Source organism: Prionailurus bengalensis, chromosome B2, assembly GCF_016509475.1.
Source record: "Prionailurus bengalensis isolate Pbe53 chromosome B2, Fcat_Pben_1.1_paternal_pri, whole genome shotgun sequence".
NCBI classification, from domain to species: Eukaryota; Metazoa; Chordata; class Mammalia; order Carnivora; family Felidae; genus Prionailurus; species Prionailurus bengalensis.
Window position 1 is genome coordinate 41,279,398 of NC_057349.1, and position 69,692 is coordinate 41,349,089.

The following is a 69,692-nucleotide window of genomic DNA, read 5'->3' on the forward strand; positions in this document are numbered from 1 at the left end:
CGACTCCCTGCCCGCCCCGACGCCCCTCCCTCCAATATTCCCAGCAAAGAAGGAATAGCGCTCGAGCCCTGTCCGCACATAACCTCACTTTCCTGTTCCCTTCCCCCCAATACCACGCGGGCGTGTGTGTGTCTGGGCAAAGGGGGGCGGATGGGTAATTTTCGGGCTGTGAACCTAGGTGGGGGTCGAGCTTCCCCTTTACGGGTAGGGGGGCAGGCTTTGCTACACGTCCCAGGGGAAGGCCCGAGGGGCACGCGGGGCAGCGGGAGAGGCGCCGAGACTGGGCCTGTCCCCGCCCCCAGGGCGTTCCAAGGGCGGGGTCCAGGCGGGGACAAGCCGGGTCTGATTTTTAAGCGGCCGCTAGTGGTGAGGAGCGCAGAGGCTTGGGGCAGCCGGGCTGCGAGGAGGCCGCGGCGCGGGGGGCGAGTGGAGCCGGCGGCAGCGGCGCTGGGTCGGGAGGCGCAGCGGCGAGGCGGACGAACCGGCGGGGTCACTAGCCAGAGGTCTCCGCACTGGAATTCGATATTCATTTATCCAGGGTTTACCCTCCTCTTTTTTTTCTTAAGCAATTTTAAATATCCACATTTTTTCCCGTTTTAATTTATTTTTGCTTCCCATTCCCCGCTTAAATCGGGCCGACCGTTTGGGGAGATTGCTCCTTTACTTCTCCAAATCACTTCGGATTTTGGAAACCAGCAGAGAGAAGAAAGAGGTAGCAAGAGCTCCAGAGAGAAGTCGAGGAAGAGAGAGAGAGACGGGGTCAGAGAGCGCGCGCAGGCGAGCGAGCAACGACAGGGACAGGGGCAAAGTGAGTGACCTGCTTTTGGGGGTGACCGCCAGAGCGCGGCGTGAGCCCTCCCCCTTGGGATCCTGCATCGGACCAGCAGCGCTGACGGACAGACAGACAGACACCGCCCCCCGCCCCAGCGCCCACCTCCTCCCCGGCCGGCGGCCGAGGGTGGACGCGGCGGCGAGCCGCGGGCAAGAGCCGGAGCCCGCGCCTGGAGGCGGGGTGGAGGGGGTCGGGGCTCGCGGCATTGCAGTGAAACTTTTCGTCCAACTTCTGGGTTGTTCTCGCTCCGGAGGAGCCGTGGTCCGCGCCGGGGCAGCCGAGCCGAGCGGAACCGGGAGAAGTGCTAGCCCGGGCCGGGAGGAGCCGCAGTCGGAGGAGGGGGAGGAGGAAGAAGAGAAGGAAGAGGAGAGGGGGCCGCGGTGGCGACTCGGAGCTCGGAAGCCGGGCTCATGGACGGGTGAGGCGGCTGTGTGCGCAGACAGTGCCCCAGCCGCGCGCGCGACCCAGGCCCTGGCCCGGGCCTCGGCTCCGGGAGGAAGAGGAGCCCGCCTAGGCGCCGAGGAGAGCGGGCCGCCCCGCAGCCCGAGCCGGAGAGGGAGCGCTAGCCGCGCCGGCCCCGGCCGGGCCTCCGAAACCATGAACTTTCTGCTCTCTTGGGTGCATTGGAGCCTTGCCTTGCTGCTCTACCTCCACCATGCCAAGGTAAGCGGCCGTGCCCACCAGGCGTCGCGGGCCGCTTCGAGCGCCTCTCCCCGCTGGGGACGTGCGTGCGAGCGCGCGCGTGGGGGCTCCGTACCCCACGAGGGTCCTTGGGCACCGGGCGCGCGGCTACCCCCTCAATCCTCGTACGTGTAGGGGGAGGGGGCGCGCGCTAGGTGGGAGGGCACCAGGATAGAATCTCACCGCCCACGCGGGCCCTGCCCACCCACCAGAGTCACCGCACGTACGATCTGGGCCGACCAGCGGAGGGCGGGAGCCGGAGGAGGAGGCCGAGGGGGCTGGGCTTGCGCTGCCGCCGGCGGCTGAAGTTTGCTCCTGGCCGCTGGTCCCCGACGAACTGGAAGTCCGGGCAGCGGGGGCGGGAGCCGGAGCCCAACGGGCAGGGGGGTGCCCAGACCTTGGACCGAGGGAGGGCTGAGAGCGTGGAGGGGGCAGGGCGCGGGCGAGAGAGGGGGCTTGCTGTCACTGCAGCTCGATCTCTTCGGCCCTCGCCACGAGTTTGAGAAAAGTTTCGGGGTGGGTTGCCGAAGGGACCCCCGGTCTCCGCCGGGCCACCTGCGCCAAGGCACCCCCGCCCGTCCCCGCTCGCGTCCCGCTCGGTGCCCGCCCTCCCCCGCCCGGCCGGGCGCGCGCGGCGCGGAGCCGATTACATCAGCCCGGGCCTGGCCGGCCGCGTGTTCCCGGAGCCTCGGCGGCCCGAGCGGGGAGCCCCGGGCGGCGAGCGGCGCCCCTCCCCCCGCCGGCCCTCCACGGGAAGGTGACCTCTCGAGGTATCCCTAGCCAGAGGATCTGGAGAACCAGCCCCCCCCCCCCCCCCCCCACCGTCCCCAGCCCCTAGCCCTCTCCTGTGCTAGGAGGAAATTTCTTGACACCCCTTCCCCATTTCTTCCCTAAAGTGGAGAGAAGCCCCTGCCACCTTTCTACTTTTCACTACCCTCTGATGAGAAGACCCGTGTAACCCGCCTCTGACCCCAGAGGCCAGGGAAAGGATGATCACTGTCAGAGGTCGGGGTGCAAGGGCCCACCCTGGTGCTTTGTCAGACTACCTAAAGTCCGGACTCGGTGACAGTCTCCTTTGCTCCCCTCCCCCACACTTCCGAGCTGTGCCTTTAGCTTTTATGGGGATGGGCTAAGGGAGGAATTAAATAGTGTCATTATTCCACTTCACTTTACACTTTTTGGAAAAATGGCTTAAATTTTGCTGTGATATGGATAGTGTGGGACCAGCTTTCCCCGCACCTTTGGAAGGAGCTCCTGCCAGCCTTGCAAACACACTTTGTCCTGGTGAAATGGGGGGTGTTGGAGCAGGAGCAGGTGGTTTTTTGGAACTCCAAACTTGCCCACCCAACTTGCTTCTCAAAGTCACCGAAGGGGTCCTTTTATGCTCTTCTCTTGTACCTTCCCTCAGCCAGAGTCCCCTTGGAGAGGGGCAGAAGGAAGGAAATGGGCTGGGGTCCCTGCTGCCACTCAGTTCCTCAGACCCTGGCACAAAGGCCTTGGCTCCAGGCCTCCAAGGAGGGGGGGGGGAGGGGGAGGAATGGCAGCCTGGCCACACTGTGACCTTCAGAGGCCCCCAGAGAAGGGCACCTGGCCTCTCCCTGCCTAGAGCCACCCCTCCCAGTGCCCCCTGGCCTTGGAGGGGGTTAAGAAGTTTCTGTCCCCTTTCCTCATTGGGGCCCAAGAGGAGCGGAGGACATAGAGAGAACATTGGCAGAAGGAAACCAGAGGGTATCGTTGGGATGGGTGAGAGGCAAAGTGGAGACTCCAGGGGGTCCCTGAGGGAGAGCTGCAATGGAAGTCTATCCAGCTGGGATCCTGGAAACTGTTACCTGACCTTGGCCCTAGGGACAAGGCTGGGGGGTCTGGGGTGCCCTGGGGATGTGTGGGAAGGAGACAGACAGACAGACAGACAGTGAGGCTCTGTCAGGGGGGTCTGCAGTTCCGTGGGCTGGAGTACAGTTCGGCTGCTGGGGATCTGCCCCCAAAGAAGGGCAAGTGAGGTGGCCAGCTGGTGAGAACCAAAGGCCTCCTTGAAGGGCTGGGAGAAGCCTTTGCCTGCTCCTAGCTGTCAGGTACACATGGTTGGGCTTGTTGACCTTCACAGCTTGTGGGGAGGGGAGGAATGATCTCGTGGGGGTGGGGAGGGATGGGGAGGATAGGGGAAGCCTCGGGCCTAGGAGGTGCAGGGGGCCCCCTAGGGGCTGGGTAGTGCTAAGGCATAGAAGGCTTTCCTGGCTGCCTTTGAGGAGAGTGCACAGCCAGGTGAGAGGGGCTTGAGACCTCCCTCAGTCTGGGAGGGAGAAGAAACCAGAGAGTGAGGTGGGAGTGTGAGGCTTGGGGCTCTGGAGATACATTCAGGCTCTGGGGAGATTTGTGTGCTGGGAGCAATGGGCTCTCCCCTCCTGCAGGGTTTCCTTCCTGGTTTTACCATCTAGACAACCTGTGGGTTTGCTGAATATACCTGAGGATATCTGCTGAATGTTCCCGAGGAAGGAGGAGTTTGGATGGGGGAGGGTGGTTGGCGCCCTTCGTTCCTCTGCACCCCCCCCCCCCCGCCCTCCCCAGCACCAGCTCACCCTGGTATTTGTCATGTCAGCAAGAGAAGGTCACCATGTTGTTTTTCTTGCCCCCAGTCTTTCCTTCCTGCCTCAGTCCAAATTTGTCCTCCTATTTGACCTTAATACTTACCGTGGCTTTGGACCAGGGAGTCAGGGGTCTGAGAAAATTAACTCAGCAATGGACCGTTGTGGCCAGGGATGTGTGTGGGTGGGGGATGGGGAGTGGGGGGAGCTGGGAGGGAGGTAATGTGGGGAAGGGGCGGGGACCTGGACAGCACAGCATTCTGGTGTTTTTCTCCTGTATTTTTAGTTTCCCACCCCCCAATATCTGCTTAGTTTCTTTCTTCCTTCAGAATTAGAGCAGCGCAGGGGTGGAGGGCATGCTCTGTGCTGTGGGGAGCCCTGCAGGTGCCTTGTTCCACTCAGCAGCCTTGGAGAAGCCAGAGGCTGCTGCCTGGGCGGGTGGCTGGGCCTTTGCATCCTGCTCATGCCCGTGTCTTGCTCTTTGTTTTGTCCTCAGTGGTCCCAGGCTGCACCCATGGCAGATGGAGAGCACAAACCCCACGAAGGTGAGTCCCCCTGGCTCTTGGGTGGGGTACCTGTCTCCCCAGCGGATGGCTGGGGAGGACCAATTCCTTTCTTTCAGGGCTATGGGGGCAGGAAGGGGTGCAGGGATGGGGATCAAGAAGGGAAGAGGGGAGCACCATGAGAATAACCCTTTGTTCTGGAGGACTCTCTTTCCGAGTCAGGCCTCTGCTACAAATAGGACGTGTTGCCTTTTCCTTCTGCTCTTTCCAGTAAAATTTTACTTGGAGAGGCAGCCGTGAGCACAGACCAGGAAGGCAGTGTTCAAAGATCCCCGGGGTCAAGGGAGGTGTCCCTTGTCCCACCTGCCCTCAGGGGAGGATGGGTATTCTCTGTCACATCCAACCCAGCTGCATCACACCTGTGGGGCCTCTGTGGAGGGGGCTGTGACCCTTGCTGTCCAGCGAACTAGCTGCGCGTGAGCTGGAGGTGCAGGGGGGCCCCACCTCGTAGGACCCCTCCCCACAGTCTGCATTCCTTAGCGGGTGGAGAGAAGGCCCTACAATCTCCTCTGCCCTCTGGGTGGGATAGGTTTAGGTGCTGTGAACTTCCCTCCTGGGCCAGCAGAGGGCTGGCTGTAGCTCCCAGGTGCCCCGCCCCCTGCCCAACTAGAGTCCGCCTGCCTTTTGTTCCTCTGTGGTTTGGAGCAGGGACCCTCCCATTTCTCCAGGGAAGCCCTGGCTCTCCCCCAACACTGAATGCGGCCTCTGCTTCAGCCTGGGGGAGGAATGCCTGATGCCACTCCCCCAGCTCCCCACCCCTGAGGAGAGAAGGCCCTGGGGTCTTCCTTGGGGCGCGTTTTCTGACCCAAATCCAGCGTGGCCCAGGGTAGTGGCCAGGGGCGGTGTTTGCACTCCCTGGGCCGGTGGTGATGCCCAGCCGGTTCTGCCTCCTTCCCTCAGGAGCTCTTTCCTTGGCCCGGGGCCTTGCTTCCCAGCCACTCCACAGCTTGTGCCACTCACAGCTCCTGGCTCCCAGTGTGTGCCCACCCGCCATCGGTCTCTCGGTGGTCTCTGTGGTCTGGGAGAGGCAAGCAAATGGTCTTTGTTTGCTTGGGGAAAAGATTGTCTTCAAGAAATAAGGAAAAGCAAGACAGCTTGATGTTGGAGTAGACGTATGTTTATGGCCTGTGCAGAAGTGGGACGGTTTTCCTTAGAGGCAGTGGCTGGGGCGTGAAGGGTTTGGGTGAGGTTCTCCCCTCTACCTTCCTCCGCCGCACGGCCCTTAGGGATTCCAGGGAGCTTTTCCAAGGAATTCCTCGCCTGTGTCTTTTTAGCTTCAGCAACCCACGGCCCAGGCCAGACCTTTCTGCTTTCCTGTCTTGGGTGGGGCCCCAAACCTGGCCACCTGTGTCCCCAGCCATAACACAGTGTCAGGTCAAGAATTCTTCAGTCATCTTCGATATAGACTTGGATTAGAAAAGGGCTTCTTCAGATCCCTGGGCTTCATTCTTTTTGAAGGTGCTTTGCCTTAACCCCTCTGAGGGTGGAGGAGAGAATTCTATGCCTGTTGTCCGCATAGGGGAAGTAGATCTCAGGCAAGGCCAGGGACTATCCTGCTGTTGTCACAACTGTGGCCTTCCCCTCAGCTCCCAAATTTCAACCCACCTATTGTGTATATGCCCCTCAACCCTGCTCCCCGGGGCTCATCTTCCTTTACCCTCTGGAGGGAGGAGGAGGCTCAGCTTGTTTCTGGGAGAGGCAGGCTAGGGGGTGGCCCTTCACATGCCTTGGTGAGGTTCCAGACTGTCACCTGGGCTGACAAAGAATGCTTATTCACAGGGCTGGAAAGGGAAGACAAAACCCCACATTTCAGCCTCGCTCTCAGTGTCTTTAAACATGCCCCCCCCCCCCCCCCCCGCCAACCCATTTACACAGATGTGCAGTCTGAGGCCCAGAGAGGGAGGAACTGGCCCAAGGTTACACCAAGTCATGGCCTGAGCTTGGACTACTTCATGGCCTGGGTGCTGCTCCTTCTTCCTGTGCAGGGGAAATACATTTCAGGGACAGGATTACTGTGGGGTGTGTGTGTGTGTGTGTGTGTGTGTGTGTGTGTGTGTGTCAGAGAGAAAGGGAGAGAGAGGGAGAGTGGCGGCCTGGGCCACAATTTGGAGTCCTCAGTCCAGGTCTTGATTGCATCTATTCTCAAGGACCCCGCCCCTGTGGCCTAGAATTACCCCTTCATGCTCCAGTGCACCCCAGGCTCCACGGCCGGCCTGGGAAGCTGTCTTTACCCTGCTCTCCCTCCAGATCAGCTTCTAGAAACGCTCCGTGGCTGCAATGGCAGCACCGTTTTTTCCATGATGCAAGCAGTTTGCCCTCTTGGGCGGGGTTATCGGTGGCTGGCAGGGCCTGCATAGTGTGCCCACCCACTGCCACCTGCTGATTCCTGGCCGGCCCAGGCCCTGTGCTGATGCTTACCGCTTTCCCAGCCTGCGTCTGGGGAGGGGTCTGGCAATCTGGCACAGCGCCCCCTGCGGTGCTTCCCCTCTGTTTTCACACGATGTCGCTTGCCTTGGGAAGGCTTCCATGGCAGAACTGATTTGAACTCTTAACACTTAGTGAAGTGTGGCCTTGGGGCGAGTTACTCAGCCTCTCTGAACCTCCAGTTCCCTCTTGGTAAAATGGGCCTCCTACTGGAACCTGATGGTGTCGTGCGGGGAGAATTGTTGGCCATGAAAACTATGGGCTACTGCACACCTTGCTCAGCATATAATAAGTGCTCATTAATTGGCTGTTGGGGTGGAGGGTGGTGTGGCAGAGGTCTTAGGAAAATGGGGAGTAGGTTTGCCAAGCTGGCTGTTGCTCCTTTCACGGGCAACTTAGATCACCCCTCAACAAGTAAACTCGTGCTCGAACTATGTCCTGGCATCGAGGCTGACCCAAGAATGCGCTCGGCTGTCATGGCGAGGCAGCGGGATCACATGTGGCAGGTTATCTCTGGCAGAACCTGACAGCCTGGTGTGATCTTTGGAATAAAACCAGGCCTTCATCAGTGCTGATGGTGGAAAGCTTAGGTGAAGGATGCCAACCACAGCCGGAGGGACTTAGGTTAGAGTTTTGGAAGGACCGGCCCGAAAGTGGGCACCTCTCACAGGCACTCTGAGGGGCGGCCTTCCCAAGCTGGGCGGAGTTAGGAGCCGGCCATCTCTCGTGTGACCTGCTGGGCTCACGTGTCACCCCATCCCACGCAGTGGTGAAGTTCATGGATGTCTACCAGCGCAGCTACTGCCGTCCCATCGAGACCCTGGTGGACATCTTCCAGGAGTACCCTGATGAGATCGAGTATATCTTCAAGCCATCCTGCGTGCCCCTGATGCGATGCGGGGGCTGTTGCAATGACGAGGGCCTGGAGTGTGTGCCCACGGAGGAGTTCAACATCACCATGCAGGTGGGCATCGGCAGGGAGTGGGGGTGGGAGGGGGGGTTAGACTTGGGGAACAGGTGGTCCCAGGCCCTTTGCTGGGCAGCTCTTGAGAGGAGGAGCCAGACGTGACTTGCTCCGCTCCTGCCCCTGAGTCCGTCGCAGGGACGTGTGGGGGAGTCTTGCTTTCTTTGGAGAGAAAGATGCCTACATTCCCCAGTCCCACAGGGGCTGACGCCTGTGACAGGAGGCCTTCTCTTCCTCTCTTGGAGGAAGAGGGCCCTTCCTCTTTGGGGGCTCTATCTGGGAAGCTGGATGAGCCTGGTCCATGGAGAGGTTTAAAAGCCAGTTGTTTGGTGCTTCGCAGCGACAGGGCACATCTCAGCTTGAACAGGGTGGGAGGGAGCTCTGAGACCCCAGGGAGGGTGGCTCTTGGGTAGCTACCAGGGATGAGGGTAAAGCCTAGAGGAAATAAAAGGAGGGGAGGGATTGGGACCGGTGAGAACCCAGGACCTGAATTCCCAGCCTGGCCAACCCGTGCAGCCATGTCTGCCCTCAAGAAGAACAGGGGCTCCTTGAGATCAGCAGGGTTGGGGACGTTGGGGTGGGCCCGAGGCTCTTTCTGGCGGAGCCCCTGGTCCCTCCTACCTCTGTCCCCCACCCCTGCTCTGTAGAACCCCTGGGTGCTGAGTGGCAAGAGCCATGGGGTGTCCCATCTGGGTATGGCTGGCTGGGTCACTAACCTCTGTGATCTGCTTCCTTTCCCTCTAGATTATGCGGATCAAACCTCATCAAGGCCAGCACATAGGGGAGATGAGCTTCCTACAGCATAGCAAATGTGAATGCAGGTGAGGATGGGGTCACGGGCTCATTCGTTCAGCACGTGGCGGCGGGGTTGAGCACGTGCCATGTGTTGGCCCATGTCCACCTTCCCACTGTGGCACCTTGGGCGACTTTAATTTTACCTCACTGTGCCTCAGTGTCTACATCTGGAAACGGGCATAATAACGCTAGGTACCCCATAGCATCGTTAGCAGGATTAAATGCGTTAGTTTGCGTCAAGAGATTAAAACTGCGTTGATATGTCATAGTAGTATGTGACTCTTCTTGTTGGTCTCATCACCATCTCAACCCTTCTCTGTTTTGTTCTTCTCTTTTTCTCTGCCCGCTGCAGACCAAAGAAAGATAGAGCGAAAGAAAAGTAAGTAGCCATGACTTTAGCTCCTCTCCCTCTCCTTGGCCCGTTATCTTGGTTTGGGGTTCTTGGCTTCCTCTGTCGGAGTGGGGGGGGCGGTGGGGGGGGGGTCTGATGGCTTCACTGGGTCAGGGAGTTGGTCTCCTGAGGACTTGTGGTGGTAGTAGTGGGATTGAGCAGACTCGAGGATTATGTCTCTAGAATTAGGGACAAAACCCAGCCTGGAGCCTGGAGCTTCCTTTGGAAGAGACAATGCATTCCAGGTCTCCGGGTCATTCCTGGCCGGGACTTGAAGTTTTGGTGTGTCAGGGGGCAGTGTGGACACTGGCTCCCTGGCTTGCTCTAGTCTCCCATCACCCACCGCAGGGAGAGGGAGTAGGTGACAGAGAGACCTTTTGTGTGCCAGGGGAAACGGCCTCTTACGGCGGCTGCTGTGGTGGCGCAGTTGGACTTGGGTCCGGCTGAGATGTTTCCTTGGTGATGCCCTCCTGTAGCAGTGAGGCAGGCCAGAGACACTCAGCCCTCCTGGCCAGGGAGAAGTGAGTTGAATGTTGGTCATTTTCTGAGGCTTCCAGTTGCTCAGTGTGGAGGGTTGGGTCAGGATGGAGCAGGGGGGCATAGTCTGGGGGCAGTGAGGCTTCAAAACTGGGTGAGCAACTGGCAAGGGGGCAGGCCTGCAGGGAAAGAGAATGAGAGAGAGCACCTGTGCCCTTCCCTCCCCCACCTCACCATCCTGTCTGCCCCCAAAGCTCTAGGGACATAGAAACTCCTAGGCCCCAGCCCCTTACCTCTTCCCTAAGTCCCCAACTTCCAGAATTGCTGTGGCTACCAGAGCAGTGGTTTGGGAGAGCAGGCTCAGAGAGAGAGAGCGAGAGAGAGTGAGTTTGTGTGTGTGTGTGTAGACCTTCCCCTTTCCCAGTGCTTTCTCCTGGAGGGAATAGTCTGGCCCTTCTTCTCAGTGCCTTCCCCTCATTGCTTCCCCATGTGGCAGACATTCTGGGCATCCTCTGGCCTGGCAGGTGTGGAGAGTGCTGGTTCCCTTGAGGGGGACAGGCTTCAGCCTGCCCCCCTTGCCGGTTTCCCAAATGCCTGCTTTGCCCACAGGGAGAGTGGGGGGCTCGCCTGGGCTCGGAAGAGAGTCTGGTGAGATGGTGTAGCAGGCTTTGACAGGCTGGGGAGAGAACTCCCTGCCAAGTAACGCCCAGGCTCCTCCTCCCATGCATCCCTAACTCCCACCCCACCCTACCGCCTGCCTGGGGCTCTGAGGGCACCCGTCCCCGCCTCTCGGCCCAGGGTATGGCTGGGCAGGCTGGCGCCTTTCATGTGCCGCCCTTGGTCTTGTGCCAGCTCCCAATGTAGCTCCCCCCCCCCCCGCCCCACGCTGGGATTTGCAGAGGCGGGGCCCCTGGAGGGACCCCTTTGCTGTTGCACTGGGAAATGAAGGCAGGTGCCTGAAGCACAGCCTGCCACCCCCCACCCCTGCTCCCATCGCATCAAGTCTCTGCCCTCCCCAAACTCTGGCCTACCTTTTACAGTCCCCGACCTTCAGGGTCACACTTGCACAGGGTTCTGGACAAAGATCCTGCCCAGGGGGCTTTGTCCCCTGCCAGGAGCTGCCAGGAGCATGCAGGCCTGTGGGTCCTGTGCCCTCCACCCAGCCTCTGCTTCCCATCCAAGCATTGCCGGAGGCTGGGTTGGCCACCCTAGGGTGGCCAAAACGAGAAGAAGGAGCCATTGAGTGTCTGCTACCCCAGCCTGTGTGTGCGTGTTCGTGCGCAAGCTCTTTCCTGGAGTTCCCTAGCCTCCCGATGCCTCGTTCCGGGAAGTGTGCCCTCCTCACTGCTTCTTTTCCTCTCCCCTTCCCCCTCGCTCTCTCTTTGTCTGTCTCTGTTTTTTTATTTTCCAGAAAATCAGTTCGAGGAAAGGGAAAGGGGCAAAAAAGAAAGCGCAAGAAATCCCGGTATAAATCCTGGAGCGTGTACGTGGTGCCTCTGCTGTCTCATTGCCTGGAGCCTCCCTGGCCCCCAATCAGAGTCCCGCCTGCAGGACCCCCTAACCCTGCCCCTGCCTTCCTCTCCCGGCTTTCCTCCTCCTCTCCCCCCAGTGTCTCTCTCTCACTCTCGCTCCACTAATTGGCACCAGTGGCCAGACCTGGTGGTGGTGGCGCTGGCCCGGGGTCAGGGTGGGCAGGTGGGCAGAGCGGGCCTGGGGGAATTCAAGGAGGGGACACCGGCTTGGCTGGGCACCACCTTTCTCTCACCCACTGGGCACTGGTGGCGGGCCCACGTTGGCACGGGTGCCAGGCACTGGTGCCTGCTCACCCAACTGGTTTCCACTGCTCCAGGCTTCTGCACTTGTCTGGAAGCTGAGGGTGGTGGGGAGGGCAGACGTGGCACGAGGAAGGGGCGCGAATGATGTGAGGCAGTGTATTGTCATCTGAGGGTGGGGTCAGGCACCATATGGCAGCCCCTTCTCGTGGATTTGGGGCCTCTGGAGGGGAGCCCCCTATTCTGGTCGAACCCACGGCACCCACAGAAACCTCCCTGTCGGTTTGGAGGCTCTTCCTCTGGGTCGGAGGCTGTGGTGGGCCCTTCGGTCACCAGTGGCCTGGCCGTGGGCGCTGCCTCCGGGCTTGGCCTGCCGACATATCCCACTTCGGCCCACCTTTGGTGGAGGGGCCTGGGCGTGAGTCCTCGCACGGGGAGAAGGCGGCTCAGATTGCTGTCGCCAGCAGGTGGAGAGTCAATGTGTGCTCCTTCTGGGGTGGTGGCTGTTGGGGGCCCTGTGGCTCAAGGCTTGTACTTGTCCCCAGGGGACAGCAGTCCCCTTATGGTGGCCCTCTCCTTGCACTCTCTGCCCATCTATGTCTGCCTCTTCCTGCAGGCAGGCTTCCTAGCCAGTGCTGCCTCTTTCCGCCGCTCTCTCTGTCTTCTGCTGCAGCACTTGGATCCTTCCAGGGCATGGAAGGGTATGGGGGCCAACAAGCTGGGTGGGGGCGTAGCTGCAGACTGTTAGGGGGTGTTGCATGGTTTTTTTTTTTTTTTTTTTTTCTCTCTCTCTCTGCTGATGCTCTAGCTTAGATGTCTTTCCTTTTGCCTTTTTGCAGTCCCTGTGGGCCTTGCTCAGAGCGGAGAAAGCATTTGTTTGTACAAGATCCGCAGACGTGTAAATGTTCCTGCAAAAACACAGACTCGCGTTGCAAGGCGAGGCAGCTTGAGTTAAACGAACGTACTTGCAGGTTGGTTCCCAGAGGGGGAGTGAGTCAGAGAGGGGCTTCACACAGAGACCGGGAGAGAAAGGAAGAGAGAGAGAGTGCGCACGGGCGCATCTGAGAGGGGCCAGCTGCTTGCTCGGCTTCTAGCTGCCTGCCTGGTGACTGACCTCTGCCTTCTCTGCTCGCAAGGCCCCTGTGGTGGGCAGCAGGTGCTGGCCTGGCCTGGGAGGGCCTGTTCAGAGGTGGCCCTGGTTGCCTGAGGGGGCAGGCTGGTGTGGCTTAATGTGATGGTGTGGACGCAGGCTGAGTGTTGTGTCCTGTGGTCCTGAGGCGTCCTGTGGTGGCTGTTGGTCCTGATGTCGTTAGTACTACCTTTGCTGCTAGTATCGGGGGCCCTTCCTGGTGCGGGGGACGCTGCCGTCTACCAAGTGCAAACACTCTCGGGGGCCTTGCCACCACCCTCTGGAGTCCGCACCGCTGGGCATCTCATCCCCTTGGTGTCTCTCATAGGGGCAGGTCTGAGTCCCTCCTAGACTGGGTCCCAGAGGGCACAGGCTCTGGCTGTTGGTTTAGGGTGGTTAAGATATTTAACATTTGGGGACACTAGATACCTTCAATACTCCAGTAGTCAAGGTGACAGCCTCAAACAACCCACATATTTCCAGATGCCCCCAGGATGGGGTGGGGGGTGGGACGTGCCCACTTTCCTTTTTTTTTTTTTTTTTATTATGTTTTTTTATTTATTTCTGAGAAAGAGAGAGTGCGAGCGGGGGAGGGGCAGAGAGAGAGGGAGATGCAGAAACAGAAGCAGGCTCCAGGCTCCGAGCTGTCAGCACAGGGCCCAAGGCAGGGCTTGAACTCGTGAGCCATGAGATCATGACCTGAGCCAAAGTTGGGCGCTTTAACCGACTGAGCCACCCAGGCGCCCTGGCGTGCCCACTTTCCTGACATTAGATTGTGAACTCCTCACGGCAGGGCCTGGCTTTTATTCACCTGTGTGTAACCCTCCAGGCCTCTGTACCACTGTCCTTTGACCACAGTGAGGACCTAGAAAGTAGCAAGTGTGCAAGTGAATATATGACTGAGTTCAGGGGGGAAGGTCAGGAGCGCAGAGCCCTGACAGTTTGGCTGGCAATCTTGATGCCTTGAATGGAGCTTGTACCAGTCCGGCCTGGGCACAAAGGCTGGGAGCCCTCTGGGCCAGTGTAAGCTTCACCTAGTGGGGGGCTTATGGGGACTCCTGGGCAGGGGCAGGGTACCCCCAGCTAGTCCAGATGTTCCATTATCAAAGTTCTTAGAATGTGCTTGCCTCCCCCACCCCCATGCTCGTGTGGCTTGTGGATGTTCTGGGGGCGCTGGGGATGAGGCCCTGGGGTGTTTGTGCAGACTTCTGTCTGTCTTGGTAGTAGGTGAAGACAGGAAGTGTATATGAGTGCTGGGCTTGGGCTCTGCCCACCTCCAGGGTCTGATGAGGGGTCTCCACATCCCCCAGGGGGCCTCAAGGTAGATAAGGGACTTGTCATTTTAGGATTTCTGTGGTGATGATTCTGCAGAGAGATGTCTGGGATGGGGTGTCTGAAGTGACCTGGGGGCTGACAGAAGTCACCCCAACCTCTAGAGCCCTCCCCTGTAAGGGGGAGCTTCAGTACCCCAAATTGGAGGCTTAGGGTCCTCGTTCCCAGGCTCTCAGAAGGGCAGGGCCAGTTGTGATCTCTCATAGTAGAGAAGGTAAAAGATAATCAGCCCAGGAGCCAGGGGCACGACGAGAAAGTTCTTGGCGTCCCCTCTGCTTAGACAGGAGCTTTCACAGTCGATGATCGTCTCTCCCCCACCATCAATTACACAGCACATGGGAAAGGAGGGGCACCCCGGTACCTGAGGCCTGCTGCTGCCAACATGCTCGAGAAAGATGGGGCCTGCAGCCGGAGCCTGGAGGGGAGGGCGTGGTGATGGGAGATGTGTCCCTCCCCGCCTCTCTGGCTCCCGCTCCCGTGGGAGCCTCACTTTCCTGGGGGCAGCCCCACCCCTTGCTTGGGGTCCTCTCCCCACTCTGTTGTCCAAACCAGCCCCATAGAGGCAGAGCTGAAACCCCTCTTTCTGCGGGGACTCCTTGTTGACTAACTCGGTCCAACTTTGGTCACCACTAGCTCTGAAATGTCAAGTAGGGACTGTTCTTTAGTTCGTGCTCATTTGTTGCCTGTGATGAAATGTCCCCTCGTCCTTGTCTTGTCTCGACTAGACTGTAAGCTCTGGAGGGCAGATGGGAGTCTGGACGTAGCTACTGCTCCAGCGGGGCCTCCGTGGGCAGGGGCTGGCTCTCCCCTCAACGCTGGGCTCCTCCGGGCAGAACGATGCTTTCACCTTCCTCTCTGCTGCAGGGACTCGGGCTCCCAGGAAGGGGAGGCTGCCTGCCTCACCGCCGCGTCCCCTCGCCTGGCCCTAACCCCCGGCCTCTGTTTCCCATCTCCCGCAGATGTGACAAGCCCAGGCGGTGAGCCGGGCTGGAAGAAGGAGCCTCCCTCAGGGTTTCGGGAACCAGACCTCTCACCAGGAAAGACTGATACAGAACGACTGACACAGAAACCACGCCGCCGCCACGACCACCACCACACCGCCATCATCGTCAACAGAACAATCCTTAATCCAGAAACCTGAAATGAAGGAAGAGGAGACTCTGCGCAGAGCACTTTGGGTCCGGAGGCCGAGACTCCGGCAGAAGCATTCCCGGGCAGGTGACCAAGCACGGTCCCTCTTGGAATTGGATCGCCATTTTATTTTTCTTGCTGCTAAATCACCAAGCCCGGAAGATTAGAGAGTTTTATTTCTGGGATTCCTGTAGACACACCCACCCACATACATACATTTATATATATATATATTATATATATAAAAATAAATATATATATTTTATATATATATAAAATATATATATTCTTTTTTTAAATTAACATTGCTAATGTTATTGGTGTCTTCACTGGATGTATTTGACTGCTGTGGACTTGAGTTGGGAGGAGAATGTCCCCACCCAGATCCCAACAGGGAAGAGGATGGGAGGAGAGACTCTGGCATGATCTTTTGGTCCCTCTCGGGCAGGCCAGGGTCCCCTCCCCTGCCCAGAAGCGTGCATGGCCAGGGCATGGGGGCAAATTTGGCCTGCTTTTGGGAACACCGACAAACCCAGCCCTGGCCCTAAGCCTCTACCCCGAGTCACATGGACAGACGACAGGTACAGGGACGAGGACGCTGGCTCTGACCAGGAGTTTGGGGAGCCTCAGGACACTGCTGTACTTTGGGGATCCTCTCCACATGCTGCACGGGCATCTTGCCCCCAGGGGCACTGCCTGCAAGATTCAGGAGACTGGGCAGCCTTCACCTCGTCTTCACTTGCTCTGAGATGCCCAGGAGGCTGCTGACAGATGTCTTGGCGAAGAGAAGAGAGACATTGATGGAGGAAGGGCCGCCTGGTGACAGCTTGTCCTCCAAGGGAAGGGCCTCCTGCCCTTCCCGGGTGCAGCCCAGGAGGGCCTGATGTCCTCAGACCATTGAAACCACTAGTTCTGTCCCACCCCCCCCGCCCCAGGAGACCTGGCTGTGTGTGTGTGAGTGGTTAACCTTCCTCTGTCCCCAGACCCGACCCTTCCCGCGGCACAGAGAGACAGGGCAGGATCCACGTGCCCACCGTGGAGGCAGAGAAAAGAGAAAGCGTTTTATATATGATACTTATTTAATACCCCTTTTTAATTAGAAATTAAAACAGTTAATTTAATTAAAGAGTAGGGTTTTTTTCAGTATTCTTGGTTAATATTTAATTTCAACTATTTATGAGATGTATCTCTTCTTGCTGTCTCTTGTACTCTTATTTGTACTGGTCTTTGTGTATAAAATTCATGTTTCCAATCTCTCTTTCCCTGATCGGGGACAGTCACTAGCTTGTCCTGAACAGATATTTAATTTTGCTAACACTCAGCTCTGCCCTCCCCTTTTCCCTGGTTCCCCACCACACATTCCTTTGAAATAAGGTTTCAATATACATCTACATACTATATATATATTTGGCAACTTGCGTTTTTGTGTATATATATATATATATATATATGTTTATGTATATATGTGATTCTGATAAAATAGACATGGCTATTCTGTTTTTTATATGTAAAAACAAAACAAGAAAAAATAGAGAATTCTACATACTAAATCTCTCTCCTTTTTTAATTTTAATATTTGTTATCATTTATTTATTGGTGCTACTGTTTATCCGTAATAATTGTGGGAAAAAGATATTAACATCACATCTTTGTCTCTAGTACAGTTTTTCGAGATATTCCGTAGTACATATTTATTTTTAAACAACAACAAAGAAATACAGATATATCTTAAAAAAAAGCATTTTGTATTAAAGAATTTAATTCTGATCTCAAAGCTCCTCCTGGTTTCTCCTTCTCCATTGGGTCCTTGTTCTGGACTCCCTCCTGCCCCCTTTCCCTCCTCCCTTGGGGAAAGTGGCATTTTGTCTTAGGTCTGGGAAAAGGGTCCCAGGTAGGTAGGCGATGGCGTGGCCCATCTTGTTGTGCTGGGGGCCAGGGTGCTTCCATTCTGGCTGAGCTGGTCCTGGGGGACCCCGTTCACCCTCTGCCATGATGTGGGGGGGATGGGCTCTGAAATGGGGGACGGAGAGACAGCACCTTAGACAGGAGCAAGGGCCTACCGGGAGCAGTGCTGCCTTCAGGAATCACATGATCCAGGCCCGGTCCTTTGGTTGAGGAAGGAACCGGCCATGTGTCTGAGCTTACTGCCCCGGGGGACAGGAGAGGGCTGAGTTTGGCTATGTGGCCTTGGCTGCAGTAGGCTAGGGAGTGGTAAGGGGGTGCTCACGGGGGCCTGTGACTCCACGGTGTTAAGTTTTACATAGAGGGTCCGGGAGTTCCTTGAGCCCTTGGGAAATGGACTCACAGCCCTGGTTGTTCCTGAGAGGACTCCCCACCCCGTCTTGCTGCATAGGCCCTTCTCTCCTGCCGTCCTGGCCAGGGCAGAAGCTGTCTGGGTCTTTGGCATTTATGAGCAATGCTACCAAATCCATTTCCTCCTGCCTCTCTTTTATTCCTTCAAATCGTATTTACTGGGCCAGCTACCACACTAGGGGCACGGATGCTGTTATAAATAAGATGATTCTGCTCCTCAACGATCTGGTGAGGGTGGGTGGGTGGGTGAGGAGTCACAGAAAGAGTCTATAAATCTGTCAGTAGAAAGATACATAAGACGTGAGCGGGCATCTGATCCAGCTTGGCTGAATCTGGGGTCTTCTCTTGACCTGACCTCTTGGTAGCCCCATAAAGAATGGGCAGAAGACAGAACAGGGAGGGGGGGAGGTTGAAGTAGATGGTCCAGGCGGAAGGGATGGTATGAGCAAAGGTATGAGAGGGGAACTCAGGTGCATAAGGGTGAGGGATATCGACAGGAGAGGGGCAGGGTTAGCTTACAGGGATTCTGCAATGCCAAGAGGCTCTGGCCTGTGGGGGATGAGCAGCATTTGAGGGGTTTTAAAAGGAGCACCCCAGCAGTGGGTCAGGAGGCAGGGAGGCCCAAAGGAGGCTGTTGCACCCCTCCAGGGGGTGGTGCTGAGGGGGTGGTGGTGACTTCTGCCTCTCCTGGCTCCATTGTGAGGAAGACAGAAGGCAAGGCCCCTGACCCACAGAGCTTTAGGTCTAGCAGCCACGCATCACACCTGCCGGCTTTTCCATTGGTTAACACAGAATCCACACCATAGCCCCGTGTGATAGAGGCTCTTGTCATCCCAAGTGAATATTTGCTGGAGCCTTCTAAACTGGCCTCCCAATTCTCCTCTCACCACCGCCCCCCCCCCCCTTAAGTTGATTCTCACACAACAGCCAAAGTGAGCCTGTTAAACTGTGAGCCAAATCATGTCACCATTTGGCTCAAAACTCTGCAGAGACTCTATTTTACTCAGAGGAAAAAACAAAAGTTTACACAACAGCCTGAAAAGGCCCTGTACTCTCCGGGCAGCCTCTACCTCCCTGCCTCTATGACTTCTGATCTGCCTTGGTCACTCAGCTCAACTACACTGGCCTCTCTGTTCCTCAGACTGCAGGCGCTCTCCCACCTCAGGGCCTTTGCACAGGCTGTCCCCTTTTCTTGGAGCACTCTTCTCCTAGATGGGGCAACGTGTGGCTCTCTTACTTTCAGTCTTGTTACCTTTTCAGTGAGGCTACCTTGACCACTGCGTTTACAATCAACACCCCTTCCTCACTCTGCACTTGGATGCTCCTTTTCACCATCCCTTCTTTTTTCTTACAGCGTGTGCCATCTTGTCGCTTACTCTAGAACTGAGAGGTCTAGTAGAACTGTAACGTGAGCTACATGTGTAATTTGAAATTTTCTAGGAGCCAGATTGAAAAAGTTAAAAAGAAACAGGTGAAATTAATTTAAAAAAAAACAACACCCTTTTTTTAGGGCATTTATTTTTTGAGAGAGAGAGGGAGGGAGAGAGAGAGAGAGAGAGAGAGAGCGCGCAGGGGAGGGGCAGAGAGAATCCTAAGCAGGCTCTGCACTGTCAGCTTAGAGCCCGATGTGGGGCTCGAACCCACGAGGTCATGTCCTGAGCCGAAATCAAGAGTCAGACACTCAACTGACTGAGCCACAGGCACCCCCAGGAGAAATTAATTTTAAAAATATATTTTACTTAACCCCAACATATCTAAAAATACCATTCCAACATTTAATCAATATAAAAATTATTAAGGAGAGATTTCACTTTTGTGTGGTACAAAATCTCTGAATCTGCTGTGTATTTTGTTCTTATCACATGCCTCAGTTGGGAACAGCCACATTTCAAGGGCTCAATATACACATGTGGCTAGTGGCTACCATTTTGGACCACATGGCTCTAAAATTTACTTTCTCTTTTGTCTGCCTTCCCCCTGACCCCCCGCCACTCCCACTGGAATGCAGGCCACTCGAGGGCAGAGACTTTTGTCTGTTTTGTTCATCATTGTACCTCCAGCACCTAGAACAGTGCCTGGAACATAATTCATCCTCAGTTCACGTTTTTCAAGTGACTGCAGAACTGAGGCCTGGTGACTGAGGGTTTCATACCAAGGCTGTGGAGGTGAGTGAGGCCAGCAATGGTGGGGGTGGTTGGTGGAGGGGCTGACAGGTAGAGACATGAACAGGGCTGGGCAAGGAGGAGACTCAGAGTAGATGGTAGGGATTAGGGACAGAGGCCTGTTGGTCAATGCCAGGCACTGTTTCCTCCTTTTAGCCACCCTGGAGATGGGGCTCATTATTTCTGCTTAGCAGATGGGAAGCGGGAGGCTCAGAGAAGGTAAATAACATGCCCGAATTTATGCACAGCCAGTAAATGGTCAAGCCAGAATTTAAACCAGCTTTCCTGACTCCAATTCTCCAATGTTCCTACACTCCAATGTAGTGCTCTTTCCACCACACCGTGGTTGCCCCAGGCTAAGGCAGAGCATCAACAAATAAAAATGAATTGTCTAGACTGAATACAAACAGCCAGAAGAAAAGTGGGACAGGGGGAGGATGTGGTGGTGGCCAAACCCAGGCTGAAATCCAGAGTTCCCCAAGTGTGGTAAGGCAAGGCAAGGCAAGAGATGTCTCTAGGGGCTGGGGCTTGTCATTGGAAGATCCGAAACCTAAGCACGAAAGAAATTGCAACATGCAGCCTTGGAGGAGAGAAGCAGTCTTTAAATAGACTATGGGGAAAAGCAGGATAAAATGAAAATACTGCATCCCCCGGTTGTATAAGACCTGCTCATCCCCCACCCCAGAGGAAGGCCCAGTGCCAAGCTATCCCTGCTCATCTCCCCCTCGGGATTCACACCCTCCCCTCTGGCCTGACCACTTTTTTCCCTGGACATATCCACTTCCCTCCTGCAAGGAAGCTGGGTAGATTTATACAGACCTTGGTGATTCTGCATCAGTTTCATGTTAAGACCATTATGGTGGCCTGTGTGCAAACATGGCTGCCAACTGTTCTTCCCATCCCTGTGCACACGTGTCACTCCTCCCATCAAGAAGTAGAGTCTGTTTTCCTCCTTTGAATCTGGGCTGGCCGTATGACTTGCTTTGACTAGGAGGATGTGCCGAAAGAGCTGTTCTTGGACTTTTAGCCCTAGACTTTCAGGGACATTACAGTTTCCATTTTGTCCTCTTGGAAGGCAGCCGCCATGTTGTAAGGAAGCCCAACTACCATGTTGGAGAGAAAGGCCATGCAGAGAGACAGAGAGAGGCTGAGGCAGGAATGCTTCCCAGCTATTCCAACCACCCCAGGCTGAGGCACCAGACATATGAGCGAGGTCATTTTGGATTCTCTAGGCTTAAGGGAGCTGCTCTTGCCAACAACCATCTGTTGCCCAAATGTACACAGTTGTGAACAAATACATGGACTGTTGCTGTTTCAAGCTGTGAAGTTTTGGGATGGGTGTTACCTAGCGATTATAAATCATCCAACTAAACCATCACATCCTAGTGCTTGGACCTTTGTCCGTTCCTATCCATAGGGTTTTATTGGTATGTGTGATGGTCTCAGGGGGTAGAGCGAGGTTCAAGGAAGGAGGGATGTAGATATAACAGAATCAGAGACCAGGGGTCTGCCCTGGTAAGAAGCCTGGTGGGAAGAGTCAGGACAAGTGCTGCCCCAGGCAGGACAAAGTATTGTCCAATTTTGGGGGTGAGGAGAGCAAGTCAGTTCTAATGAGATCTCACTGGGAGAAAGTGGGCCTCATCTACAGCATGAGGGGAGAGGCTAGAGGATAAGAAGAACAGGCTGAGAGAGAAGCATGAGGAATTTGAAGGAAAAACCTGTGGCATCTTTTCCTTCCCTTCCCTCCTTTCTCCCTCCCATCCTCAAGCATTTATGGAATACCAGGCATATGTGCTGTGCCTGGTATAGAATGACCTCTCTTTCACTAGGGGTGGCTTTAGCATAACACCAGCCTAGAGATGGGGGGTGGAGGAGGTGATCCTTGAGAGGCCCTGCAGGGCTGGACTCAGAATTGTTGGGAGAGAGACAACTCAGCCACATCCACGGGACATCATCCATCAGGACTCGGGAAATAGGGGAGGGGAGGGAAGGAATCAGTAAATATTTATAATATTTATAATCTGCCTGGAAAGGGAAAATGCAAGGCAAAGATAGGACCTGGCTGAGCATCTGCAGAGGAAGGGATGGAAGCCAATCAGAAGGGGGAAGAGCTCGAACGGCGGGGAGCAGTCGTTCAACGGCAAAGGAACCATCAGGCCTAGGAGCCTATGGAAGGAGGGCGGGGCCTGGGTCTCCTCAGGACAAGAGGGCTGAGATCTGAAACAGATTTTAAAAGGTCGTTTTTGCCTTTTTTTTTTTTGAAAGTTTATTTATTTATTTTGAGACAGAGAGAGAGAGGAAGGGAGGGAGGGAGAGCACAAATGGGGGAAGTGCAGGGAGAGAGAGAGAGAGAGAGAGAGACAGAGAGAGAGAATCCCAAGCAGGCTCCATGCTGTCAGTGCAGAACCCGACCCGGGCTCAAACTCACGAGACTGTGAGATCATGACCTGAGGTAAAATCAAGAGTTGGACACTCAACCGACTGAGCCATCCCGGTGCCCCGGTTGTATTTGCCTTTGATGGTGGCGGGGTGGAAGGGGGTAGCCTATTCATGAAAGAAGTAAAGTACTGCCCTCAGGTAGCTCCCAGTCTGAGGGGGTGACATGGCCCTTGCCCTCAGGTTGCGCCCTGTCCTCACAGAACTTCTGGTCTCAGGGAGGAGACAGAAGCCCTTCCAGCAGACGTTTCGTTGTCGATTAAGATGGAAACCACTCTCAAGAAGGCACTCCCTTGCCTTCATCTGGCCTGGTAGATGTTTGGAATCACCGGGTATCCGTGTCTGAGGAGCTCTTTTCGGGGCCTGCACCCTTCTCCTTCTCTCTTCTCCCAACACACGTTTACAGTCCCGCAAGGTTTCTCTTCCCATTTGTTAAGAGGCGAGCATAGCTCACCAGCCTGGGCCCCGACACACATCCCCTGTCAGCCTCTGGGTCTGGCTCCAAGTGGGACAGAAGCCAGCCTGTGTCCTCCTCCTGGGGCCCTGCTTGTCTCCTCTGCTGGGGAGGTCTGAGAACCCCATTCACCACCTCCTCAGGCTGCAGGGAGACAGTGTCCCTGTTCCCCACCCTGTTTACAGCTATGCCATCATCGTAGGACTGGAAGTCTCTTGAGGCAACGGAGTGATGGTCTGTGAGGCCCTGCCTGGTGCCTCTGCAGAGCCCATCTGGGTTGCCCTGAGCCCCACCAAGACTTTGGACAGATCTAGGTTAGAATCCTGTGTCTGCCACTGGCTAAATTTCTTCTCTGGGCCTTAACTTTCTCTTCTCTAAGATGGGGACAATCACACCGGCATTGTGAGGCGGTGTTGATGTGTGAAAGCTAATATAGTGCTCAAGGTTGTGCTCAAAGCCGGTCTTTCTAATTATGCTGTTATGTCTAGTCCCCACATCAATGCCCTTTTCTTCTCTGAGTTCCTACTTTGGTATAATTTGGTTGTTTTTCTCCCTCCTCACTTTTAAAATTTTAAACTGAAATCCCATAGCTGGGGTTTATACCGATCTTTGTTAAGTTTAGGGCCTTCCTCTCTCACTGAGGAGTGAGGCAAGCCAGGGCAGATTCAGCCCAGAGCCCAGGAGTGGAGAAGCTGGGTTGTCCTGAGGGGAGGGAGGGTGCGGAGAGAGACCTCCTGGCCAGGGATGATGCCCTGTGGCTCCGAAACCAGGGCCAGGCACAAGGTGGGCATGCCATCAGTATATGAGAAATTAATGAGCCAATGAACAGGACCAGAGCACAAGGCCATTCTCGCCCTGTCCCCCCAAACACACCAAGAGCCTCCAGTCTGAAAGAGGACGCCTTGTGTCCACCCTTCTCTACACAGCTGGGGTTTGGGCAGAAAACCTGGAGGCCTGAGGCAGGGCTGCCTGGGCCGGCTGCTCTCAAACCATTCCCAGCTTACATCTGAGGGGTCCACAGTGGAGGAGGCTCTCGGGGGTCCATCTCAGAAGCACCCCAAGATTACAGTCCTGTTGTTCCAGGATCTTTGGGGGACAAGGTTTGTGGTACAGGTATGGGGAAAGACCTCTGGGATTGGGGCAGGGAGAGGAAGGCTTTCCCTGGGACTCTCAGAGCTGGAAGCTTCCATTTCCCAAGGAGGCCGCAGGAGGATGTCTTCTGGGGAAATATTCAGGGAGAGGGTTGGAGGCTCTTTTTGCCTCTGACAAAGGAACCTGCATCCCCACTCTAGTTCCCTCTGCTCCCTTCCCTTAGGCTTCCCTCCCAGCGAATCTACCCTTACTCCCCTTCATCCGGCTTGAGAAAGGGAGAGGGTGGCTGGGCCTGCATTTAGGGCGTGCTGAGGATCGGTGGGGGAAGGCCTTCCGCTGGCAGGACACCCTCGAGGCATCCTCTCACCCAGGGCTAGACAGGTCTTCCTCCACACAAGCACATCCACAGGCTCGCACACATGCAAGTGTGACAGGGGTCACCCCTCCCAGTCACGGGGCGGCCGCCTGGTTGGGTAAGGGCTCCCAGGGCAGGGGCTGTGAGGCCCAGCTGAGGGATCTGGCTTCTCAGGATGAGCCCCTGTGGGGCTGGGGGGTGGAGGGGGGGTGCTGACCTGGCTCTAATTCTGTGACCCAGAGCTGTCCTGTGGGAGCGACTGACTATTCTGCAATAGTCACCTCATGGATATTAATAACCCTCTATCTGGCAGCCACAGAATTGATAACGCCTGGTCACTTCTGGTCCTGCCTGGCCTGACCGCCTGGGTTCAAATCCCAGCTGCTAATTCTGTGTCCCCGCTGTCCAAAACCCAAACCTAAAACATAGCTCCAACCCTGACAGCCTCTAAATCGTGTCACAGGGCAAAATTACCTTTTTGAGCCTTAGTCGTTGTCTGTTAAACAGGTACCATGACTTGGGGCGCCTGGGTGGCTCAGTCGGTTGGGCTTCCGACTTCGGCCCAGGTCATGATCTCGCGGTTCGTGAGTTCGAGCCCCATGTCGGGCTCTGTGCTGACAGCTCAGAGCCTGGAGCCTGCTTTGGATTCTGTGTCTCCTCTCTCTCTGACCCTCCCCCGTTCATGTTCTGTCGCAAAAATAAATAAACATTAAATAAAAATTAAAACACAAAAACCGGTACCATTACACCTAAGGATCAGAGAAATGTGATCCCTGGGGGAAGGGTGAGTGACTGGCATGTTGTGAGTGCCCGGATGCTCCCTGAGGAAGGGGGTGCAACTTCTGGACTTGCTTCCTTGAGGCTCATCTACAGAACCCAACGAGGCTCAGCATTTCAGATGATTTATTCCCTTGGTCCGTATGGAATGCGGAAACAGCCCGTGTAGAAACCCACAAGGGAAGACAGAAACAGCTTCTCCTTTCCTCTTAGTAACGGGGGACAAGCAGGGCCTGGGACCCAGCCCTTAGCTCTGTTCCCGGGCCTGGGAGAGGGGATGTTTGTGCCCGAAGAGGTTATGAGAGCATCAGGGCATGCCTTCCTGGTGAGGCCAGTGGGCTCACCCCCTTTCCTTCTGGCTGTGGCTGCTTCAGCCACACCCTTGGCACTGCCCAACTCTAGCGGCCATACTAAAAGCCCAAACTGTGGGGGAGGGAGGCGTGTTGGGGGCTGCAGGGAGGAAGGAGGGCAGAAGAGACATGAGCGGGGCGGGGGTGGGGGGGAAGAGCTCAGCGTGATGCTGGTAAAACCCTCCCCCAGGCCCCATGACTTCAGAGAAACTGCCCACAGATGCCGGTGGTGTGCCTGGCCCAGCCGTTGGTTTGTGCCTAAAAGGAAGTTTCCCCGAAGACTCTCTTATCTCAACCGGCCTGGTGCAGCTGCCGAGAAGGAATGAAGGAAACCATTTGCTCCCTGGCCCATCACCACATGCCCACTCCAAAGGCTCTTCCTGGCTTTCTGTGTCCCCGTCACACTTCTGAGGGAGGGAGGGGAGGCGGCCACTCAAGCTGGGGGTGTTTACGGGTCTGAGGGCTGCCTGCTGGCGGCTGAGAAGGTTCTAAGGGACTCTCGTTTCTGCCCCACCCCCCCTCCCGCCGAACAGTACCGGGTACCTGGAGACCTCAGCTTCTCCTGCTGTCCGTTAGTCCTACCTGGGCCTCCTGATCAGCCTGGCCCTTTCATGCCACGTCAGTCCTGGATGTGGGGTTGCCCGACACAAAAAATAAAAACGCAGGACGCTCGGTTAAATCTTCATTGTCTGAAATTCAAATCCAACCGAGCATCCTGTACTTAGTCTGGCAACCCCCCCTGAAAGGAGTGGCGGGAAACTTCCCCCTAGGTGATTCCTTCAGGTGCTTTGATGTTTCTCTCCTTCCTCCTTGTCCTTCTTGTGGCTTTGCCAGTGAGGTTCCGGGTGTAGACACTGCATTTGCGTCCCTGTTCTGGAGATGCCCATAATTTCTACCCGCAGAAAGCCATGTGAAACAAATCAGGAGCTGTCGGAGGGCAGAGGCAGGGCCCTCCTCAGACTAGGGGCTCCCTGAGAGGGAGGGGCTTTGTGTCACCACTCCCCGCCCCCCGCCCCCCAGCCCCATCAGACTGGGAGCCTCTGTTTCTCCTCCCCATCATGATCGGGACCATTCTCTGGAGGAACTGAAACTGACCCCCAGGCCTGACCCTTTCCGTAGGCTCAATAGAGTCTTGAGTGCTGGGGCCTGGGGGAGTCCTAGCAGAGCCCGTTACTCAGCAAACCTCCATCTCCTCTCTTCTGATGGTCCGCCAGTGGTAATCCTCTCCCCCGGCCTTGTTTTTGCAGGCAGTGGTCTCAAGAAGTCCCCGGGATCTGGAAGCTTACAGTGGAAATTCTGCTGTGGGAGCCTACTGAGCTCTGGCTGGGGCCAGGTCACAGAGCAGCCCTGCGACCTTGGGCAGGCTCTGGTTCCTCTTAGGGCCTCAATGTCTCTACAGGTACAATGGCAAGGTATCTAGCCTGCTGACCTTGGAGTAGTGTTTTCCAAACTGCAAACTGTGATCTGTCGGTGGGACATGAGGTCATTTTAGTGGTTTGCAACCAGTATTATGCTTTTTCTTAAATCTGAAAGAGAACAGAGGGGCACCTGTGTGGCTCAGTAGGTTTAAGCATCTGGCTCTTGATTTCGGCTCAGGTCATGATTTTGAGTTTCATGAGACTGAGCCCCACATTGGGCTCTGTGTTGACAGCACAGAATCTGCTTGGGATTCTCTCTCTCTCCTTCTCTCTCTGCCCCTCCCCCGTGCTCCCCCCCCCCCCCGCCGCCTCTCTCTTTCAAAATAAATAAATTTAAGAAAAAAGAATTGAAAAAATGCAGACAGGCTAGCACGCAGTAAGGGTAGATATTGTTTGTTGAAACTCTTGAAATACGTGTGTTCGTATGTGTTCAGGCGTCGCAGTGTAGGATGTATTATGGTAAAACAAAACGTCGGGAAGACAGTACCTTAGAAGGTATTGTGACAGAAGGTGGCAAGGGCAGTTGGAGACCCTGAAGTGGGTGTCTGCTACTTTTCTACCTCCTGGTTGCCAGATTGGCTGGCCACCCCCTCTCTGGGCTCTCTTTCACTCTCCTGGGCGGCCGTCGTCCTGCTGGCGTCTGTGGGCCCAGACCCATGCTCCCCAGAGACCAGGTCATCTCCCGGCTGAGAGCCCTCAGGGGCCTGATCTGGTCCCCTGGCCAATGCCACAGAAGAAGGTACTGGAATCCTCAGCCTGCCCGGCTGCCTGTCTCTGCCCAACAGTAATACTGTATTGGGAAACCGAAGCTCTGGCCAAATGGAGAAACACTGCTCCCTCCCTAGCTTTCCCAACTTCCCTCCACCCTACCAGGCCTAACACTCATTAACCCCTTCCTGGGGACTGGGGGAGGGGCCTTCTTCAGGGGTGGTGGGGTCTGGGTGGGTGGACAGGACACAGAGGGTGAGGGCCTGGGGACCCTCTGCTGTGCTGACAAATCTCTGGCTTTCTGAAACTCACGGCTCTGTCTTTCCTCTGGGGAATAATATCCAGGTGTGACCCATACTCTGGGGGAGAAGTTGAGGATGAAACAGGAGGAAGTTGGGAAAGACCTGGCAGATTGCTAGGATGTTATATCCCTGCTTGCCTCTATCTCCGCGGGTGCTGTCATCCTGGGGGCCAACGCACCTAGGGTAAAACAGGCAGAATGGGAATAGAGCCTGGAGTTGGGTCGAGGGAGGGGATACAGTCCTTCCCTCAGGGAACCCCAGTCTGAGGGGGAGGCACAGCCCTGCCTTCAAGGAGCCCCAGTCTGAGGGAGGAGACACAGCCCTGCCCTCAAGGAGCCCCAGTTTGAGGGGGAGACCTAGCCCTGCCTTCAGGGAAGCCCATTTTGAGGGGGAGGCCTGTGGAAGTCTATCTCCTTGATCCTTCTCCTTAGGATGGTGGCGACGGTGGCGACAGCAGGGCCCTGGAGGCTCTGAGCTGGCTGGTTTGACAAAGAGTATGCAGTGTTTGCCTGTAGCCTCAGGAGCGGTATGGTCTGGAGAATGCCAGGGAAGAGTCCTTTCCCTCGGCCATACCCACCATCACCCTGCTAGCTCTCCCCATCACTGGCTGACTACAGGTCTGAAATCACTTCATTAAACCCCTCCTTAGGGGCGCCTGGGTGGCGCAGTCGGTTAAGCGTCCGACTTCAGCCAGGTCACGATCTTGCAGTCCGTGAGTTCGAGCCCCGCGTCAGGCTCTGGGCTGATGGCTCAGAGCCTGGAGCCTACTTCTGATTCTGTGTCTCCCTCTCTCTCTGCCCCTCCCCCGTTCATGCTCTGTCTCTCTCTGTCCCAAAAATAAATAAAAACGTTGAAAAAAAAAATTAAAAAAAAAATCCCTCCTTAGATTTAGAGCTAGAAGGGATGTTGGAGGTTGGTGAGTCCCAGATCAGAGGAGGAAACTGAGGCCTGAAAAAGGGAATGAATGCTTCCTGAGGTCATACAAGGAAGTAACTGCAGACCCTAACTCCCAGGCATGTGCTCTGGGCTAGATGGAGACTCTGGGGGATGTGGGTCCACTCAGCACATGCGTGAGTGGGAAGGCACTGTGACCGTGTGCGTGTGTGTGTGTGTGTGCGTGTGAAGGCGGAAGGGGTCCAGTACAAGCTGCTCTGGGTCCTCTGTGAGCAGATGGGGGTCCTCCGTGAGGGGTCTGGCTATCTCTGTCTCGGGGCAGGGAGGGCAGGGACAGGCCTGTACCAGGGACACTGGACAGGTCTTATACATACCATCCCCATGCCAAGGCCACCCGGCCCAACCCTCTTGGGACCGAGGGCAGAGGCCGATGAGTCACAGATGACTCAGGTGCTGGAGGCCACAGCCACGCGTGGCACATGATAGCCGAGAAGAGCTGGGCCTGTTCCTGGAGAGATTGGTGACCCGGGAGGCGGACACTGTGAGTCTCCTTTCCTAGAGGACACCCAGTCAGAGCTTGGAGGCTGGGCCCCTGTGGTGGGGCTCTCCTCTCCCCCTGCATCTTTGATCCACTGGCCGCCCAAGCGGTCCTCCAGGGGGACAGAGGCGGAACTGTACCGAGCTGTCCCTGCTCCCCCCGAGGTATAGGGTTAGGGTTGCTCTTAATGGGAGAGAGTTTTCCCCGCCCCTGTGGAACCAGCACTCAGCGGCGCCCTGCCCTGCCCTGCCCCTGCCCTTAGACGGTGTCAGAAACTCCACAGCCTTGACCCGCCGCTTGATCCTAAGGCCTGGGCCACAGGATGAGACAGTGTGGGGCATAGACAGCATCCCGGGTTTGGGGAGGAGCAGACTGGGGATGGGAAGTCTCGGCCTGGCAGGGCATGCCCCAGGGTCTCCGTCCACCTGAGACACCCTCCTGATTACAGGGTGAGCAGCCACGACCAGACACTGTAATCTGCTATCCTCCCTCCCGCCAAGGGCCTGTGGCAGCCTTTCCGAGTGCTTTTTTCCAACTGTTTCTTAAGAACTCTGGGAAGGGGGAAGCCCTCATCCCCATGGGGTGAGGCCAAAGATAAAAAGAGGTGAGGAGAAGAAGGAGGGAGATGAGGACAGAGGGAGGGTCAGCGAGGGGGCGGGGGAGGAAAGAGGGAGGGAGGGAGAGAGGATGAGGAGCAGAAAGGAGGGGTGAAGGGAGAAGAGAGAGGTGCAGTTCGACAGCAGAAGGCTTTCTCGGGTTGACAGACTGAGGAAGGGGGGGAAGGGAGGATGTCCATTCTCTGTCCCTCAGACCCCGGCTTAGATGCTCTTCCTTGGAGAAACCCACTCACCTCATGGCCTCAAGCAGCAGCCTCCTCCGCCATCACTTTCTACAATTACACCCTTTAGCGAGGAAAGGGTGGCTCAGATCTTGTCACTTTGGAGCTCAAATCCCTGCGGCAGCTCCTCATTTCCCTCAGAGTAAAGCCCTCACGTGGCCCTCAAGCACCTCCATGATCCCTTCCGGGACTGGCTGCCTCTCTGATTTCCATTTCCAGCTCCTCCCCTTCCATTGCTTTAACCCCACTGGCCTCCTTACTGTCCTTCAATCAGATCTCGCCCGCTCCTGCACCAGGACCTCTGCACGACCTTTCTCCTCTGCCTGGAATGTTTTTCTCCAGATATCTACAGGACTTACTCCCTCACCATCTTTCAGGGTTTTGCTCAAGCAGCGCCTTCAAAATGAATCCTCTCCTGAGCCACCTGCTTAAAATGGCAACATTACCCACCCCGCCCCCCATCTCTTACCTTACCCTTTTGCCTAAACGTTGATCCCTTCCTAATGCTCTCACATTACAAAACGCACTTACTTGTTATGTGCACTATGTGTTGTCGGTCTCCCCGCAGCCAACTAGAATTTAAGTTCCATGAGGGCAAGTATCTCCGTCTGTTTCGTTCACTGATGTATCTCTGAAGTCCCTGGAACAGCACCCAACACATAGTAGGTGCTCATTTTGTGGAGGGAGTGACTAGCACTTACCCTGTTGGAGGGACCTGTTCTCTCTGCCTCTATCACTTATCCCCACTCACCCATCAGTGTCTCTGTTTATAATCTGTCCCCCCCACCTGGAATAACAGTTCCACGAGAGCTGGGGCCTTGTCTACCTTCTTCCCTGGTGTGATCCTGGCACCTCTTGGGCACAGAGTAGGCACTCAGTAAATATTTGATGGAAGGGACCTGAGGTGGAGACCAGGGAGAGTAGGAAGGCAGGACAGTGACCAGGAACAGGCCCCTATGGGGGGTGGGGGTGGGGGGGTATTCCTGCAGGAGAGGATAGAGGGGTATCCATCGGTCACTCGGAAGCCCCTTAAGAATCCCCCATTCTGAGTGGGGGACATACTCATCCAGGCCTGTACACACACACACACACACACACACAGACACACACAGACACACACAGACACACACACACACACACACACACACACACACTCCAGGATGATCACACATCTGTGCACACAGCAGAGAGGGGGAAAAAAGGCCAGAAACTGTATGGCCAGGTTGATGATGGCATCAGCCTTAACCCCTGGGGGCTTTCTGGAGGAGGTGGCCTAGTGCTAGAGTGGCACATGAGGAAGACCATCTGACAACGCCAGTCAGAAGTAGACAAGGACCATGTGGAGTGGAGGAACTGGGGTGGGGTAGAAAGAGGAAGGATGTGGCCGGGGTCAGCAGAGGCCTCAGGCAGAGCTGAGACAGGGCTGAGATGGGCTGGTCCAGACCCCAAGGGCTTAGGTTTGGGGTTCAATGGGGCCTTACAAGATACAGAGGCGGAGGAAGAGGCTGGGTTTCCCAACCAGAATCCCTGGAGGAGGAATCTGTCGCCTTTCTCTGGGGTCTGCACGAACAAGCAAAGGGGAGACGGTCAGCGTCGCCCTGCAACGCAGGAGGCTCCCCAGGGGAGCTCTGGTCGCAGGGTCTAAAGCCCGTGTCTCCCTCAGAAGGTGGCACCGAGAGTGTGGTTTCGTATTCGATCCCAGCTGGTAGTTTTTTCCAGGAAAAAGAAGCTCTTGGCTTATAAAAAAGAACCGTGCCCAAATCCAAATAATTGCACTTGTGTAACACGAAAATGGGCTGAGAGGGCGAGCAAGAGTTAAAGAACCACAAACACCAGGCATGAGGCTGTCCTGCCAGCCCCACTGCCCCTCTCCTTTGGCCCGAGGGGGAGGCCTGGCCGCCTGCCGCACGGTGTGGAAAACCCAGAAGGAAAACAATTTTGAAATTCTACTTGTGATGGATACACTTCTGGCCATTTTGGCCATTTTTCAGAGCCAGGCCTCTTCTTCCCCATCCTCAGTCACAACCTCCTTTGAATTCTTTAAAAGGCTCTACCTTTTGTTGTCATGTGGGCTCACTGTTATATAGCACATTAAATGGAACAGGTTTGCGAGCAAAGGACATTGAGCTTTTTTCCTGAAATATGACTGGTAACCCTTGGCTTCCCTTGTAACCTGTGACTTTCCTATACCTGCAAATGGTCCTGCCGCCCCCATGTCGCTCAGGCCCAAAGCCTGGCTTTCGTATTTGATCTCCGCTTTTGCTTTATCCCCACATCCAAATCCATCAGCAATCCTGGGGCCTGTTTGACTTCAAAAATATTTCCGTCACTTGTCCACTCTTCCCACCATCTCTCCTGGGTTTTGTGGCTGCCTTGTTCCTCTCCGGTGCCTCCAATTCTGGCTGCTCCCGGCAGCCAGGATAAGCTTTGACACAACACGTGGGATCATGCTGTCTCTCTGCCTAAACCCTCCACACTCGAGCCTGCCTTCCTCACGTGCCTCCTGACCACCGCTTCCTCCTCGAGGCCCTTCTCGCCTCCTGTACACACTGATCCCTCTGTTCCTTGAACGTATCAGTTTCATGTCTGCCTTAGGGACTTTGCACTTGCTGTTCCCTCCTTCCAGAACATTCTGGCTCCACCCCTTTGCATGGATGCCTCCTCCTCACCTTTAGGACTTGGCTCAAATATCACCTCCTCCAAGAGGCTTCCCCTGAGCACCTCCTCTTGACAATATCACTTACATCCACAATTATGTCACTTTTTAGTTTCTCTGGCTAAGTTAATTTTATTTGTTTACTTGTTTCTTGTCTTTCTCCCTCTCTAGGATTCCAGGAGAGCAGGAACCTCGTCTGGGTGATTTACCACTACATGCTCATGTCTAGCGTTTGGGGTTCAATACGTATTTGTTAACTGAATGAATGAACGAACGAATGTTCCGACTCTGCCTTTGCTAAACTTGTAGGGATTTTGCAACTTCTCTTACATAGTCAGGAGCTTGGTAATCTGTGTGCGCTCTCATTCCAAGGATTTTAGGCTTGCCTGGCCAATCAAGTCACAGCTCATCAACTCTTGGTGGTCCCACCCCTGCCAGCAGGGCAGAGAGCACACGGTAAGTTCTCGGGGCGCACTTGTGGGACTGAGCTGGTTACCTCAGCCTGGCTCCTGTATTGGTTATCCGTGTGACTTCCAACAAGTCAGTATATCTTTTGTTGTTTATATTCCGCGTCTGGAAAGATAAAGAGGTTTGTACAGATAGTCTCTAAGATTCTGTTTGACTTTCAAGGACCAAGATGGAATTAACTAGCTCAGGGAGGTTTTGTGCATTGGGAATGGGTGAGGGTAGGGAGAGGATGTGAGCAGTTTGGAGGAGGGCTCAGACAGGACTTCCTTCCCAGGGCCTTGAGGCCTGGCTTTGGGGGACCCTTTGGCTGAGATTTGCTCCCCCAAGTTTAGGATTTGCCCTTTGTCGTTTCCTGCTTCCTTGGGGCCGTGACCATGGAAGCATGGCTTCAGGACCGGGACAGTTTCTTTTTCTAGTCTGTCACAGAGCAAACATCTCCAACCTGAGGCAAACGAACGTCTGAAATCACTCACGCGGGCTTGGGGATGTGCCAATGAATGTATCTGGGGGAGGGAAAGTTATTTGCTTTTGCCTTCTCCGAGGGATCTGTGCCCCCTCAAGTTTAGGAGCCCGTATTTGGAAGGCGAGGTTGACTAAGATGCGTAATAGAAGGAAGAGGAGGAAGAAGAGAGAGTATCCTATTTCCTAACCTTTTCATGTCTCTTTTGGCCCCGTTTCCTGCTCAGTAAGTTAGACATTTGGGTGATACTAGAGTAGCATCCAGCTTTTAGAATCATGATGCCTACTTCTATTTCGTGTACGTTATCTCATTTATTCTTTCCAAAAGCCCCGTGAAAGCGTTCCCTGTCAGCATCCCTGTTTTCCAGATGACAAGGTTTGGTGAGGTTCGGTGACTGGCCTGAGGTCACAGAGCTTGTGGGTGGCAGAGCAGGCGTGGAACCCAGCTTCTGGCTCTGGGGGGGGGGTCTCCTCCTGGCAGTCTGGGCCAAGGAGAGTAAGGAGAAGGGAGAAGATGAGGAGGTGGAGTAGGGAGAGGTCACTCCCAGGTGGAAATCCTTGGTTCCTTCCGTTGAATCCAGTAGGCCTCCCGGAGAAAGGGGTGTTTGGGGAGCGCAGGAGCTGGGCTGTGGAGTTGGGGAGGGGAGCAACTCCCAGGCCGCTGGAAGCATCCTTTCTGGTGGGTTCTCAGGTATTTATGGCTCTTCAGATGGCTGGAATGCAGGTGTGGGTTCGCTATCGGACTTTGGGCTCCTGCTGCCGGCCTCGGCCGGGGAGACTTTTCGGAATGTGCCCCTTGCCTTCCAAAGCCACCTTTGGCCTCACCTGCTGTTTACCCTCCTCTTCCTCCCCCTCTATCCCCACCCCCTTGGCAGCCTGAGCCGGTGCCAGGAAATTGTTGGTCAAAGGTGAGGTCACCAAGAACCCGGAGAAACAACAGGTCCTCAATAACTTTATCTGCCTTATAAGGTTCCTGCTGTCCTGTGTCTTTTGCTCCCTTAGAAGCTCAGATTCTACTGAGCAGAGTTTGGTGGGTATTTCTTCCAGACTGAGCCTTCTGAGACGTTCCCCACTCTTCCGGTTTGTGGCATGTGGTTTATATATCTGTCAGGTCAGATCTCAGGTTATGTGGTCACCTGAGTTTGGAGGTCAGCTTCCTAGTGAGGCTGTAAGCTACTGGTGGGAAGGCAGTGTTTTGTTTGTTTGTTTGTTTGTTTTACCATTGTATCCTCAAAGCCCGTCTTGTGCCAATGTCTGTTTGAGCCAATAAGGGTGAATGGAGGAATGAGACTAGTATCCTGGGTCTACAATTCAGAGCTCACCTCCTCTAGGAAACCTCCTGGGATTACTTCCACCCTGTTCTTATCATCCTCTCCTTCCTACCTTTGGTCTGCCTGTCTATCCTGTCCTGACTTCTACTCACTGTTGCTATTATTTCAGATGTATGTTCAACCACGAGCGAGCTCTGTGAAGGCAGAGAGCGTGTCTTCTAATTCTCTCATGTGGCCCCCTGACCACCCCCCCAACCCCAGTGCCGCTCACACAGCAGACCACTAACTGATGCTTACTAACTAACTGGCCTGTGGGATCTGTGCCAAAAGGGGGGCCAGGAAGGTCAGATTATTTCTCAAGGTCACCCAGCTTTTGAATGAAAGAGCTTGGGCCTGTCTTGGCCCAACCTGCATATCATGACTCAGATCTGGGGCTCCTTTTGTGTGTGGCGCTGATATTTAAAAACCATTGAGGGGCGCCTGGGTGGCGCAGTCGGTTAAGCGTCCGACTTCAGCCAGGTCACGATCTCGCGGTCCGTGAGTTCGAGCCCCGCATCAGGCTCTGGGCTGATGGCTCGGAGCCTGGAGCCTGTTTCCGATTCTGTCTCCCTCTCTCTCTGCCCTTCCCCCGTTCATGCTCTGTCTCTCTCTGTCCCAAAATAAATAAATAAACGTTGAAAAAAAAAAAATAAAAACCATTGATATTTATTCGTTTTTCACTCAAAAGATGTTTGGCCAGAGCCTTCGATAGTAGGCTCCGGTTCTCAGAGCTGGAGGTGATATAGTTCCTAACCTCAAGGAGGTGAGATATTTATCAGAGCAGTCCTCGGCGCTGGAACCAAATGTTGGGGCGGTCCGAGAAAGCTTCCCCGAGGAGGCGGCACGTAGGCCCTTAAAAGATTCTTACATAACCATTCATTTGGTGTAAGCTGTTTAAGAGAGTTCTTGCCCATCTCCGTTAGCCTGTGACCCGACTGGGGGCCTGGTTCATGGAGAGGAGGAGAATGGAGGTCATATCCTGTATCAGCAACCCCTGCTCCGTCTGGAGCCACACACACAAGCTAGCAATGAGAGGGCCCGTCCCCTGCAGGCAGACATGCTGGCTCAGAGATGGGCAGAGATACTCCTGAGGCCCGACAGTGACTCAGGGTAGAACCGGGTCCAGAATCCAAGTGTTCCGACTCCCACCCGCGCTCTCTCCCAGAGATCGCCCAGCTCCCTTTGTCTTCACTAGGCCAGTGCCTTCGCCGGGCTGCACTCAGGCTCTGGGCTGGGTGCTGGGCCCAGATAGGGTGGTCCTTACCAGGGTCCCCTCCTCGCACAGTGGTCAATGGTCATCGAAAGGACGGCTCAGGCTGAGATACCTGTTGGAAGGAGGTGGGGGTACGAACGAAGCCTAGTGATTGGGGCAGAGAGGATGCCCATCAGAGAGAAGATGCCTCTCGGAGACCTGCGTGCACAGCAGAGTCCCCATGTCTCAAGAGCAGAGGGCAAACCTGTCAGAGGAAGGGAGAGGGGAAGGGACTTCCTGGCTGTGGGCCTGCCTGAGCAGGCTGCGTGCAGCTCCCAGGCCGTGTTTTCCCCAGCAGCCTCAGGGCACAAAGTCCAGTGGGGTGATTTTGTCATTTCTTCCCAGGGCAGCCTTAAAGGGCCAGGACCTTCTCTTGGGGTTAATGGTTACCTGTCCAGTCACCGATAGCCCCAGATGTCAGTGTTTATGAGGATGGGTGGGAGGTGGTGACAAAGGGGTGGCCTGGGGTGACACCCGAAGAAGAGGATGGTGGTGCTTTTGAACACATCCTCTCAGGGGCTTCCTCCTCTCCTGGCTGGCCTTGGGCCATGTGTGCCTTTAAGGGCAGATGGCCCGGGGAACTTGTGAGCCCAAAAGGGAGGGTAAAGTCCATGGTGCTGTTCCCCCCAGCTCTGGCAGAAGAGCAGTTTGGGAGAGGAAAAACCTGCTGGGCTTAGGACTCCCACTGTAGGGGTGGGGGGTCTTCTAGCCAAATGAGAAGGAAGAACACGTCTTGGAACCTTAGGAGGTCAGGCCTTGGCTAGGCAGTTCCCGGCCCCTCACCCCCAACCACCAGACGTACTCGTGTCCCACACACTCGGAAGGTACCCCAACATCACTCCATCCTGACCTGGCAACACCCCAGTCCTTCCATTCTCCATCTCTGTCCCACCCCCCAGCCTTGAGAAGCAGAATCATGGGTAATAATATTGATTATAAGGGCCACCCTTTGTTGGGCCCCGGGGATATACGTAGATTCGTTTGTCATCCTTCCAACAGCCCCGGGAGAAGGGGACAAATCTCACCCCCCACGTTTACCGGAGTGGATAAGGGAGAGCTTATGTAACGGCTTGGGATCACACAAAGAGCCAGGGGCAGAGCAGGACTCGACCCCTGGTCTGTGTTGCATCAAAGTGTTGTACTTTTAGCCACTGTGGGTGATGGGCTGCGGCCCTGCTGTTTCTCCAGCAGGCTGGCTCAGCCAAGCCTCCAGAAGACTTTCATGATTTGCCCCATCCAGCCTGGAAATGGATGGACGAATAAGCAAAACGCGGTCTATGCTTGCAATGGAGTATTATTCAGCCCTCCAAAGGAAGGAAGTTCTAACACACCCTACGACGTGAATAAAACTTGAGGATATTTTGCTAAGGGCACTAAGCCAGTCACAAAAAGACAAAGCCACAGGAAGAGAATGATTGGGTCACAATAACCCCAGTTGTTAGTGCTTGCGAGGATGGGTGGGAAGTGAGGGGAATCCAGTGGCCCTGAGCTCAGCTATGTTGGGTTGTCTGTCACTGCCTTGGGCTCCGTGGTTGCATGTGGCTGTGTCCTCCCTGCAGCCTGGGGGCTCCCCAGGGGCAGAGGCAGGGGCTCTGAGGGGCTGTCCCGTAGCACAAGCCTGGAGGAGGCAGGGGGATGGACAAGAAGATGACCCTCACAGGAAAGCCTGGGGCAGACAGGGCTGTCTCTACTTCTGAGAAGCCTTCACCTCAAGCTCGCTCTTTCCTACTCACGGTTCCCAGAGCTCTTCATGACCCCTTTCGTCTTTTCTCAGGCATTGAAATCTAATGACTCCCACCAGATTCCTGCCTGTGGCTTTTAACCGTTAGCGGCTGGCTCAGAGACCGCAGGCCGGCAGGCAGCCTGTCCTTTCTCAAGCCCTTTGCACCCGCAGTATGGGCACGGCAGAGCAAGTTCCATTAACCCCACTAGACAGATGAGGACCCTGAGCCCCAGAGCGAGGAAGTGAGGCGGCCAGAGCCTCGCCAGGGCCTGGTGGCAGAGACCAGGCCTTGCCTCACTCAGCTTCCCCCCTGTGCGGCCTCTCGCTGCCTCGGCACCGGCCCTGCCTCAGGGAACTTTCTCATCTTAGCCTCGCCAGCTTTGGAGTTACACTTGGCCTCTGATTCTTTTCCTTAATTTTTGTTTATTGTGGGAAAGTACACTTAACATAAAATTGACTGTCTTGACCACTCTAAAGCGTACGATTCGGTGGCACGACGTACATTCGTATCGTTGCGCCACCATCACCACCGTCCTCCTCGGGAGCTCTTTCGTCTTTTCCAACTGCAGTTGTGCGCCCGTGAAACACCAGCGCCCCTTGTCCCCTGCCCCCGCTGCCCCCAGCTCCTGGCAACCACCATTCTACTTCCTGCCTCTATGAATCGGACTACTGTAGGTACCTCAGGGAAGTGGAATCATACGGTATTTGTCATTAAAATTTTTTTATTTGAGAGAGAGAGAGAGCGAGCGAGCAGGGGGGAGGGGGAGAGATAGAGGAAGACAGAACTAAAAAAAAATTTTTTTAATGTTTATTCGTTGTTTTGGAGACAGGGAGTGAGAGTGAGTGGGGGAGGGGAAGAGAGAGGGGAGAATCTCTTCTTTAAATTTTTTTTTTAACGTTTATTCTTTTTTTTTTTTTTTTTTTTTGAGAGAGACAGAGCATGAGTAGGGGAGGGGCAGAGAGAGAGGGAGACACAGAATCTGAAGCAGGCTCCAGGCTCTGAGCTGTCAGTACAGAACCCGACTTGGGGCTGAAACTCATGAACCGTGAAATCATGACCTGAGCCGAAGAAGTCTGATGCTTAACCGACTGAGCCACCCAGGCACCCCTCATTTTTTTTTTTTTTTTTATTGATAGCTGTTATCCTGATGGGTGTGAGGAGGTACCTCACTGTAGTTTTGATGAGCATTTCCCTGAGGATGACTGATGTTGAGCATCTTGTCATGTGCTTATTGGCCATCTGGATGTCTTCTTTGGGGAAATGTCTCTTCAAGTCCTTTACCTATTTTTGAATTTTTTTTAAAAAAAAAATTTTTTTTTCAACGTTTATTTATTTTTGGGACAGAGAGAGACAGAGCATGAACGGGGGAGGGGCAGAGAGAGAGGGAGACACAGAATCGGAAACAGGCTCCAGGCTCTGAGCCATCAGCCCAGAGCCCGACGCGGGGCTCGAACTCACGGACCGCGAGATCGTGACCTGGCTGAAGTCGGACACTTAACCGACTGCGCCACCCAGGCGCCCCCCATTTTTGAATTTTTGAATTGGGTTATTTTGTTGTTGTTGTTGTTGTTGTTGTTGTTGAGTTTGGGGAGTTCTCTATATATTCCAGATATCAGTCCCTTATCAGATATCAGATATGTGCCTTACAAATATTTTCTCCCATTCTGTCGGTGGCCATTTTACTCTGTTGACAGTGTCTTTTGAGGCACCAAAGATTTTTTTTTTAAGTTTATTTATTTAACCAATCTCTACACCCAAAGTGGGGCTTGAACTCACAACCCCAAGGTCAAGAACCACATACTCTAACGACTGAGCCCACCAGGCACCCTGATGCACAAAAGATTGTAAGTTTCACAAGTGACCCTTGTTCTTGAGGCTGTCATGCTTGGTGCTGGCTCCTTCGCTTGGGGTTCCAGAGTGTTCCATACCTATTTCTCCCTGCGTTGACGGCCACACTACCTGGCTGACCTCACCCACCAACCAGAGAGCTCCCTAGGGGTCAGGCCCCGGCCTGGCTGAGGTCGGCCTGGCCAGCACCAGCAGAGGGCCTACCCACAGCAAGTGCTCTGTGTGTGTCTGGTGAAAGGGTGAGGATAATCTGTCGTGACACATGATTTGGGATGGAGGTGGCATGGTGGGAGATGAGGGGCTCCCGGGGCCATGGAGAATGGCTGTGAGGTGGCCATCAGGAGTGGGGGGAGCAAGATGGCAGTGAGCACAGACTCTGGACCTCGTTCAAATCCTCCTCTTGGCCGTGCAGCCTTGGGCAGGTTACTTAACCCTTCTAGGCCTCGATTTCTTTGCCGTCTTTGAAATGGGAGTCATAACAGTATCTAGCTTAGAAGGTTGGTTATGAGAATCAGATGACTCATAAAACACTTAGAATAGGGCTTAACATATCATAAACATGATACAGGTACTGGGTCTTATTATTACTTTATTATAGTCTCAGGTCTTTGAGGTCAGAGAACACATTCCCTACGTCTCTGTGGCTCTAGCACCTAGCACAGTATCCAGTGCAGAACTGGTACTCGGTCGCTATTTGTTAATTGAATGAATTTAAGGGTCTTTTGTCGACCAGGCAGTCCTTCCTTACTCTACCCTCATTTCCTCTTGCTGCGGTTCCCCCGCCTGTTTAGTCCTGTTCTCCATCGTTCTGCTTCACAGTTGGGGCTTAGTCTCCTCCCACCCTGCCACAAGAGGTAAAAAAGCTGGTTCCCAACCCTTAATAAAGGGATCCTGAGGCTGGGCTAGGACAGGGCCTGGGCGGGCTGGGGTGGCCGGTCAAGAGGGGCTGCGGCTAGAGCAAGGTTCCCACTCTCCGTTTTCTTCCACCTCCATATCCCCTTGCCCCAAGTCACAGAGTCATGGATTCTCAATTCTGTTTTTCTCCCACAGAAGGGCCTGGACCATTCTGCACCTGCTCTTATGGTCCTGTTGGCTGCCTGGTTCTCTGGAACCAGGGGATCAGGGAGAAGACTCTTAGGCATTCTGAATGGGTGTCGGCCGTGTCTCCTTCCAGACATTCTCTGATATGACTCTTTTGATGATCTCCTAGGCATTTTTTTTAAGTTTATTTATTTATTTTGAGAGAGAGAGAGAGAGAGAGAGAATGAGGGAAGGGCAGAGAGAGGGGGAGAGAGAGAATCCCAAGCAGGCTCCACACTGGGTGGAGCCAATATCAAGGGTTGGACACTCAACTGGCTGAGCCAGCAGGTGCCTTTCCTCGGCATCGATGTTACTCCCAGAGGCCCCCTGAAGCCAAGCCTTGGAGGGAGGGTGGAGAACCATCCCTGATACCTGGGACCCATCCCTCAGTCCAGTGGCCATGAGGCAGGCTCCTCTGTGGCCTGTCCCACTGCCCTCCATTCCTAGGCACCGATGCCACGGTCAGCTGTGCCCGAGGGGTGCCAGGCCCCCATGGACCCGGGCAGTCAGCTGTGCACTCGGCCCAGGGTTCAATCCTCCCTGGGTTCCTGATGTCTCAAGTCCCCTGACGTCACTTCAGATCCTGTGACTTGCCCCGCCTCGCTCAAGAGGGACCTTGTCCCTGAAGACTTTGGCCTTTCTTTGGATGTCAATGGGCAGTGTGGCAGGTAGGTCAGGTGCCAGTGGACAACAGTGGGGAGACTTGGAGGCTGGCTTGGGGCCGGGGCGCCCTGCACAGCTGGCTCTGGTTGTAAGAGCAGTGAGTCACATCTTTCAGGCAGTGGTGAGGAGAGAGAGCACTCAGAGAGTGGTGAGGAGGGTGGGGAGCCCGGGTTATTCCCGTCTCTCACGATGCCTGGTAGCTGCACTGCATCTCTACGTGTGTGAGATGGGCTTGTGTAAGAGAGTGTGGTTCGCGAGTGTGAGTGCAGGGAGGGGAGGAGGGGGATTACACGAGGCGTGTGTTCAGCATGTAGCGTGTGTACGCGCGAGTGTGGTGGGTGAGGCGGGCTGTGTTGGTGATGGGGTGGGTACGGAGCGGGCTGCTGGGCTTGGGGGCTGCGTGGAGGCCAGAGCGGAGAGTGACCACAAAATTACAATGTACCTTGATCTCTCTTTATTTTAATTTAACCTCAGCCTCTGCCAGGGGTCAGGTTGCTGGGTAACTGTCGGGAGTGGGGGGAGAACTTAGGGCCAGCTGCTGCTTATCATCTGAATGATGATGTCTTAGGAGAAGAGAGATTTGCCCCCCTTGGCGACCATACCTCGGGCAGGGAGGGCCAGCCTTTTTTGGGGAATGCTCACACCCTGGCCCCTGGCCTCTGTGCGTTTGTGGCTGCGTGTGTGTGAGGTTTTAAGTCTGGCGTACCTTTCTGTGGCCTGTGGCCTATGATGGGCTCTGCATTTCGGTTTTGAGGGATGTGCGTTCACGTGTGTATACCCACGAGCAGTGCCATTGTATTTGATTTTACTTAAAAACATTTTTTTAATGTTGATTTATTTTTGAGAGAGCATGAGCAGGGGAGGGGCAAAGAGAGAGAGGGAGACACAGAATCTGAAGTAGGTTCCAGGCTCTGAGCTGTCAGCACAGAGCCTGATGCGGGGCTCGAACCCACAGACCGTGAGATCATGACCTGAGCTGAAGACGCTTAACCGGCTGAGCCACCCAGGTGCCCCTGATTTTACTTTTTGATTGGGGGAACACAGCAGTCACATTTTCACAATTACACGAACAGAAACAACATTCTAGAACTAAATTTTGACAGTCATGGTGACATTACTACATGCACATGTATGTGTGCATATTTTTATACCGTGTATTTGACAGATATCAAAATAAATGCCTTTGATATATTGTTGAAACTTAATTTTCTTAAACAAATAAAAATATCAATCATCTTTTCTTTTTCTTTTTTTTAATGTTTATTATTTATTTTTTAAGAGAGAGAGAGAGATAGGGCTCAAGCAGGGGAGGGTCAGAGAGAGAGGGAGGCACAGAATCAGAAGCAGGCTCCAGGCTCCGAGCTGTCAGCACAGAGCCCGACGCGGGGCTCGAACCCACGAACCATGAGATCATGACCTGAGCCAAAGTCGGGTGTTTAACTGACTGAGCCACCCACGTGCCCCAAATATAAATCATTTTTTCTAATAATTTATTCTTCTGATGATAAAATGAATCCTATTTTGAACAGATGCTTTTATTACCACTGTCTGAAAATATTATTTATTTAATTATTATCTTTCTTTCTCACTAGAAAATAATCTTTATGAGGGCGGGGATTTTGTCTGTCTTGCATATGTTATATTTCCAATGGCTAGAATAGTGCCCGGCATGTAGAAGGTGCTGAATAAACATTTTTTTTTTTTTTTTTGTATAACTGAAAGAGAAACTATTCCCGAGAAAATGGCATTTAAGTAGAGGCCCGGAGGATGAGGAGGCATTTACCAGGTCAAGAGGGGTAAGGACTGTTCTAGGTGGCAGGCAGTATGTACAAAGGTCCTGAGGCAGGAGGGGGCAGAGTGCATTTTTGAGGCGTCGACAGGTGACTGGTGCAGCTGGAGTGCTCTGTGTGTGCTTGAGTGCGTGTGTACATGCAGGCATCCATATAGGGCTTTCTCAGCTATTTTAAGGAGTTTGGAAAATTGCTAGAGAGGTTTTTTTTTTATTTTTAATTTTTTAAATGTTTTATTTATTTTTGAGACAGAGAGAGACAGAGCATGAGTGGGGGAGGGGCAGAGAGAGAGGGTGACATAGAATCTGAAGTAGGATCCGGGCTCTGAGCTGTCAGCACAGAGCCCGACACAGGGCTCGAACCCACAGACCACGAGATCATGACCTGAGCCGAAGTGGGACGTTTAATCAATTGAGCCACCCAGGTGCCCCTGGAGAGTTTTACATAAAGGAGTGACATGATCAGATTTGTCGGTTTTTTTTTTTTTTTAATTCTATTTTGAAAGAGAGAGAGAAAGAGAGAGAATCTCACGCGGGCTCCATCTCAAGCACTCAGCGTGGAGCCTGATGCGGGGCTCGAACTCACAACCGTGAAATCATGACCGGAGCCGAAATCAAGAGTCATACGCTTAACCACCTGAGCCACCCAGGCATCCCAGATTTGTGTTTTAAAAACATCCCTCTTGTTGCTGGAGGAGGCTGGACTCTGAGGTGGGGAGAATGAAAGCAGCAGGACTAGGTGGGGACCTGGTGCTGTCTACCAGGAGAGAGATGGTGAGGATGTGGCGTAGGTAGCTGTTGTGGGGATGGAGCCCCTAGGACAGAGTCAGGGGGTTTTCAGGAGCAGACAGGGTGGGCTCTCCGGGGCTCAGCTGGGTGGCATTGGGAGGTGTCGGAGAGGGAGCTGCCTGGAGTGGTTCCGAGATTTCTCGCTTGCTTCATTGGTTGGCATTGAGTGCTTACTATGTGCTGGGTGCTTGGCTAACCACATCACTCTCCTAGTTAATCTTCACAGCCGTCTGAGGCAGGTCGGATGTCATCCATGAGGAAACAGAGGCTCAGAGTGCTAAGTCCTGTGCTATAGGATTTACACTTGGCACAGTGAAGCCCTCCTAACACCTAATACCATCAAGGCTTGTAGTTGGCTTGTGAGAACGGGGATCATAGTGGGGTGCCCGGGTGGCTCAGTCTGACTTTGGCTCCGGTCGTGTTCTCGCAGTTTGTGAGTTCGAGCCCCACGTTGGGCTCTGTGCTGACAGCTTAGAGCCTGGAGCCTGCTTCGGATCCTGTGTCTCCCTCTCTCTCTACCTCTCCTCTGCTCCTGGTCTCTCTCTCTCTCAAAAATAAATAAAAATAAAATTTTAAAAAAGAACAGGGATCATAGACATGTACAGGGTAAATATTTCATTTTCACTGGAGACTTACGGATGTGCTAACATTTGCTAGCCTTTGGATGTGTGGCTGAGGCCTCCCCTGGGCACAGGCCTTCCTGAGCCTTGAATGTTCTTTCTGTATAAACCACCTGGTGACACTCTGTCTTCTTTGGGTTCCAGTTTTGATCTAAAATAGTGCAAGAACTTCGCACCTCTTAAGAACCGATCAAGGGCAGGATTCTTCCAGCTTTTCAGCACCCCCAACCGCTTGGCCTGCCAGCCCCACTCTTTATGGCCTGACTTTCTCACGTCTGACTCGATGGTAATGTTTTCAGCGGTTCGTGTTAGCAGACTTTTCCTAAGCGTTCAACTTGGATTTCTGAGAAAGCAAGAAAGTTCTTTCTTTTCACAGTCCTCTTTCATTGTTTCGTGTTGTATTTAAACCAAATTATGTAATTACAGTAACAAGAGCAACTGGCAAACAGGTTTGGGGACAAACACAGTGGCTCTCGGGACACACATGGCTTGGCTGTGGGAACAGAAGTGGACAGGCACGCTGGCGATCCCCTGGGCGGGAAAGGTAGAGAGCTGTCCTGGGGTGACATTCTCTGCTATGTTTTACCAGAAGACGAAGTCCGTGTTTAGTATTTAGTACACGTATTTGGAGCCCTCGGAAATCAATGTGAAATGCTATCAGTGGTTTAAATGCTCGGCGTCGATTAGTTTAATTTTTTTTTTTTTACATTTATGTATTTTTGAGAGACAGAGAGAGAGCACAAGTGGGGAAGGGGCAGAGAGAGAGGGAGACACAGAATCCGAAGCAGGCTCCAGGCTCTGAGCTGTCAGCACAGAGCCCGATGCGGGGCTCGAATCCACGAACCACAAGATCGTGACCTGAGCTGAAGTTGGACGCTTCACCGACTGAGCCACTCAGGCATCCCCAATTAGTTTTAAAAACTATGCTTGGGGCACCTGCATGGCTCAGTTGGTTAAGTATCTGGCTTTGGTTCATGATCTTAAGGTTTGTGGGTTCAAGCCCCAAATCGGGCTCTGTGCTGACAGCTCGGAGGCTAGAGCTTGCTTTGGATTCTGTGTTTCCCTCTCTCTCTCTCTGCCCCTCCCCCACTTGCACTCTCTCTCTCTCTGTCTCTGTCTCTCTCTGTCTCTCAAAAATAAAAATAAAATGTTTAAAAAAACCAATCTATGCTTTGTGGGGCACCTGGGTAGCTCAGTCAGTTGAGCATCCAACTCTTGATTTTGGTTCAGATCATGATCTCATGATCATGAGATCGAGCCCCATGGAGGGCTCCACCCTGGGTGTGGAGCCTGCTTGGGATTCTCTCTCTCCCCCTCTGCCCCTCCCCCCAGCTTGCACACACATACACGCACACGCACACACTCTCTCTCTTTAAAATTAAAAAAAAAGGGGCGCCTGGGTGGTGCAGTCGGTTAAGCGTCCGACTTCAGCCAGGTCATGATCTTGCGGTCTGTGAGTTCGAGCCCCGCATCAGGCTCTGGGCTGATGGCTCAGAGCCTGGAGCCTGTTTCCAATTCTGTGTCTCCCTCTCTCTCTGCCCCAACCCCGTTCATGCTCTGTCTCTCTCTGTCCCAAAAATAAATAAACGTTGAAAAAAAATTAAAATTAAAAAAAAATTAAAAACTATGCTTTATACCTTAAACAATTGATTCCATTGATAACGAGCCGGACTGAGGCACAGGGCTGGCAGTCCATTCTGGAACTTCACATTTTCCTGAGCCAAACACAGTGAGAGGCAGAGTAGTAGGTAGTGTAGTTGGGGGTGGCTGAGGCAGTGCCCTCTTTGTTACTTAGGGGTCTGCAACTGGGTAGGCTGGGGTCCATCCTGAAAGCCAGGTTTCTGCCTTCAAAGAACTTCTGTTCCTAAAGAGAGTGAAGATGAGCTTCCCTGAAGCCGTCTGGATCGGGTCCAGACTCCAGAAAGGAGTGACCTTCTGGTCAGTGCTGACAGGGTGCCCTGTCCCCTACCTGTAGGGACAGCAGAAGGGCAGGGATTGGTGCTTTCTTGCTACACAGTGCCCACCTGGCCCAGGGCAGGACACAGTAGGTGGGCACCTTATCTGTGAAGCCTTGCCAGGCATCTGACTAGGTTTTGACTGGTGCTGGGGATCACTTCATCTCTCAGAGGATTGAGGGAAGTGAATGAAGGAAAAAGGATTGCATTGGCAGAGTGGCAGTGATTGAGGAAACATGGGATAAAAGTGAACCTCCCCTTATTCAGAATAGTCAAGGAACAGAATTTGGTCCAGTTCAGTTGGACCAGCATTTTTTTTTTTTTAACGTTTATTTATTTTTGAGACAGAGAGAGACAGAGCATGAACAGGGGAGGGGCAGAGAGAGAGGGAGACACAGAATCGGAAACAGGCTCCAGGCTCTGAGCGGTCAGCACAGAGCCCGACGCGGGGCTCGAACCCACGGACCGTGAGATCATGACCTGAGCCGAAGTCGGACGCTTAACCGACCAAGCCACCCAGGCGCCCCTGGACCATCATTTTTTGAGTCATTGTGTTAGTTTCTGGGAACACCAAGAGGAATAAGACGCCGTTCTTGACCTCCAGAACCTATCATATAGCCATGGAGACAGACTCCGACTAGAGCATCTCCCATAACATGCTGTGGCTCCAGGTTTGGTGAAAGGACTCAGTGATGTTATCAAAAGCTCAGGCTTTTTCTAGCTTTCTGCTCTGCTCTCCTCAACACATTTATTGTCCACGCGCTTGTAGCCTCACAGTCGCAAGATGGCGGTTACGGAACCTCCTACAGTTATATTCAAGGGAGAAAAGAAAAAGGCCAAGGAGAAAGGGCTGTATTTTTATCCGGGAAGAAAAGTGCTTCCCAGAACCCCCCTCAGAAAATGACCTCTTGTGTCTCATTGGCCAGGACTAAAAGGAAACGCTGCAAAGGGGATGGGGAAGGTGAGGGTCAGGTGGGGGTGGGGGAACAGGGTGCTCGCGATAGCTTAGATGAGCCTTGATTCACCCCTGGGGCCTGGATACATTGCCACCTGAAAGGTGGGGTTTCTGGAGGAAGGGGTGGAGTGGAATGACAGTGGCTAAAATACAGTTCATTTTAGTAAGAGCTAAGATCGGGCCTGGGATGCAACAAGCCACAGGAGGAGCAGAATTAGCCCTACCTGAGGGGTCAGAGAAGTTTCCTGGAAAAGGTGATCCCTGAATGAGGTCTTGAACACCCCGATCAAGACCCGTTGGAAGGTCAACCTCGGTAGAAGGAACAGCAGGAACAGAAGCACAGAGATGTGAATAGTATAGTGTGTCCAGGGAAGTGTGCACAGGTAGATATTTAGTTAAAGGATGAAGTTAGGGAGGTAGAGGTGGGTGCAGGTGGAGACGTGGTAAGAGACCAGACCATGGTGGGCTTTGCAAGTCCGGCCGCAGACTTGGATTCTACCCTGTAGAGTCTTGAGTGGCTCTCGGCCGTGGAGGAGCATGGTTAGCTGTGATTTTAGAAAGGTTCTGGTGTGGAAAATGGATGGAAGAGGCTGAGAGATGCTCAGACTGAAGCCGGGAGGTTTTTGCACCATCCAGACGGGCCCGTAGTAAGATTTTCCAAACCGGTCTGCCAATATTTCAGCGACAAGATAGGAAGGATTCCATGGCATGAATCTCTGGAGGGACAGATGTCTCAAGAGGGCTGGGAAGCTCCCCAAAATGTACATCAGATTGTGCAATCACACACAGGGTTGCCTGTGTCCCAGGGATGAAGAAAGAGGGGAGGTGGCTAAGGAGATCAGTGGGCGGCATGGCGGCTCTTTGCTGGGCTGCTGTTTTAAGAAGGTCCGAACAGAGAGAAGGGAAGGCCAAATACGAGACAGGGCTGTGAGCCTATAACCATGGTGCCTGGTAGATAAAGATAGGCAGAACTTTGTGAAAGATACGAGGGGCAACCCAAGCTTGTTTGGCCAAGATCAGAGCCCGTGGAGACCAGGGCAGGAAGGGGCTGTGGCTGGGCCTACGTAATGGTGCTCCCGGGGCTGTATTGTTAGTCTGCCAGAGACCAGAGATGGGGCCACACTGGGAGAGGAAAGAGAAGCCCAGGGGCCCCTGGAGGTGGGAGGAGCCCCTCCCCACCAGCTGCTCCTGGGGTGTGCAGGGAGCCTCTCCTCATAAAACCACATTTCAGGTACAAGAGAAGTTTCTGGACAAGACCGCTGGGTCTTCTGAGGATTCTCAGAGCACAGGGCTGGGTGCAGGGAAATGTGCCTCTGAGCTTCACAAAGAGGAGGAGTTTGGAATCTGTAACCACACAGCTGAGGGCAGTCCTGGGCCAGGATCCTTGCAGACTGGGAAAGGAATGGTTCATGAGCTTAGAAAAGGAGGGGGTGCCCAGGGGTCAGCACGGGCTCACCAGAACTAGTATGTCAGGCCAATTAAAGACAAGAGTGTTGTGAAATAGATGAGAAATATCCGTAGAATAAAAATTCAAAAAGTACCAAAGAGTATACAGTGAAAAGTCCCCCTCTCACCCCTGCCTTCTAGTCCCCTAGATGCCCTCCTCAAAGGCAACCAGTGTAGGGGTGCCCGGGGGGCTCAGTCGGTTAAGCATCCGACTCTTGGTTTCGGCTCAGGTCATGATCTCATGGTTTCGTGAGTTCGAGCCCTGCATCCGGCTTCGCGCTGACAGGGGAGAGCCAGCTTGGGATTCTCTTTCTCCCTCTCTCTCCTCCTCCCCCACTCATGCGGTCTCTGTCTCTCTCAAAATAAATAAATAAGCCTAAAAAAAAAAAAAAAAGGCAACCAGCGTTACCATTGCTTATATATATTATCCACCTATCTACCTAGCCTTTAAAAAAGGCAAATTGTGGCATATTTCACTTGCCAGGTTTTATCTAACTTTCTTTTCCTCTAACAGTAGATTGTGGAGACTTTTACACAACAGTGCATGTGCGTCGTTCTCTCAACACTGTGGGAGTGCTGTGGTACGGGCCAATGTCATTGATTCAACCAGCCCCCCATACGTTTTGTCGATTTTTGTCCCCACCCTAGTACACGAGAGGGTCTGCTTCCCCATATTTTTCGGCTAACCGTGCGTGTTCAAACTTGCAGGTCCTGCTGCTGCTTGGTGGTCAGAGAGAAGGAAGCTCTAGTTTTAATGGGTGTTTCTCTTAAGATTTCTGACTAATGGATTTTCTGACTCTCAAGAAGATTGGAGACTGGCAGATGCAGAAATTGTGGGCAGTGTGGGAACTCCACAAAGGCCTTGATAAAGTCTCTCCGGTACTTTGACGGGCAAGATGGAGAAATACAGCTGTGATCCTGAAGTAGTTTTATGGATCAGTAGCTGGAAAAATGGCCATCCATTCATTTAACAAACATTCACGGAGCTTACGTTCTACAGAAGGAGACAGATGATGAATGAAAACCGGAATAAATAAGTAAATTGTGTGGTGTATTGGAGGGCCCTACGCCAAGGGTATTGCTTAATAAATCCACATTGGTCTAGAAAAGGACAATAGATGCCGTGGGGGCCAGGGCTCTGTCATTAGTCCCGTCTTGTAGTGATTCAATATCTACTACGTGCCAGGTGCTACTTTAGGAACTAGGGATACAGCTGTGAACAAATCAGACAGAAATCCCTGCCCTCCTGGAGCTCATACTCCAGGGGTAGGAGACGGACAATAAGAAAATACGTAAGCAAAGTATATGGGGGGTTAGAAAGGGAAGAAAAAGTGCTATGGAGAAAAAGGAAGTGGGAAAGGATGATAGTGCCGGAGAGTGGGTTGCAGTTTCAAACGACGGGTCAGGAAAGGCCTCACTCAGAAGGTGGCCTTTGAGAAGAGACCTGAAGGAGAAGGGGGAGCCGGGAGGTTTTCTGGAGAGAGAAGGCAGCTGTAAAGCCCTGGAGACTGAAGCAATGCTTGGGGTATTGGAGGAGCAGAGAGCAAGGGGGAGCATGGAGGAGATGGGACGGAGAGGGAAAGTGGGGAGCTGGATCTTGTGGGGCATGGGGGCCTCCGGCAGCTTCTACTGTGTGTGAGGTGGGACCCATTGGAGAGGCTGCGCAGAGGAGGGTTAGCGTCTGAATTGGCTTTTACTAGGATGGTTCTGGCTGCTGCGCTGAGACCAGACTGAGGGCAGAACAGGGAAACTGTGGTGATCCAAAGGGCAAGGGCAAAAGTCAGGAGGCTCTTGCAAAAATCCAAGCGAGAAACGACAGTGGCTTGAATCTGACTGGAAGTGATGGAGAAAACGGTTGGATTTTGATACGTTTTGAAGAGAGAGCCAACAGGAATTGCTGACACGTTACCTATGACAAAGATGAGTGAGGTATTTGGTTTGAGCAAAGGTGTTTGGTTTGAGCGGCCAGAAGGATGGAGTGGAGTGGACCTGACCGGAGATCCCGAGACGGTGGGGCCTGTAGGTGAACGGGGTGCCTGGGATGGGGCAGGCTGGGAGGCTAGGTTTGGAAGGCTGAGTAGGAGATGCAGGAGACACCCGGGTGGCAATGAGAGGGGAGCGCGGGACACATCAGTCTGGGACTCAGAGGAGAGCGTCGGGCTGGAGATTGAAGTCTGGGAGCCAGCAATTCATAAATCATATTGAAAGCCTCTCATCTGGATGAGATCGCCCAGGGAGTGAGTGAAGACAAGGACGAGAAGAGGTCCAAGCACCAGCCCTGGGGCCTTCCAGTGTCACAGAGCTGGGGAACCAAGAAGTACCAGCACTGGAGGCTGAGAAGGAGTGGCCGGGAGGTGGGAGGGAGACCAGGAGAGTGTGACGGAGCATGACTTGAAAATCGAGGGAAAAAACGGTTCCCGTGAGAGGCGTGACCAACCTTTCCAAATGGGGAGAACCGGGATGAGGACTGGGGATAGACCCTGGGAGGGACCGGAACACCGTGTGTGCGAGTGGCCGGGGTGAAATCTGGCCAGCCCCTAGCTGGGACTTGGAGGAGGGCCTGTGCCTTACGCCGATCCCATTGGGAGGGAAAGCGAACCATCAGGGAGGGAATTGGGACCCAGAAGGGCCGTGATAGGTGGCCGTGAGGGATGCAGTGATACACGATGGCATTTGCCAGGCTCTGCCCTGAGGTCTCCAACGCCAACTGTCTCAGTACAAAAGACCTGGAGTCTTGCTGACAGCTCGTGGAGTGTCAGCAGTGACGTGTAGTGATCTGAAGAACAAGGCAATCACAAGCTGGGTTAATGGACATATCATATCCAGAACGAGGGAGGTGACTGAACTGCTGGGCTCAGCAGGGGAACTGGGTTCCTCTGGGGGAGGGGACGGGGGAAGTAGGCACAGCAAGTCTGTGCAGGGAGCACACAGAGGGCTAAGTGCCTGGAAAAGAGTGGACTTTGTCAGGGTGGGGGGGGGCGGGTCTACTATTCCAAGAAAAGCTCTCCTATGAAGGTCTGTGTGTCTCAAAGTGGTGGGCACAAGGCTGAGTGCATGGAAGTTGGCAGGTGACAGGCTTTGTGCTGTGACGTTTCCCATATTGATCGTGGATTTTCTGTGAAAAACTTTGTAATCTGTGAGCATTTCAAACCATTTCTGACCCAGGCGTGACCCACCACTTGATGAATGCCTGAATCTCAAGTCTTGGGAAAACAATGCCTCCTCTTAAGAGCAGCGGAATGAAATGAGCAACTTCTAATCTGATCATCAGTCAAAGCAGAGGAGGTTTATGATGGTAGGCCACAGGGCGGGGGGCTTGGCCTTCTCTGGAACATGCCCTCACTGACTTGGCAGAGGGCGTGGACAGCCAGCTTCCACACGGCCGCCTCTGTCCCTTCCCAGATGTCTGGGGACTGCGGTGAAATTAGGAGACAGCAGAGAACTGGCTCCCAACCTCAGAGGGCCCCCAGTCTGATAGGGGGAGGTACAACAGGCTCCAGGGCCTGGAGGAAATGGTGTGACCATACCCCAGGTCTGGCAGGAGGGGGAGGTTACAGCCTCCGAGGTATAATTCCTATAACCTTCCCGGTCAGTGCTGTCCCACAGACCTATAACGTGAGCCACATCTGTATTTAAAGATTTTCTAGTTAAAAAAAAAAAAAAGGTTTTTGGGGCACCTGATGCTTATCAGTCAGATAAGCATCCGACTTCGGCTCAGGTCATGATCTCACGGTTCCTGGGGTTTGAGCCCCGTGTCGGGCTCCGTGCTGACAGCTCGGAGCCTGGAGCCTGCTTCGGATTCTGTGTCTCCCTCTCTTTCTCTCTCTGCCCCTCCCCTGCTCATGTTCTGTCTCTCTCTCTCTCAAAAATAAATAAACATTAAACAAAATTTTTTTTAAGAAGATTTTCTAGTAAGCCACATTCAAAGGGTAAAATGAACAGGTGAGATACATTTTCATACATTTTCTGTATTTAATACACATGTAACCAAAATATCCAAAAAATATGATCATTTCAACAGGTAATCGATATATGAAAACTTACGGAGATATTTACATGATGTTTTCAGGCTAGGTTCTTCACAATCTGTGTGCATTCTATACTTACTTACAGCACCTCTCGATTGGGACCAGCCACGTGTGGCGGGCAGTGAGGGCTCGGTCATCTGTCTCATGCTCTCCCCTGTGCTTGACGGAGCCGGTGCTGCTAGTGGGTGGGCAGGGGCTTGGTGCCGGTGCCCGCCTGGCTGTGGAAGGGGCTCACAGGGCCCCTCGGACGCGACCTGCCACGTGTGGTGTTTGCAGGCCCCCGCGTGCGTTACTGGGTGGTAGGTGGCCGGTGTGGTGTGTGTGTGTCTGCTGTTCTCCGGCTACGGTAAATATTAACGAAGCGGTGGGAGGCAGGCCCGCTGGGAGGCCTGGGCTCCCCCTCCCTGCGGGAGGAATGGAGATAATGCTGTGTACCTTAGATAGGGCTTTAGCCCCGGCCTCCGAGGCTGCTGGACCCTGAGCTGCTGGGGAAACACGGGCATGACTTCTGTTTCCAGGACCAGGACGCCTTGTTGGGAGGGTCTCAGAACCCGCAGACCTCAGAAGTGCCACTTGCCTCTATGTGTGCCTTGGCCTCACCCCGCCCCTCAGTCTCTCTCACAAACTGCCTCTTTGCTTGAAGACCTCTTCTCTCCAGATCCACTTGCCAACAGGCCCAGCTAAGCCTGATTTAAGGGCATAGGGAACACATGGAGTTCAGATAATATTTTCTTAAAAAAAAAAAAATCCCAAACCAACCAGCACTCATTTATTGAGCACTTGCTGTATGCTGGGCCATTACATAGGCCGCCTCCTTCCTCATAGCGCACAGGGCCGCAGGCAGGTTGTCGCCTCCGACTCAGGAGAGGGGCCTGAAAGTCAAACTGGTCAGCGTCACATGGGATACAAACCTGGGCTTTTGACTGGACTAATTCTAGCTACCAGAAAGTTCTCTCCGGGGAAGGGAAAGCAGGAATATTTACTTGTATTTGCATAACCAAACATTGGAAGGAAACAAAAAAGCTAACGTGATTACAAATGGTGGACGGATGGGGGAGGAATGGAAATACTGGGCGTGAGAAGTCCCAAGGTATATCCATGTGTATTAGCTTGATAGTAGAACCACTTAGATATATTATCTAATTTTAGAAACAAATGAGAGGGGCGCCTGAGTGGCTTGGTCAGTTAAGCATCCGACTTTGGCCTAGGTCATGATCTCGTGATTCGTGAGTTTGAGCCCCACGTCGGGCTTGGTGCTGACAGCTCAGAGCCTGGAGCCTGCTTCAGATTCTGTGTCTCCCTCTCTCTCTGCCCCTCCCCTGCTCATGCTCTGTCTCTCAAAAATAAATAAATGCTAAAAAATTTTTTTTAAACAAATGGGATGAAATTTTAACTTCATTTTTCTCCTCCTGGTAGAGGAAGATGTGTTTCTCAGAGTAAGATGAGCCTGATGGCTAGGCTGAAAAATTTTTGCTATCCAAAATGTGTGTGAGCCTTATTTTCCATAAAGATCAATTAATCAATTTAGATGACACAAAAGAAAACACTGGCTTCTTCCTGTTCATGGCTTGGAATTGGTCTTCTTGAACTTATATCCTTGGCTCCTATTTCCTATTCTATTTTTTTTTTTAATGTTTATTTTTGAGAGAGAGAGAGAGAGCGCGCGCGCGCGCACACACACACACACACACACACACACACACAGTGAGAGGGTGACAAACAGAGGATCTGAAGTGGGCCCTGTTCTGACAGCAGAGAGCCAGAAACGGAGCGTGCGCTCACAAACTGTGAGATCATGACCCAAGCTGAGTTGGACGCTTAACCAACTGAACCACCCAGGCTCCCCCTATTTCCTGTTCCAGAAGCTTCCAGTCCGATGAGGAAAACAACCTGTTTCTACCCCTCAAAAACAACCCAGTCTGAGGGGGAGACACAGCCCTGCTCTCAGGGAGCACCTGAGGGAGGAGGCAGCCCTGTGTTCACAGAGTTCGCAAGCCCAGCTCCTCTGGACCAGGTGAGAGAAATGGAGGGATTCCTCTGTGTTCTGAAGCACCCACTTCTGCCCTGGGCCTGGCTCATCCTTCCCATGCCAGGAAACCTCCTTCATTCTTCACCTGCTCAGTGTGTCAACATTTGATTCATTTCCCTTGAATGCTTGTTCCTGGTTCCCAGAAGGTGTCTGTGTCTCTTTCCTTGCTTCGGTCTCTCCTGGAACCAGGGAGTGCATGTCCTGAGGGCATGGGGGAGATGGGTGCCTCCTTGAGAATCCCCCCTGCAAGACACAGATTCTGCGAGCAACACTCAGACTGAGCTGGGCTGAGCAAGGGTGGGCCAGAGTGCTGGTCTGTAGGGGCATCTGGGGGTTGCCCTGCCCTTTTCCCAAGCAGCGCATTGGCAGTGAGAGCGCACGGGCAGGAGGCCTCTCCTCACTTGCGGATCTCAAGTCAGTGAGTCTGAGCTGGAGGCGGTTGAAGGACGGGAGGCCTTGAGTATTCTCAGAGTTCCAGAGGTCATTGACCTGGGCAAGGGTGAACCTGAGGTTGGGCAGGCCAGGGCTTATACGCACACAGGCTGTGTTTCCTTCTAAGCGGAAGGTGTGCCCTTGGCAGAACTGGAGGCACCCATCCCCATTCCCAGCCAGGGGTCCTCAGCATCCTTGAGGCAGGCCAGGCTGTGAGGCCGGTGGGCTACAGCCAACCACACCCTACCCTGCCCCAGGAAGGTGCTCACTCCACCCCACCCCTGCCTACACTCCCTTTTCTTTCCCCACTGGCAGTGGGGTCCTAGGGGTCTGGACCAAGCCTTTGAGGCTAGAACAGTACGTGGGGGTGGAATGATGGAAAACTGGTTGGGAGAATTGGGGGTGGCAAGGGAGTGAATCCCTTGAATACCCTGTTTGTCTTCCCGTCTCCCATCTTGACCTCCTCCTCCCAACCTGGCTGTGAAATTGAGAGGGAGACCCCAGCTGCCTATGGGGTCCCAGAAACTCCGGGTGGGGGCAGCGGCCGCTCTGTCATGAGGGTCTGAGATTCCTAGCCGCCAGCACCTCAGAGGTACAGAGGAAGGGTCTTGGCATGATCCAGTCCAATGCCCTCATTGAACAGTAGGGTAACTGGGGCCTACAGAGGTTTTTTGAAAACATCCTGGGGAAGCCACAGAAGAGAGGGCCCTGGGACTAGGACCTAAAAAGCAATTTGCTGGGATGACGCGAGGTTAGGGTGAAAAAGGTGGGAAAGGAGAAAGATATCCAATGGGGAGAGGGGCCAGTGGTGTTTGCCCAGAGTATCAGGCCTGCAGGACAAAAAACAAAAAAACAACAACAAAAAAACCCAAAGCATTTGGGATCTTGGAAGACAAGACCTCAAGTAACCCCACGGCTCAGCGGTCAGCCCCCTAGGAATGTCCTTTAGTCAGCAGCACCTTTGCCTCAGCACCTTTGCTCTGCGGCCCAGAGTGACTTTGTGCAAGCCACAAGGAAGGGCCTCAGTGTCCCCATCTGTAAAAGCAGATTGGTACCCAGCCTTCTTAAAGAACTTCCCATCTCTGTATGTTTATATCCAGAGGCCCAACGACATGATATCTTTGAGAGGCTTTTCTCTCTCTGGCATTTCTCCCTCTCCCTGGGAGTCCATTTCTGCCTCTGTAAACTGGGGATAAAACGTAATACGTCTCTCCCAAGCTTGTTGTGAGGATTCAATGAGTTAATATATGTAAAGCAACTAGAGCCTGGCACATAAAATGCTCTTAATAAATGTTACTTATCATCATCATTATTAATAATTAGGAGAGTAGGTGTCCTTGGCCTGTAGTGGGTTTCTTTTTTAAAGAATGGCCTGAGGAAAGGGCCTCCGTGGGGGCACTTTAAAGGCAGCCCGGCTCCAGGGAGGCCCACATCCAGGCTGGAGAGCCCAGAGGACAGTGAGACCCAGGCCTCGGAGCCCCTGGAACTTCAGGGCAGGACCACTGAGGTGGCACAGGGTTTCTGGGCCTTGCGCCCCAGAGGGAGAGCCAGCCTCCCCCTCCCCCCACCTCAGCTGGAGGCACCCTGCTGGGAGGCTGGCTGGAGATAGGGGAACAGCGAGAGGCATCCCGTGGAGGGCTTTCAAGAGGCTGCCCTGCTCAGGGTCAATATTTGTTCAGCTCTTGGGCTGGCGGGGTCCATCACTGCCTCTGGTCTCGCATTCCAACCATCGCACCCCTATCTCAGGAACGCGCTCCCATTGACTTAGGGGACCACGCCCGACATCGGTAGCGGTCTGCCCTGGTCTGCTGCCGCCACCACCCCCATTCCCAGGCAGGTGCACGGAGGATGCAGGCCAGGTGTGGGCTCTGGGCCCTGCCCCATCTGCTTCCCCACGTTGCCAACTGCAATCAATGACAGGACCTTGCCTGCTTGCCGCTGAGATTCCTACTGAAATCAGATAATTACTTGAGCAAATATTTCCTAAGCACCTACTGTGTTCCCGAGAAGGTATCCCTTTCCACCTCCCTCACTAAAAAGAAGGAAAGGCTTCTTCTAGGCCCCTGAGAAGCTTGTAATCAAACAGATTTTTCTCAACCGTGAATAACGTCTAGGGCCTCATTTCAAGGGGAAAATATTCTCATGGGGCCCCAGTAAGCTGAATTCAGGTTTGCTTAGATATATGCAGACACACAACTGGATATAAAATACCTTTCACTCTTAGCTTATGCACAACTCAAAAACGAAAATCAACTTGCGGTTTAAGTACAGAGAAAACAATACGAGCACAATCGATTTCAAACGAGGACATACACTCTAAACCATCGCTTGCGGTGTGAACAGCCCAGGGACCGCCAGAATACAGGGTTTTCCTTCCTTTGAGGGAGGGGACGGGGAGTCCTTGGCGCTTACTGGACCGAATACCTTATTTACATATTAAGCCCCGCCCCTGATCTTTCCTCCTTGGCCCAGGACAACTGGTCCTAATAAGGTCAGGGGCAGAGAGCTGAGGCTAGCCTTTAAATGCCAAGGCCCTGAGGGGTAAGGAGGAGGTCTGAGGACAGGATTAATTGCAGCCAGGTTCTAGCCAGGCCTTCCCCTGGTCCCTGACCGTGTCCAGAGCTCTTGACTTTCACCCATTAGCTCATTTGCTTCTTATCCCAAGGTGGAGAAGTGGGCAAGGCAGGTTGGTTCCAAGTCTCATGAGTTATTACCCTGTGTCAGTGAGGGAAGGCATGAGTTTTTAAATTTCTATTCTTATTTTTTCCCTTTTCTCCACAAAAGGTAGCGTACTTTACACATAGTTCTGGACCTTACCTCTTCAGTTCATTCCACCTTGGAGGGCTCTTGACAACGATATGTAAAGAATGTCTGGATTCCCCCCCCCCCATTTTTTTTTTTTACAGCTGCATAATATTCCATTGTATGGCTGATCTGTCATTTATTCAACCAGTCCTTTGTTGAGTTAGGTCATTTCCTTCTTTAGTTTTTACAAACAATGCTGCAGTGAATAACCTTGTACATGCGTCATTTCCCACGTACTAGGTATATCTGCAGCATCAATTCTCAGACCTGGAATTGTTGGTCAATGGGTATATGCATTCGTAATCTTGATACATATTGCCAAATTGTTCTCCACAGAGATTTGAACAATTAAACTCCCGCCAGCAATGGATGAGTGTGATCATTTCCCCACAGCCTGGCCAATAAAGTGTGCTATCAAGAAAAAAAAAATTTTTTTTTTTTTTTTGGATTTTTACCAATCTGATAGGTGAAAAATTATATCTTACTATAGTTCTAATTTGGACACGCTTTTGTTTACAAGGTGTCCGGCTGGGAGTGAAGGATTTCCCAGGGCCAAGCTGTTGAGGCAGGGCCCAAGCTTCTGACCTTATTTGCTTTAATGTGTGGACACCTGGCCCAGGGGGAGACTCTGTGGCAGGACCCACCCAAGTCATCTCCAGATCCGAAGGCTCCTGGAAAAGTCACATCAGCTTATCCTCACCTATGGATGGGTTGGGTGGGGCCTTGAGTGTATTCTCCCAAAACATGACCAGGTCGCTGGGACCTCACACTAGTGGGGAAGTTTCCCTGAGGTTTAACCTCCTTCTCCAAAGACTATGCCGTTTTTCCAGGCTGCTCCCCTATTGTATGGGAAAATCACAAGATGAAAAGCGCCAATGAATGATTAGATGCTCATAAGCCCCTTCTGGTCTTGCTAGAATCACAATATCTATGGTGTTCCTCAGGACCAGAGACCCCGTAGAAGGGAGAAGCAAGGTTAACTTCATGATTTGTTCTATGTGAACCCACTCCTGCTCCCGGGGATTACCGCTCTTCCCTGAGATTCATTCCTCAAGGTGAGGTCAGAGACAACCTCACCCTAAATGTGTGAGCCTGGCATTGCTGAGGCATGGGAGGCTCAGAGAAGGGGCAGTGTAGGATGTTATCCCCCCTGGAAACTGCTTGAATGTTCAGATGCTGGGCCTCCTTCCTTCTGAATGCCATAGTGTTTATAGCAACACCTTGGCCCTAGCCTGGGACCTCAGAGCAGCTTAGTGTGATTTGTGGGTCAGCACCCCAGAATCTCTGGACTGAAGAATCTTGGACACAAAGCAGCTCACACTTAGAATACAAAACACCAGAGTTGAGGGGTGCCTGGGTGGCTCAGTCAATTAAGCACCTAACTCTTGATTTCAGCTCAGGTCATGATCTCACGGTTCGCGAGTTCGAGCCCTGCATCAGGCTCTGCTCTGACAGCACGGACCCTGCTTAGGATTCTCTGTCTCCTCTCTCTCTGCCCCTCTCCCGCTCCTTCTCCCTCTCTCTCCCTCTCTCTCCCCGCCCCCCAAATAAATAACCTTTAATAAGTAAATAAAACACCAGAGTTGAAGTGACCCTAGACAGTACCCAGTTCCTTTATGGTACAGCTGGGGAAACTGAGTCACACGTAGGGTAGAGACTCACCCAATTTCCCCTAACTAGCAGATGGCAGAACCAGGCAGGACACAAGCATCCGGCCTCCCAGGCTAGGCCTCTCTGAGCTCAGTTCTAAAGGGTGGGGTCTGAGCCTCAGGACAAGCCCTTTCTGGCTGAGGGTGGGTGCCCAGGATGGCGGGTGCCACTGCCTGGCTGGCTGCCAGCTAAGGCAGGACCCCCAGAAGCCAGGGTGGACAAGGGCATTTACAGAGCCCACTGTCAGCATGCCCAGATTTGCTTCCTGCCTGCTTTTAATTGCACCTAATGATCAGCAGAGGAACCGAGAGAAACCCTGGCCCCTTCCTTCTGCCTCCCTCCCTTCTCCAGACGTGGGGAGAGGGGCAGGTGGAGGCCTCGGTCTTCCCAGAAATCAGCCTAATCCCCTTGCCTGTCTTGGGAAAGCTCTTAATGAGGCTTGTTCCAAAGGGCGGGGAGGGAGGGGGCAGGGGGCTTGCTTCTCTGCCAGTGCATGGAATTTCTGAGAAGCCCCTCCCCCCCCAAGATGCCAAGCCCCAAGTTTAGCTGCCAAGGATCTGGATTCAAGGAAAGAGGAACCTGTGAACCAGGCATGGAAAAGGGAAAACCCCTTGTGGCAGGGATAAGATGTGTCACTCAGTGCTTCCTCAATGTTCTCTCGATTGGTCGCCCTATTTCCAGTGTCCCCACCTTTGCTTGTGTCCTTCCTTCTCCTGGGAATTCCGTCTCTATTGCTGGCTGCCTGTTCCACCCTGGCCCGCCCAGAATGGCCCAGTTCAAGCCACCTCCTCAGGAACCTTCTGCCACTGCTCCAGCCCGGTGAGCTTTCTGCTCTTTGAACCCCCCATGGCTGGGGCATAGATGTTGCTCAATAGACCCTCATTAATTAGAATATGTTGAGCACCTAACATATGTCAGTATCTCGGGCTGGCTCCTCATCGAGATGAGGATTTGAGCGCCAGTAGCTGATTTGGGAGGTGATCCCATGAAAGGGTCGGTGGTCAGGGAGTGAGGAAGTGAGGCAAGGAAAGGAAGGAAGCCAATAAAATATGTGTGATTGGGCAGGTGCCCACTGCGGGCTGCAGCTGGGGACCCCCTGGAGACTGGGTAGAAAAGTCACCTCAAAGTGACCATCCAAGGGGAAGTGAGCTCAGGTATTATCCCTCCCCCCCCCCCGTGCCCCCAATCCTGTGATCATTGGTTGAGGGGTCCTGGGGAAGGGGAGGGGTTTGGCATCACTCCCTGGCACTCCAGACCTGCCCTGTACGTGAAGCCGAGAGGCTCAAAACATCGGCACGGGGATACAGGTGGGTATGTCCGTGTCTGTGCCTTCTGGTGGCTGGGGATCCAAAGATGAGTATTGCAACCCTGTAAGAGTCCACACTCTAGCAAGGGAGCAGAGGGTTAAACACATCATGCCAGCACGACGTGGTAAATACCAGAATGGAGGTTTCCAACTTGGGCTGTGGGAGCTTAGAGGTGAGACACAGGAACAGCCGGAGACCCAGGGAAGATGTCCTGGAGAAGAGAAGAGAGCTGGAGCGTGGGGGGATGGTTTGTTGTCGGGCAGAAAAAAGTGGCAGGGCGTTCCACGGAGCACGGCAAAGTCCCGAGGGTGGTCGGGGGCACGTTGAGCCCGTTGTCAGCTGACGTCACCAGCTCTGCCACCATCTCTGCCCTAGCATCAGGGTCAGCTCAAGTTCAAATGAATTTTGAGACGGCAACTAATCTCAACATTAACCTGGAAGGACTGGCTGATGTTGAATTTGCAAACACAGCGACGGTTGCTCATTTAAGGAGCTTAGTTAGCAATGTGTCACCCAGACTCTTTAAGTAGATCAGTGGTCTCCAAAACAGGGTGGGCAAGACTGGTCCATCAATATTTGGGAAGGCGCTGGAAGCTTACTTTTATTTATTTTTTCTTTCATCCTTTTAAAATGTCTATTTGGGGGTGTGTTTTTCAATAATGTACATAATGTATTAGTATGGCAGTGCGTGTACGTTGAAACAAAAAAGTATACATATGCGGGCACACATCACACACTTTTTATTAATAGAGGCACGTGATCAAAAGAATCAGGAGCCTATTGAAGTGGATGGTGGCTGGGGCCTGCTTGGGATGTGCCACAGGAAGAAGTTTCTAAGAACCTGCTGTTTTCTACCCACCAGCAAGAGGTTCGGGTTGGGCTCTCCAGTGGCATCCCCAGTGCTTTGTCAATATCCCTGTGCCCACTGACCCATCAGGGGTTTGCACCCTCTTTGGTTGCAGGAGCCTCTGTTTGGAGCTGTTTCCATGGTAACAAGGCTGAAGCCATCATTTGCTGTCTCTGCTCCCGGGCCCCCTTCCCTCGGCCCTGAGGTTCCCAGGCCTGGCCCAGGCCCCATGTGCTCATGCTTTCTGGCTGATTCACAGCCTCCCCAGCCCCACTCCAGCCCCTGCACCTTGTCCTGGCCTGGCCCCTCTGTCCCTGACTGATGGCTACAGTCACTAATTACCTTAGTCATCTTTCCATCCATGCTTGTTGAGCTAATGGGGAAGGCAAACAGAAATCTCAGCACATGTGGAAAATTCCTGCTGACATGGCTAGAGGCCGTGCCCAGATTTGGGGGGGGGGATAAGACCTTCCTCTTTGAGGCTGCAGGGATGGACCCCTGCACTTCCCATTGTTTAATGGGGGGGGGGGTGGCAGGCAGCTTTCCTGGTCAGCGCCCTGTCCCTCAGCTGGAGGTTCATCTTATCAAACATGAAGCAAGGTTGGCTCCGAGTGGGGGGACAGGGGGGCATTACTCAGGCCTGGGGCCGTCTCCAGGTGGGACTCAGCTCTGGGCCCCCTAGGATGCCCAGCTGGCCCAGTCAGCTGACTTGGGAGGGTGGGGCCTTGGCCTCAGGCTCCCTCACACCTGAGGCCTGTTAATAATTACCCCTGGGGAGGGCAGGTCCCCAGAAGACATCACTAATGAGCCAGCTAAGTGACAGCTGAACCCTTTCCTCCTCACCTGCTCTGGAAAACAAGATCTGGCCAAGGAATTATTTAACCCTCTTTGGGCTGGGAGCTCCCTGAGGACAAGGGCCGTATCCCTTCCTCAGATGGGGCTCCCTGAGTCCTTGGAGACTTCTTCGTCAGTACCAGACTTCTGTTCTTGTTGTAGATGCCGGAATTTCTGCCTGGCGTGGGTCCATCCTCACCCGTAGAAGGTTGCCCTGCCTTGTACTTGGTACTCAGTAGTCGGTACTCGGTACTCAGTATAAGTAGAGCTGTCCAAGAGAATAGATGGTGGCAGTGTTCTGGATCTGCGCTTTGAATACAGTAGCCACCAGCCACCCGGGCACTTAAACTGTGCAGGCGAATGACTGCATTTGTAAAACCTAATTTTCATTACTTTAAAATTAAATGGCCACATGTGGCTAGTGGCTACCATACTTCACAGCACAGGTCTATAAAGTTTCACCGGGGGGGGGGGGACTTGAACGGGTGACAAGCAAATTTATGCCACACGACACTCCGAGCTGCCTTGCCATTGGTGAGTGAGAACCCCTCTGGTTGCCCTGGAAGGCCTGAAGGGGTCCAAGGTCATTTTCTTTGGAGAAGCCTCCGAGGAGGCTGGGGGGTTTCCTCCCCCAACCTCAAGGACCCCCCCAGCAGTTGAGGGGCCCGGAGGAGCAGGGAGCTGGCCAGAAAGCACCTGTTCTTAATGAGGGTCCCCAAGAGCCAGGCCGCCCTCCCTCCACAGGGCACGGGGCTGTCGCCGCCTGAATGAGGGAGATTTATGGAAAATCCTCTCACACAACAGGCAGATTTTCCAAGCCTCATTGGCTGCTCTGGTTTGAGCCTTCATTAAGGAGAACGGGGGACAATGGAGGAGGTGGGGGTGAGGCCCTGGGTGCATTCAGCTCTCTATCATTCGGCACTGGAAACTCCATCATCGCCTGCTCCCCCTTCCTTGCTGGAAGAGAGGTCACACACTCTCTCTTTTTAATAGTAATAATAAAAGGGCCACATCCAGCAAAGTCAGACTCCGCCTTCCAGGAGCATCTTTCTTGCATTTTAAAGGTTTCCAGAGGAGACATCCTGTGGTTTTGCTTTACAATCCCCTAAGCCTTGTAATGCACAGCCTGGAAGTTCTTCCTTACAGCTAACCTGATTGTATCCTGCTTTAGGTTCGACTTAGTAGGATTTCTCTCCCCGCTTTAAAGTTATAGTGACATTTCAAGGTGGCGAGGGCAAATGTGTGATTTCCCGATGAAAAACGGGGAGTCACCATCTACTGGAGCTGAGAGACCCTGAAGATTTGCAGGCCCACCCCCCTCCCTGTGCATTTAGAGAGGACCATGATCCCTACCCCCCCGCCCCGCCCCAAGTGGGTAGTGACAGAGTTTGAGCCAGAACACGTGGTCCAAGCTGGTGCCTGTCTATGCACTGACGGCTTCTGATGGGGCACATCTACAATAAATATCCAGGGATCCCTCCTGAAGAGAGAGCAATTCTTTTTTTTTTTTTTAATTTTTTTTTAAGTTTATTTATTTTTGAGACAGAGAGAGACAGAGCATGAACGGGGGAGGGTCAGAGAGAGAGGGAGACACAGAATCGGAAGCAGTCTCCAGGCTCTGAGCCATCAGCCCAGAGCCCGACACGGGGCTCGAACTCACGGACCGAGAGATCGTGACCTGAGCTGAAGTCGGACACTTAACCGACTGAGCCACCCAGGCGCCCCAAGAGAGAACAATTCTTAAGCCAAAGGAATGGATTTCCAAGAGTGAAGTATTAGGGTTTATTCCACAGATGCTTCTTTTTGTCCTAAAGCCCCTTCTGGAAAGTACTTACTATGTGTAATAGAGATCAGTGGAAGTGTGTTAGAGGAGGTAAGGCTTACCACGAGCCTTTCAGGGTGGCAAGGCTGGGTGGAAGAAGAGAGGGGTGAGGCGTTCCCAAGGGCAGGAATAGCTGGGGCAAAGACCCAGGAGGACCACGAGCAGGATCCTGGGAGGAAGCCCTTCCTCTGGGTTGGGGACAGGAGACTAGGTAGAAAGTGGATAGGTACAGCCTGTTCCCTGAGATGGTGAGGTGTCCCAATCCTGCGGGGTAACTCGCCTTGGAAGAACTGGCTGGAGCAGGAGGCGTTTATGGTTTTCCCTCTCCTGGGGGCAGCCAGAGCAAGCCAAGTTTACAGTTGCTCAGAACTCTATAAACACACTTGGTGAATGTGTGCATATGTGAGTGCATGTGTAGACAAGTGCCCTCGCCATCTGACCTTCACTTCCAAGGCTGTGTGGGCCCTGACCACCCTCACCCGGTGAAGATGCTCCATCCAGCCGGGTGCCGTTTGCTCTCTTGGGCCTGGTGCCACTTCCTGACGGGGTCAGGAAGCATGGACATCATGGGATCTTGGGGGCCTTGGAGGTTTCCTGGGGCTGCAAGGCCTTGGGAGGATCTTGGAGAATGGGTGTGGGGAGGAGGAAAGGCAGGCACTCCAGCCTGGGGACAGCAGGAGCATATGTGAGTATGACAGTTCGTGTGCGTGTGTGTGTGTGTGTGTGTGTGTGTGTTCATTTGGTGGGACAGTGGGGAAGCGTGAGCCTTGGGTACCAAGTAGAAAGCGAGTGGGAGGTGGGAGGATTGACTGGAGGTTTTCTAGCTTTGGGGAAGCCTTTTCTTTATAACTGACCTGATGGAGAAGAGAGTGGTATTCCAGATCCTGTTAAGAAATCACGAATACAAAAAGCCCAACCTCCTGTCTGGAACATAGGCCTCCATGTGTTTATCTTATTATTGTTAGTAATTATAATACGACACAGAGCTATTTACTGCTGTTGTGACTGGGTCGCCAGAGCACTGGACGTTCTGACCAGCGCTGAACATGAGTAGAACAGTGGCTGGCGTTAGGACAGCCTGTGGTCTCAATTAGGGGTCAGTGGTGGTCAGGGTTAGGGGTCAAGCTGTGTCCAGGGTGGAGTGAGCCTGTGGCTGAGATAAAGGGTCAGTCGTGGTTATGGCTGGCTGTCGGTCAGTGGCCAGGGTGAGGGGTCAGATGCTGACGAGGGACTGTTTTCTTTGTGTTAAGCTAACGGCTCTGGAAGAAGCTGACCTTGTCTCAGAGGCATTATCCTCAGAGACCAGAGCCTCTGTTTAAGAGAACTCCAGAGGAGCCCAGAATTTGTAGGAGAAACTCTATAGACCTGGGTTTTGGTGTTAGCTCTGCTAACTTAGGAGCCAAGTCCCAGGCAAGTGGCCTTACTTCTCTGAGCTTCTGTCCTGCCTCTGTAGGAAAGTAACACTATCTGCCTACCTAGAGGGTCAGTTCTTTGTTACTGAGCATCCTCTTATATAAGCTCAGGGGCGCCCTGGTGTTCAGTCGGTTCAGCCGAGTCTGACTTCGGCTCAGGTCATGATCTTGTGATCTGTGAGTTCGAGCCCTATGTCGGGCTCTGTGCTGACAGTTCAGAGCCTGGAGCCTGCTCCGGATTCTGTGTCTGGCTCTCTCTCTGCTCTCCCCTCGCTCCCCCCCACGCCCCCCCCCCCCACCGGCTCACACACACACACACACACACACACTCTCTCTCTCAAAAGTAAACAAACATTAAAAAATTTTTTTAAATCATCTGATTGTCGCTCTCACTCCAGCCCTCCTATATTTTGAATTAACTGGTGTGAGGGTGACCTGGGCAGCAGGAGTTTTGGAAGCTCCCTAGGTGATTCTAATGCGCAACCAAGTTTGGAAACCCCTGGGTAAAAGCCCATCCTAATTAATGAGCTAAAGAGAATGAGTCTTTAAGCAGCCACCTGAGGTGTGGGTAAAACCCACCAGCTGGCCCCAGGCCCCGTCCTGGCAGATGTCTGACCGAGGGAGGTAAGGTGAGAGCAGCAAGAGACTCCAGGAAGAGCTTTCTAACTTAGCCTTCTCCATGCCTCTGTTTCTCAATCCGTACAATGGGCTTAAAATTATATTAACCTTATGGCAGTTGTTGGGGGACTGAAGTGGGATAAAGCACACGGTAAGTTGCAATAATTGGTACCAGCCAGCTGAGAGATGTTGACTGAATATTGGGGATGTGCGTGGAGAAAGGCAGGGAACCCTGGAACCCAGATCTCTCCTTACTAGAAATTCATGGCCGATTTATTGATAGTCTGAAGCCAGGGGCATGGGCAACATGGCCCTGGTGAACCCAGAATCTCCTGGCCCTGAATAGGATCTTTGGGGGGGGGTATGTATCCCGTTTCACATATTGTCCCCTTAAATATGCTCACATTACTTTGACCGTGTGGTTTTTTTTTTTTTTTTTAATTTCAGGGAATACCATCCCTATAATAACCTGTAGGGCGAGTGGGGGTTGAGGAGACAGTGTTCTGCCTCTTCTCACTCTCTGCAGGGCTAGGGTAGGATGTTATGGAGCTCCCGGAAGCTTCAGCTCAGGTGTAGAGGCAGCTCCTGGCCAGGTTTCCAGAATCTTGGTCCTCAGGGAAAGTGGAGTTTTCTCCTGTGGCCTGTGTGCCTTTAAGACTTGGAGAAGGATGGGGGCACCTGACTGGGGAAAATTCCAACCAGTGGGTTCCTTTGAAATGGAAGTGACATCTAGTGGTTTGAGAAAGAACTGCCAAGCTGGCCCCCCAGGCCCAGGCTGGCCCTTGGGGGGCGTCCCTTTGCTGGCCGCCAAGCCCCTCTTCCCCTGGGCCACACCCTGCTGGAGGGGTTTACACCCCCAACAATGGGCTCTCCATGGCAATGAGGTTGTCCTGCCCAGAAACAAGACTGAAACCCCTACCCAGGCCCAGGTCCTTGCACCCAGGCCCAGGGCAGCCGGGAGGGGCCCAGGAAGTATGTCCCTTTCCCAGTGTGTCAGGGCTACAGTGTAGAGTCCCAGGTGAGCCAGACCCCTTGGGCTTCCTGTCCCTTGATTCCGAGGAGCTGTGTCCTGGGTCCAGCCCCACAGAGGTCCTGTGCAGGCCATAGTGCTGAATCATCGGAAATCTGCGGCCAGGCGGCTGTTATGCAACGGCCCCACCACTGGCCTGCTGGGGTCAGCTACAGGCCTTTCAGGCAGGCGAAAGGCCTCGGGGGTTGCATGCACCGAGACTTGGAGGTGTGTGAAATAGGGGCCTGAGCAGAGCCTTGGCTTTGGAGCCAAAAAGGACGGATGTGGGAGGGGGACAGTCTCCAGTCTACGGCTCCCCAAGGTCTCGGACTTGAGGAACCCTAGTCCGAGGGGGGAGACACAGCCCTCCTCTCAAGTATTGTCAGTTAGAGTCGGAGCGGGGGGTGGGACACAGCCATGGCCTCAAAAATCCCAATCTGAGGGTCAGACGTAGACATGGCCTTAGGGAGCCCATCTGAACTGGAGACAGTCCTGGCTTCACAAAAATCCCAGGTGAGGGTGGGGGCAGGAAAGAATGACGCACGCCTGAGGAACAGGCTGATGACCCTTGAAAAACTCTGGGTAAAGTCAGGGCAGATGATTATAGGGTAGCTGAGCCCCAGCAACTGGGCTGCAAGGGAGCAAGTAACAGCCTCTGGGGCTAAGTAGCAAGTACTCAGGGGAGGCAATGCCTTTAAAAGTGGCAGGAAACCCCTGCCCTCCCTGTGTCTCTACCTGGTATTTTCCCCCAGGCATCTGGCTCACGGGATAAGGGACCTCAGTCCATCTCAGGCCCTGAACTCAGTGGCGCCAGGGCCTGAGTAGATGATAAAAGGGACTAAACAGGATTGGGAGGGTTTGCTGGTATTGCCTGGGCACCTGGCATACCTTCATTTCGTCCCCATCTGCTGTGGTCCCGCCCTGCCCCCTGCCCTGTCCTACCCAAAGGCGCAGCTGCTTCTGGCCTCAGCTCTACAGTTCTGGAAGTTTCCTTAGGCTCCTCCTCTACAGTCCTAGGCTCAGGCACATTCTTCTGGGTGAGGAAGCATCTGTTCCAGGGGATGAGTGTTTCAAGGTTGACTTCCTGAAAAAGCTATGCAGTTGGCTTCCTTCTAAGAGACTGGAACACCTGGCATCTTGTAGTCTCTAGAATTCCTGAGATAGAAAATGCTTGTTTAACTTGATCTTGTTGGGGTGCCTGGGTGGCTCAGTTGGTTAAGCTGGCTTCTGTGTCTCCCTCTCTTTCTGCCCCTCCCTGACTCACACTCTGTCTCTCTCTGAAAAGTAAATAAACATCGAAAAAATAAAAATAAAAAAAAATTTAAAAAAACCCCCAAACCCTTGGTCTTGTTCATTTTTATCTCACAGAGGTATGATACGGACACGGTGAGACAAAAAATTCAAGTACAGTCACAGTGAATCTAGGTGAAGGGTATAGGCAGTTCTTTGCAACTTTTCTACAAGCTTGAAATGACTTCAAAATAAAATAAAAAGCTAACACCAAATTCACACAGAAATGTAAGCCTCTCTCCCATCTTTTCCTCCGGCTACTACTTAGTTCCCTTTCTTGGAGGCCCCCAAGTTACCGGTTTCCTGTACAGCTTTCTAAAGATAGTCCAAGATACATTTATAACCTTTTTTCCCTCCGTACAAATGATGGCATTCCCCCCCCCCCCCCCCCCCCCCCCCCCCCCCCCCCCCCCCCCCCCCCGCCACACACTGCTCTGCATTTTGGCTCTTTCACTTAACAAGCTATCTGGGAACTACATGATGTTCGTACACATAGAGCTGTTTTGTCTTTTTTTATGGCTCTAGTGTGTTCCCTTGACCCGCTGGTTCAAATTTTCATTGGGAAGATACCGTCTCATGAAGAGGGAAAGATCGTAAACTTTGGAGTTTAGATCCCTGCTCGGCTACCAACCAGTTTGACTGTTGCTGAGCCAGTGAGTTAATCTCTTGGTGACTCAGTTTCCTCCCTTGTGGACCGGGGGGTCACTAACGGCGTCTACCGCAGAGCATTTTGTGCACATTCAATGGGATAATACTTGCAGAGGGCTTAGGACTCGGCCTGGTATGCAGTAAGCACTCAATAAACGTTCGCTACTACTCCCGAGGTAATTTTGCCAGACCCCGTTTGAGAGAGTGGGGCTGTTTCCAGGCTTTTATTACGATAAA

General features: G+C 53.4%; 1 protein-coding gene across 3 annotated transcripts; it reads left to right on the forward strand.

Annotated features, from left to right (window-relative positions):
* The first annotated feature begins 380 nt into the window (after positions 1-380).
* VEGFA (vascular endothelial growth factor A) lies at positions 381-16,840 on the forward strand. Of its 3 annotated transcripts, XM_043591532.1 has the most exons (8): positions 381-1,495; positions 4,592-4,640; positions 7,850-8,046; positions 8,791-8,867; positions 9,194-9,220; positions 11,121-11,192; positions 12,321-12,452; positions 14,902-16,840. In XM_043591532.1, the coding sequence occupies exons 1-8, from the start codon at positions 1,430-1,432 to the stop codon at positions 14,921-14,923; spliced, it is 642 nt and encodes a 213-aa protein (XP_043447467.1). In that variant the 5' UTR covers positions 381-1,429; the 3' UTR covers positions 14,924-16,840. The 3 variants fall into 3 exon arrangements, with proteins under 3 accessions (XP_043447467.1, XP_043447469.1, XP_043447468.1); XM_043591533.1 differs by lacking the exon at positions 11,121-11,192 and having other exon boundaries at positions 383-1,495; XM_043591534.1 differs by lacking the exons at positions 11,121-11,192; positions 12,321-12,452.
* Positions 16,841-69,692: the final 52,852 nt, after the last annotated feature.

Coding starts and splice junctions, on each gene's coding strand:
- VEGFA (XM_043591532.1), top strand. CDS start 1,430: ATGAACTTTCTGCTCTCTTGGGTGCATTGGAGCCTTGCCTTGCTGCTC. Junction 4,641..7,849: donor AGAGCACAAACCCCACGAAG/GTGAGTCCCCCT, acceptor CATCCCACGCAG/TGGTGAAGTTCATGGATGTC. Junction 11,193..12,320: donor CGGTATAAATCCTGGAGCGT/GTACGTGGTGCC, acceptor GCCTTTTTGCAG/TCCCTGTGGGCCTTGCTCAG.